Source organism: Coenobita brevimanus, chromosome 93 (genome assembly GCF_032717465.1).
Source record: "Coenobita brevimanus isolate Jiangsu-jjx chromosome 93, ASM3271746v2, whole genome shotgun sequence".
NCBI classification, from domain to species: Eukaryota; Metazoa; Arthropoda; class Malacostraca; order Decapoda; family Coenobitidae; genus Coenobita; species Coenobita brevimanus.
In genome coordinates this window covers 38,363,429-38,435,517 of record NC_137046.1, presented here as the reverse complement: position 1 = coordinate 38,435,517, position 72,089 = coordinate 38,363,429, and the positions used below count along the sequence as shown (strand labels likewise).

Genomic DNA, 72,089 nt, shown 5'->3' with positions numbered 1-72,089 from the left:
TCCTCTCCCTTTCTCCCTTTTCTTTTATCTCCCTTCCATTTCCTTTTTTTTTTTCCTTCTTCTTCTTCTTTCTCATTTCAATTTCTCAGTCTTCTCGCGATGTGGAGTTAGCTCTCTCTCTCTCTCTCTCTCTCTCTCTCTCTCTCTCTCTCACACACACACACACACACACACACACACACACACATTTGTTCTCTCTCTCTCTCTCTCTCTCTCTCTCTCTCTCTCTCTCTCTCTCTCTCTCTCTCATCCTCCCCCTTACTCCAGCGATCACTGAGGATAGAGTTACTCAGAGAAGGACCCCATCAACACGTTCTGCAGGAGAGAGGATACAGATAGGGTTTCCTGTGGAGGGGAGGGGGCGGTGGGGAGTAGATGAGGTGGGGAGAGAAGGAAGGGAATATGTCCGGTGGAGAAGGGATAGGGAGGAATGGGGGAGGGGAACTGGAGGGGAGTAGATGGAGAGAGTGAAGGAAAGGAGGTACGGTTGGTGGAGGAGGGGATAGCGAGGGGTGGGGATTGTGGGTCGGTGGGGAGTAGATGAGGGGAGATGAGAGAGGGCACACAACTGATGGGGGAGGGGATAGGGAGGGGTGAGGGAAGGGAGACGATGGGGTGTGGAAATGGAGAGGAGAGTAGGGGGAGAATGTAGCTTGGGAGGGGAAGGGAGGGTGCAGAGGAGTTGATATCAGTCACAGGAAAAGGGGGGGCGTTAGTGGAAGGGAGAGATAATTACAGATTCTTTGTAGAAATTGTGCTGAGAATGCTATATGTGACGCTCTATTTCAGGCAGTGAGTGGGAGAAGTGGAGAAAAGAGGATATGTGACTGACAGAAAAATAGAGAGAGAGATAAAAAGAGATTATAACTAACCTCGTACAGAACCTGAGATCACGTCGGTAGTCATTATTGTGTGGAGAGTCGTATTGGTGGGGAATATTGTGTCGGTGTGAAGGACTGCTGAGAGTGGGATGGTCGTGGGTACTTGGAAAATTGTAGTGATAAGAGCAGTTGATATGGAGTCCAGTACAGTGTTACACCAGCCTGGGAAATTTTAAGGATATGAAGAGCTGATTAGGGTACTGTCGATTGGTAGAGCCCTGTGGATGCTGTGTATTATTTCCCAATGCTAGGACAGCCCAAATCTATGAATTATGTCTATACACCGAAATCTGTATTGAATTTTAGGGCATTACAGTTTTGCTCCATGTTAAACCCGAATTATATTTTGTTTATATCTGTTGTAATATTGATCCTTCCGATGATGACTGAAAGGTTAGTGGATTGTCGAGTGATCTGGTGCTTTATGAAGGCTGATAATGACTGACAGTGATTGATATGGATTAGGGAAAGGGCGTTGTAAAGAAGTGTGTAGCTGAGATGGTGTGTGTATGATATCAGTGTTAAAAAGGACCTGTGATGTAGGTGGCTGGAAGGGTTTGGGAAGTTACAGTTAGTTAGATGGTAGAGTGGTGTGGATGCCTGAAATGGTGTGTGTGTGTGTGTGTGTGTGTGTGTGTGTGTGTGTGTTTCACCCAGTTGCAGCATACAGGATTTGAGCGAGGTTCGCCTTTTCCTCATTTACCCATCAATACGGAGGCTGTGATGTGAATGGCCGGGAATTTTTGATAAGTTACAATTCACCGCGCAGTTCCAAGGCGTGGAAAGCTATAATAACAAGGATGTCTGAAATCGCGTGGAAAAGGAGGGTAAACTTCGTGGATGGTTGAAATGGCGTGGAAGGTTACGAGGCGGTGACGATGGCGTGGTGGCGGGTGGCGGTGGCGTGGAGATGGCGTGATGTGTTCTGCGTGGCGTGAGATTAAAGAGGAGGGGAGCCTGAGAATACGACTGATCAGGCTACACGAGGCCAGCTGGGGGCGAGGGGAAGGGGAGGAAGAATGGGAGGGACTTGGGGAGAAAGGAAGAGGGGAGAGGAGATGAAAGAACTGCGAGGAGAGACGAGGGAAATGAGGGGAAAGGAAGGACGAATGGGAGGGACTTGGGGAGAAAGGAAAAGGGGAGAGGAGATGAAAGAACTGAGAGAAGAGACTGGAAGAGGGAAAATGAGGAGAAGGGGAGAAAGGAGATGAGGGCTTGAGGGGAGAAAGGAGGAGAGGAGGGGAGGGTTCGGGGAGAAAAGGGAGAAAGGAAGATGAGAAAGAATGTTAGAGAAGAATCAAGAGGAAGGGACGGAAGAGGGGTAAGGAGGGGAGAGGGAGAAAGGAGAGGAAGGACTTGAAGAGAAAAGGGAAAAATGATGAGGGTAAAGATGATGAGAGAAGAACTGAAAGGAAAGAAAGGAAAAGGGGAAAGGAGGGGGAGAGGAGAGAGGACAGAAGGGCATGGAGAAAGGAAAAAGGGAAAGAAGAAAAAGTTGAGATGACTTACGAGAGAGGGGAAAATGGAAAAGGAAGACGTAAGAGGAGGGGTTGCTGGAGAAAGGAAAAAAGGATAGGGAGAGGAGATGAAAGAGGAATAGAGAAGAGGGGACGAAAGAGGGGAAATGAAGGGATGTGGAAAAAAGGAAGATGAAAGATGAGCGAAAAGGAGGGGAAGGAATGGACATTGGAGGAAAGAAGAGATAATAAGAAGGGAAAGATATCAAATGAGAATGGAAAGAAGAGGAGGCAAGAGCGGGGAGGAGAAGGGACGAGGAAAATGAAAGGAAAGAAGAACCCAGAGGATAGGAAGGAGTGGAGTAAATGACGAGGCGGAAGAAAGGGAATGAGGGAAGGACGAGGGAATAAAGAAACAAGTGAGAGTAAGAAACGACGAAAGACGAGGAGGGGAAGAAAAGGAGAGGATAGAGAAGGACGAAAGGAAGAAACCTGGTGAAGAGAGGTAATTGTATGACAGAAAAAAAAAAAAAAAGGAAAAAAATAACAAGGCAAAACAGAAATGGGAGTAAGGGACAGATCTGAAGATAAAATAACACGACTGTAAAAAATAAGCCAATATGCTTTGTGGAGGAAAATAAAAATTAAAAAAAATAATCAACAAGGGAAGTGTTTAACTGTAAAAGGAGACGAGAAACTAATTATCAAGTTATGGAAATTGATGGAAAAACGGAGAGAGCAAGTGAACTAGAAAGAGGTAGTGAAGAGTAAAGAAAATGAAACTATCGATCAGTTGAGTAATAAATCAGTGGAGAAAAATGAACGTGAAAGACCAAAAAAAAAAAAAAAAAAAAAAAAGGAAAAGTAACGATGAACAAAGAAGATAAAAGAAGTAAAAAGGGAATCAAAAAATGTACTTGGGAAGAACTGACCAAAGAAAAAAATGGTGATGGGAATAAAATAAAATAAAAAACGAACAGAGAAGGAAAAAGCAGTGATGGAAATAAAGATGAAAAAAAAAATAGTGAAGGGGAAAAATAATAATGCATACAAAAGTGTGGGCAAAGGAGTATAACGCATTCAAGGGCACGACAGCGGGTAGGGAGAGGGAGGGGGGATGAGGAAGGGAAGGAAAGGCGAGGCGTGGGATGTTATAGGGAGGGGTAGAAGAGGATGAAGGGTATAGAGAAGGGGAGAGAAGGCTGGGGATATGTGGAAGGGGAGAGGAGGCCAAAAGGGTTATGGGAAGGGAGAGTAGGTAGGGGAGATGAGGAGGGGGAGAGGAGGTGAGAGGGTTAAGGGGAAGGGAAGAAGAGAGGAGAGTGGGGGTGTGGGGAGGGGGAGTGGAGACTGGAATGTATGAAAGAGAGGAGGCTGAAGGTAACGGGAAAGAGAGAGGAGACGAGGGGGTGGTATGAGGAAAGGAAGAGAGGAAGGTATGGGGAAGGGGAGAGGAAACTAGGGAATATGAGGAAGGGGAGAACAGACTGGGGAGTTTGGAGATGGGGAGAGGAGAGGATGGGAGTAAGCGGAAGGGGAGCAGAGGCAAGGGTAGGGCTGGAAGGGGAAACTATGCGAGAAGGAAATGTTATGATGAAGGGGAAAGGAGGCGAGGGGGGCTAAGGGGAAGGGGAGATGAGGGGAATGAAAGAGCAGGCGAGGGAACTGGTATGAGGAAGGGGAGAGGAGGCGAAGGTGGGGTGTGTTATGGGCAACTGATAAGAGGGGAAAAAAGGAAAAGGGTGCGATAGAGGACGAGGAAGGGTGCGTTTGGGGAGACGGGGTGATGAGGGTGTACTGGCGAGGGGAGATAAGGCAGTGGGTGAGGGGTGAGTGGAAAGGAGATTGCATGTGATGGGTGAAGGGTGAGTAAGTAGAGTGAGTGAGCTGAAGACTAAGTGAGACTGATAAATGGTGAATGAGTAATGAGTAGGAAGAAGAGTGTGTGTGTGTGTGTGTGTGTGTGTGTGTGTGTGTGTGTGTGTGTGTGTGTGTGTGTGTGATGAAGGAAACATGAGTGAGTGAATTTGAGGGTCGGAACTGTGAGAGGTGAATGAAAGGTGAGTGAGATGGAGGTCGTACGTAAGAAATAAAGGGTGAGTGAATGAATAAATGGGGTGAACATCGTGTGAAATAAAGAGAAAGACAGTGAGTGAGACGTATGAAGGGTCCGAGAGATAGTAATTAATGTGTGAGTGAAGGAGTGACAGGGATGAGGGATGTTTCAGACTGGTAAAGGCTGAGTGAGTGACTGAGTAAGTGAGTGGGTGAGCGAGTGAGTGAGTGAGTGAGTGAGAGATGCGTAAGTCTGATAAAGGATGAATGAGTGAATTAGTGAGTGAGCGATGCATAAGAATGATAAAGGGTGAGTGAGTGAGTGATTTAAGATTTCTGAAGGAACAGTGAGTGAGTGATAGGATTGAGAGATGGACAAGATTGGTCAGAGGTTATTGCCAAGGCTGAGGGATGTGTAAAAATGTGAAATGTGTGTGAGTGAGAGCGATGAAGAGTGGATGAGGGAGAGACGTGAGAGAAACTGGGTGAACAGGGTGAGAGGAGAGTGTGTGGATCAAGGGTAGAACAGTAAAGAGGTATAGTGTGGGAGGGTGAGAGGGGTGAAGGGTGGGTGAGAGGGATGAGAGGGCGTGCGAACGAGGGGAGAGAAGGGAGAGAACAAAAGGTAAAGAGTGTGGGTAAAAGTGACGAAGATGAGTGGTGTAGTGTGAGTAAGGTGAGCGAAGTGTGAGTGAGTGGTGAGTGGGATGATGTCTGGATGAGTGAACAGGGAGTCAAGATTGGAAATAAAAAAAAAATGAAAAAGAAAAAGAAAAAAAGTGGTGTCGTCTGGGTGAGTGAGAGAGGCGAGAAGGTAACTGATGAGTGAGTGAGGTAAAGGGGAGGGAGGGAATGAAAAAGAACGCGGGAGAGATGGAGAAAAGAGAGGAAAGAGGAGGGGGAAGAGGGAACAGCGGAGAAGGGTGGGAGTGAGATAGTCGGGGGATGGCAGAGAGTGGTGTGAGGAGGGAAAGGGTAGAGATGAGAGGGAAAAATGAGAGGAGTGTGTTTAATAGAAAAGAAAGGTGAGTAGAAATGATGAGGCGATGGGAAATTGGGAAGAGAGAAAGAAAAGTAGAAACGAAAGATGAAAGACGAGAGATGAGGGGGAATGTGGGAGAAGGTTGAAGAATATAACTGAAATATATGGGTAAACAGATAAAGGGAGGGGAGTGAAGGAGGGGTGTGTGAGTTAGAAGGGTGAAGGGTGATGAGGCAAAAGGAGGGGAGGGTAAAAGAGGCGGCCCAACCTAATCTTAAAGGGGGAACCACAGAAGATGTTGCAAGGGACTGTGCTCTACCATACTGTTTTGTGGTACATTATCCTGTGCTTAACTATACTATGCAACACTACACGTTACTATACCATTCTCTACTGCACTTTACTACATTATACTCTACACTACTATACTCCCCAACCCACGTTTCCCGCCGGTATTCATTAATTAGTGTGCCTTCAAACAAGTAACATTAATTTCGGACGCAGCGCTAGGGCTACTCTGTTTACACATTTCCATATCAAACGTAAACAAACTATCACCACTCTAATATTGCCAATGGATTCATAATTTCATATTGCTTTGTTTCACCCTCTCTTCATCGCTGACGTCACTAGCAAGCCTTCGTCAACGCAATTTTGTTTTCATTCTTTCTTCAGACATATGATTCGTTCAGATAAGGAGTGACCTCGTGTAGTGGAGGGGTTTGTAGCAGTGCCAGTAATCCTTTCCATACGAGAGATCTTTCAAAGCACATTCAACGAGGTGCCGTTTCATTTATTGTATATTCTTGCTAATTGCAGATGATTTTGTTCAGTTTCTTAAAGCTTCTTGTTGATGAAGAGGTTGTTAATGGCTATGTTAAACCCTTCCAATTTCAGCACTCTCTCCTAAACCGACTGAAGCCGTCTGAAGGCAGCAAGAAGAAACTCAAAAAGACATCACCGGATTCCAAGGGGTAAAAATTATCCTGCATTACTGCCTTGTACTGAACCCCTCCACTTCTACAACGTTCTATAGAGCTCTTCTGCAGGGTCACATACTGCATTTTTCCAGCGTTACATAGGGCCCATCTGCAGTGTTTCATAGAGCCCATCCGCAGCGTTCTACAGTCTTTTGCAACATTACATACATCCCTTCCACAGCGTTATGTAGAGCCCTTTCGCAGCCTTACACAAAACACTTCCGTAGAGTTATATAGAGCCTTTCTGCCACTTTACTTGGAAACCTTTAGGAGGCACGCCGCCAGACTGTCGCGAAGTGCTTACAGCCGGGAACAGTAGTTTTCCTAATACTTCGCCTCTTCTACGTTCCACTGTCTTCTGCTGGCTAATAATATTATGTAGTTGAGAAACTCGGTAAGTTTCTCAGCCCACGGATGCATCTCTGTGATATGATGCGTCAGGGAGGAAAGTGACGAACATGACCGTAATGTGAAATAGACGTAGTGATAAGAATAAGATATGATTTTTTTGGAGAGAAAAGACGGGTTTGCTCTGAGAGAAAAGTAGAATCAGTGATGTAGTAGATATGAGTACGATCCGTCAGAGAGGAAAGCAACCGAAATGCCTTAGGTTCGAAGTAGACGGTGATGCAGCAGATATGATTTGCCAGGGAGGGAAGTGACGAACATGCCCTAAAGGAGACAGTGATGTAGCTGATGAAGCAGACGCACTGATATAGCAGACACGACTCGCCAGGGAGGAAAGTGACGAACCTACCCTGAATGTGAAGCGAATTCAGTGATACAAATAGGCAAATGTTTATCCCCGCCTGTACACATGACGAGGCAACTGTCCGGACAAACACCAGGAGTGCAACTTTATTCACATTTTATTACCAGGATACGCATGCCGACAACGAGACTCCAGCGCTCTCTCCACCAATATTAAAACCGAAATTCTTTTATGGAGAGAGAGAGAGAGAGAGAGAGAGAGAGAGAGAGAGAGAGAGTGCGGGAGGTATGGAGGTGGGGGAGGTAAGGGAGAGGGTCGTACCGAGTGAACCTCTGCTGAATCCGCCACTGGGAAATGAGAGAGTGGAGGGAAGGGTGAGGTAAAAATGCTTCAGGGAGAGGGGGAAGGGAAGGGAAAAATGGCTGGAGGAGGGGAGGGAGGGGAGTGACTGGAAAGAGAGCTATGGAGAAGGTGTAGTTAAAAGGGAGGGAAAAAAGGTTGGAGAGGGGAGAGGGTGGTATAGAATGAGTGGACAAGCGGGTGTGGGGAAGTAACTGGAGGGGGATAGGGAGATGGGGAAATGGCCGGAGGACGTTAAGGTAGAGGAAAAAGTAGGTGGAGAGGAAGGGAGAGGAAAAATAGCTGGAGGGAGAGGATGGGGATGGGAGAATAGATGGTTGACAGAGAAAGGGGACAACAGACAGGCTAATTGAGAACGGAGGGAAAGAGCAGAAGAGAGGTTATGAATACGATGATATAGTAAGAGGGAAAAACGGGATGGGAAAGCTAGTTGAAGGAAGGTAAGAGAGAGAGAGAGAGAGAGAGAGAGAGAGAGAGAGAGAGTAAAATGATGAGAGAGGGGAAGGAGAAAGGGAAAATTTTGAGAGAGGACAAGGAAGGAGGAAAGCATGAGAGGATGAAAAAATTATTATGGAAAACGCCTGGAAGGGGTGAGAGGGAGAGTGTAATATGGAAGGAGAGGGAGAAATCGAGAGAAACTATGATAGAGGAGGAAAGGTGGGAAGGAACAATACTGAATGGAGAGAAAGGAGGAAAGGAAGAAGTGTCCGAGGGAAAAAGGAGGAAGAAAGAATGACTAGAGGGGGAAAGATGGACCGAAGAGGGGAAAGGACTTCAGGGGGAAAGGGGAAGGGGAAAATAGCTGTGGTAAGGAAATATGATTTGAAGGGAAAAGGGAAAGGGGAAAATGCCCAAAGAGAGGAAAGGTGAATGATGGGAGGGAGAAAGTTGAAGGAAATACGCTGGGAAAAATTTGAAACTGTGGTATCTTGTATTCAGAGGGCGAGAGACAGATATAGGAGACAGATAAGATAAAGGCGAGGTGAGGTGTTGTGAGGCGGGGATGGAGGGAGGTGTGAGAAAGGTGTGGAGAAAGGAGAGAGAGAGAAAGTGACATGAGGGAGAGGTGTGGTACAGTGAGAGGTGAAGTGAAGTGACATGGGAGAGGGGTGAAATGAATATGGTGAGGGAGAGGTGAAGTTAAATGAGGTGAGGTGTACAAAGGAATGCAAACATCAACGGATCTGTCGGCCCTTTTCAGGCTGTTTGTTATAGCTTAAGCTATAACCAAGTAACTAGTTCACGAGTCAAAGACGAGAAAAGAAAAGCAGGAAGGCTCCCCTCCCCCTTTCCACTCACCAGCCAAAGCCGGCAGGAGGAAGGGCAAAGAATCACCATCCAGGAGAGAAAAACTGTCATGGAAATTTCTTGGGAAATGGTGAATGACGGACCATATTCTTCTCAGACAACATCTGTGAAGCAAAGTTACCATTAACAGTTTACGATGTTTCGCTGTCAACACATTCCCATGATCTGGATGGAAGGAATAGATAATCAGTCACATATTTTTATTACCCAGTTATGAACGTAGCAAGCAGGAGATTAGAAGCCTGATACTTACTGAAGCGGCTTCGAAATATTATAAGTGTCACGTTCTACCATCTTCTTTGGCAGTCTGTTCCAAATGTTTACAACTCTGTTAAAGAAGAAATACTTAACTTCTTTTAACTGGAAGCACTTAACAATAATAATTAATACTTCGAGTGTAATTCGAATGGTCTCTTCTGCACTTACAGCTGACATATTGTCACGTCTTAATAAATCTTGTATACTTGAATCACATCCTCCTCGTAGGTTGTCTGTTGACAAGTTAAACAAATTTAACTCTTCCAAATCTTCCTGGTAAGGTCTGTTCTCTTCTAACCCTTCATTTTGCTCTCACTAATTTCTTTACGTATTTTTCTTTTTCCATTACGATGACCAAAGTTGTAAATAGTACTCCATACATGGGTGCACTAATGAACTGTACAGAGTGAGGATCATTTTCTGTTATTTGGATTTTAGTGTTCTGTCTATGAATCCTACACATTTGTTTGTTTTCGTTACTGTCTCTGTGAACTGAAGTCTTAGGTTTAAATAATTTGTTGCGATTATTCCTAATTCCTTTTCTAAATTTACATTCTCGATTTGAGGACCATTCATAGTATTCAACGTTTTCATTTTTACTCCCAATGCTTGGGACTTTACATTTACTAATATTAAAATCTATTTTCCACATTTAAGCCCAGGTGAACAGTCTATCAGGATCTCAGTGAGTTTTGGTGTATCATCACTGTTTTCAATTTTGTTTATCATCGACAAACTTGAATATTTTACTGCACAAACTTTTGTCAATATCACTGATGCAAATAAAGGCAAAACGGGACACAACACTGAACCTTGTGACACTCCCCTTGTAACAGTCATCCAGCCTGACTCCTTCCTATTTATTACAACTCTTTGTTTATGTTGTGTAAGCCAGTTTTCTATCCTCCCTTGTATATTGCCAGTGACACCAGGGACTCTTAAGTTTCTCAATACGCCTAGTACGGGAACTTTATCAAATGCTTTCTGGAAACCAATATGGATTACATTGGCGGTTTTTGTTTCATCCTCCATATCAATAATATCATTTTAAAAAGTCAAGGAGATTGGTAAGACATGAAAGATTATTGCAGAGACCATGCTGTAAGACTTTGATGAGATGATTTTGTTCTGAACGTTTATTTAGTTTGTGTATAATAATGATTTTCAATAATTCTCATACAACTCATGTTAAGGTTATTGGTAGGTAATTTCCATGTCGGGATTTATTACCCTTTTTATATAAAAAAAAATTACATTAGCTAGTTTCCGTCCATTTGAGACAGTGTCAGTCCTTATTAATACGCTGAAAAAATGTACTTAAAGAATTCAGTCTGTCATTCTTTACCTCTTCTAGAGCTCTTGGGAATACTTTATGTGGCCCAGGTGTTTTGTTGATCTTAAGTTGGTTGATCGAAAATAATACATCTTTTTCGTTTATAAAAATGTCGCTGATTTTACTACTTTTATCTACACTTGCGAGGGAAGGGAAGGCGAAGTGAAATGAGGGAGATGTGAAGTGACGTGAGCTGAGGCAGAGGTGCGTAGGAGATACCAGAAGTCGAGGAGAAGGATCAGTGAGATAGTGGAACGAAGAGGAGGGGTGAGGAAGAAATATGGATGATGAGAGGTATGGGTGAGGGAAGGAGGGAAATACTGCTGTGAGACCGAAGATAATATGAGAGACAGTGAGAGGAGGAATCGTGAGAGATTTGGGAAATTGATGAGACTAGGTGAAGAGGAAAAAGGATGAAGTGGAAGTGAGATTTTAAAGAAAAGTGGAGAGGTGTGGAGGGAGGAGTGATATGAAAGGCTGGTTACAAACGAGACGGGGAGAAGGGGAGAAGGAGTAGGAGTATAAGGAGGAAGACAAGGAGGAGGAGGAGGAGGAGGTGGAGGTTAAGGATAGATAATGGAGAGAGATGGGAGGAGGAAAGGGGTGAGGAAACATGATAGGATGATATACGGTACAAGGCAGAAGGTCAACAAGAAATCACGGGAAGAAAGAATGAGGAAGAGGAAGAAGGGTGTAGGACTGAAGAAGGAGAGTGAGGGAGTGAAGGGCTAGGGAGAGGGAGAAGTCTGGAAGCAGGAGGGTCAGGGGAGAGTATGGGAGCAGGAGGGTGAAAGTGAGGAGTGAGGGTTGATGGAAAGATAAGGTGGTGAGGGAATGAAAGAAATGGGTGAGGGAGAGAGTTCTTGAAGCAGGGAGACGTAAGGATAAGGTGTGAGGTATGGGAACTGGGAAGGGTGAGGGTAATGGAGATGTTTAGGAGAAAGAGGCCGAAGGGTGAAGGGGAGGCCGGTATGTTAACAGGAGGGTGAGAGGTAAGGGTTGAGTGAGACGTATGAAGCTGATGGGTAGGGAGTGAGGGAGGGGGGAGTGAGGGGAGTGTTGAAGAAGAACGACGAGGAGTTAGGAAACAAGGGAAAGAGTAAAGATAGAGGGGGAGGTATGAGACTAGAAGGGTGTGATAAGAGATCTAAGATGGAGATATGAAAGAGGAGAAGAATGAAAACAAGAGGATATGGGGTGAGGGGGATTAATGGGAGTAGGAAGGTGAGGGAGAGAGGGGAGGTATGGGAGAGGGGATATAGGAGAGTAAAGGTTAAGGGAAATGAATGGTAGCAGAAAGGTAAGTAATAAGCATGAGATATGGGAAAAAGAGGGTGAGGGGTGTGATGGAAGAGGTGGTATGGGAGAGGAGGGTGAGGTAAGTGATGGGAGAGGGGTGAGGGGGAGGCATGGGAGGCGGAGGGTGAGGGACGACCAGGTATGTGTGTCATTCTGAGGGTCGTGGGAAAGGAGGTAGTTAGTCACGACCTGGTATTGGCCGGGGATCAGCCCTTACACACAGCCGAGGGAACAGGCTAATAAAACAATAGTAGGAGGAGAGTGGTATAGTGGATGGGTAAGCAGGGATGGGGAATGAGAGAGAGAGAGAGACAGAGACAGACAGACAGACAGAGACAGGTAAATAGACGAAAACACACACACAAATACATCTTTACATGTAACTCTATCTATCCACCTATCTATCTACCTATCTATCTGATTATCTAACTATCCATCCACCTACCTATTTATCTATCTGCCTATATGTCTCTCTATCTATCTGTCTATCTATCTATCTATCTATCTGCAGTATCTATTTGACACACACACACACGCGCACACACACACACACACACACACACACACACACACACACACACACACACACAGGGGGGAGGGGAGGGAGGTAAGGGTTGAAACAATGGAGTCTGAGGAGCAAGCTGAGATATGGAATGATAAAAAAGAAAAAAAGAGAAAAAAGAAAACGGAGAAAAGGAAAGCTTTGGAGTAAATAAAGTTAAGAGGAGATAATAATGTGGACACTGAGTGGAGCAAAAAGAAACGAAGAAAATAATATACACCACAAAATAAGGAAATAAATACTGTAATAAGAAAGAAGATGATAGAAAATGTGACCCACCATGGAGGAAAAAATTAAAGGCATGGGTAAATGTAAATACTGTAGCTTGTTGTCTTAGTAACCATTTCAAGCGGTTTAAAAAAAATAAAACTAACATATTAAAATGAAAACGAAAATGTGTGTGTGTGTGTGTGTGTGTGTGTGTGTGTGTGTGTGTGTGTGTGTGTGTGTGTGTGTGTGTGTGAGACAGACAGACAGCAGGCAGGCAGAGACAGACAGGCAAACACACACACACACACACACACACACACACACACACACACACACACACACACACAGATAGAGAGAGGGAGAGAGGGGGGGGGCAGCAGACCTGAAGAGGGGGGACAAGGGAACAAAATGATGATGGGATGGTAGGAGGAGGATGCGGCATGGAGAAGGAAAGAGACAATGACGGGTAATGAAGGGGAGAGGGAAGAGGGGGAGGAAAGGAGGGAGAAAAGAGAGGAGTGGGAGAGATAACGGAGGGGGGGGAGAGGGAAGGGAATTATGGGGCTGGTGGGAGTAGAAAGGGAGAAAGAGGACATGTACTGGGGAAATGGGAGGTAGGGGAAAAATAAAGGAAGGGGGAGAGGACCATATTAGAGGGTAATGGGGTACGGGATATCTATGGAAAGGGTGAAGGGAGTTGTGTGTGTGTGTGTGTGTGTGTGTGTGTGTGAGAGAGAGAGGTCTAAATAATACTACAGAAAGAATAACAGGAGTGAAATTGAATAATGAAACGTAACTGAATGAACAGCAAACGAAGAGGAGAGACAGAGAGGAAAGAAGAGAACGAGGTGTAAGAGGGGTAACTAAAAAATGCCGTCGAAAGAAATGAAAGAATATGAAAAGGGTTGACAGCGATAAAAACAGGATTTAGATGAGTGGCCGGAGAAAAGGGAAAAGGATAAAAGGGAAAAGGGCCGAAGGGTCAGAGAGCCGTGTGTGTGTGTGTGTGTGTGTGTGTGTGTGTGTGTGTGTGTGTGTGTGTGTGTGTGTGTGTGTGTGTAAAAAAAGAAGAGGTAGCCGACTCGAGTAGGGACACCGGAAAGAGGTAAAAAAAAAAAAAAAATCCTTGGGACAGAAAAGGCTGGAGGGGGACACTGAGGAAGGGCTGGCATTTCTGCAACGTGTGTTTCTTGAAGTCTTTCCTGTTGGCGAGAGGGGAAAAAATTAGCCAAGAAAAGAAACAGAAAATCCCAAGCCGAAAGGGAGGCCAGGAAAACAGTGGCCTAACGAACGTGGACGGGGGGACAACCACACTATCACAATAAAAAAAAAAAAAACATTCTTCCCAACAATAGCAACCGCATTCAAAAGCTTTATTCCAGCAACGTAATCTAAGTCACCCCTTGTACGATATTCGCTGGGGGAAATCCAATCGTCTCCCCACCCAAAAAAAAAAAAAAAAAAAAAACCGTCAATAGGAACAAAAGACCATCAAAATCGAAAGTAATAATGAGACAACGAGACAATCGAGGCGGAGAGACGCGAGGCAGATAGCAGGGTGATGGAGATAAAAGAATATTATGAGAGAGGGAAAAAGAAGAGAGACACAGAGGCCTAATAACCCAGATTCCCTCCTCCCTGCCAGTTGCCTGAGCTAAACTGGATCAGGCAGAAATTAAAATGGTATGAGCAGCCGTCGTCGTCATTTATTACGATGGGAAGGGCCCGCGGGAGGGGAGAGGGGCGCGGAAAGGGAGAGGGGGAGGAGGGAAGGGAGGAAAAAGGGAGGGAGATAGCAGAGAGGACAAGGGGGAGAGGATTAAATTTTTCAGGGAAGAGGCAGACGGGGACATGAAATTAGGGAGCGAGGAGCTATGTTTTAAATGGTGGCATAGATTTGAGGAAGACGGAGAAGAGGCTTGGGGGCGGAGAAGATAATGGGATGGGAAAGGAAAATTCCAAGGGTGAGACAGAGGAGGCCATGGAAGTGAAGGGAGGGGAGCTGTGCAGGGAAAGATGACTTGGATTAGAGGACAATTAGGAAAAGCCTTGGTGAGGGGAGGGCAGGGCGAGAGGGGAGAGCAGAGGGGGTGAACAAGGAAAGTTTCAAAGGAGAAACAGGGAAGGGTGTGTAATTAAGTAGAGAGGAGTTGTGTGGAAAAATGGGGCTTAGATTGGAAGAAAATGGAGAAATGACTTGGAGAGAAGAGTGGAGAGTGAAATAACGGAGAGGAGAGGGAACCAACAGGATGATGGAGGAAGGGAAGTAAAGTTTCAAGGAAGAGACGGAAAAGAACCTGAAATTAAAGAGTGAAGTTGTGTAAGCGAAGGATATCTGGGTTGGAAATAATGGAAAAAATAGGGGAGGGAAAGGGTAGGAAGTCGACGAGGACAAGAGCATGGGAAGAAAAGTTTCAGGAGAAAGAGAGAGCGAGAGGGGGTGGGAAAGAATTTAAGAGAGACGAAGAGTGTAGGAACAGGAGAAAAGAGACTTGGAGAATAGAGAGGAGGAAATGGTTGAGGCAGACTGGACGCGGGAGGAGGAGTGGGAAAGTTTGACGGGAGAGAAAGAAGTGGTTTGAAAGGGGGAGAGGAATTGTGCTGAAAAATGCTTAAACTGAATGAAAACGGGAAGAGTCAACTGAAGGAGGACAGAAAAGTGTAAGACAGAGGAATGAGAACTAGGATGAACAGAGACGAAATGAAAAGGAACGAGAGGATTATTAATAAGCTTAGAAGAAAAGTGAAGGATAAGTGAAGAAGAGGCTGTGAATGACATAGAGGAGATACGATGCTGAAGCAGTGATGACGAGTGGGATATTTGTACATATTAAAAAAAAAAAAATGGTATGAATGAGAGAAGTGAAATGAAGAAGAAGGAGGAGGAGGAGGAAGAGAAGGAGCAGAAGCAGGAGGAGGAAGAAGATGAAGAAGAGAAGGAGGAGGAGGAGGAGGAACAAAAATAACATGGAAAGGAAAAAAAGAGGCAACGGGGCACGGTGGGAAATGGGACACAAATAAAGGAGAAGCAAAGGAAAGAACACCTAGGCAAGAGGAAATTACGGTAAAAAAAATAATGGAGTAGGCAGAGAAAGTGTCACAAGGAATAATACAAAAAAAAAAAAATAGATGGAGGGATTAGAAGATGGAGGGGATGACAATGACGAAAGAGAGGAAAAAAGGGGGAAACACAGCAAGGGTATGGAGAAAGAGGAAGTGGAAATTGCCAGTGAAGGGAAGAGGACGACTGGCGGAGAGAGGAAATGGGGACAGATGATATAAAGAGGAGTGACGGGCTAAAAGGAGATGCGGAGGAAGCGAGAGAAGTAGAACACCGCAACTGGAGAGGACGAGAGAAAGTGTTACATAGAGTTACATTGATTTGCAGACCACACAGACCTTGGGTCTTTTGGGTGGTTGCCATACCAAATGAAACAAAAGCATTAGGGGGCCGAATGCTAACCGCCCCAAAATATGTTGTTGGCTAAGGTACAAGCTGCCCACAAACCAAAATTGAAGAAAATTCCCAAAACTCTACGGAACTCAGTCATCATCTTTAATCAAATTTTCACCAAAAGTAATAGACTTCTACACATCCACATAGTTGCTGTTTCCTGAAGGTTTGGTGAAAATTCCTCCAAACTTTCAGAGATATTTTGGTTACACACGCGCGCGCGCACGCGCACACACACACACACACACACACACACACACACACACACACACACACACACACACACACACACACACACACACACACACACACACACACACACACACACACACACACACACACACACACACAGAAACCATATCGCCTCGCCATGCTAAAGGCGGGCGATAACAACAGACCGAAAATACGTCGATGAGGAAAGAGAGAAGCAGCTCATTAATTAAACCAAGAGGAGGGAGGGAATGAAGGTGAAGCATAATTAAAGAAATCTGAAGGGCCAATTAGAAGGATAAGTGATAACGAAGACAGTGACGGAATGGAATCAGCGAATAAAGGTGAAAATATATAATAAACTGAAGATAGCGGAAAATTATGCAGAGAAGTGGATGTAAGGGAGAAAAAATGTCGAAGAAAAATGAGTAATCAATAAGGATGGCGCAAAATAAGGCCAGAAATACGGATACAAGGGGGAAAATGGCAAGCAAATAAGGAGCTGTGTGTGTGAAGAGGGTAGGTAGCGATTATCAGCACAGAGAGAGAGAGAGAGAGAGAGAGAGAGAGAGAGAGAGAGAGAGAAGTGGGGAGGGAGAGGCAGCTTTGAATAACTAATCAACAACATAGGGTATGATAAAAATGAGTGACAAGAGAGAGGGAGAGAATAAAAAAGAGAGAAAGAGAAGGGAGCTCTGAGAGAGGGGAGGAGAGAGAAAGAGAGGGAGAGAAGGGGACCGTGAGAGAGGGGAGGAGAGAGAAAGAGAGAGGGGGAGAGAGAAGGGGATCATGAGAGAGGGGAGGAGAGAGAGAGAGAAGGGGACCGTGAGAGAGGGGAGGAAAGAGAAAGAAGGGAAGCACTGATCAAATACACACACAAAGGATGAGGATAAGGAGGGATTTAAGAAAAAGGGAGAAAATGCAGGAAGAGAGGGGATAGAAAGAAAAAGAGGATAGACAAAACTAAATGAGGTGAGGAAAAGGGGATGAAAGAAGGCTAAAGGAGAGGAAAGCAATAATAAGTGGAACGAAGAGGTATAGAGTGAGGATACGAGAATGAAAGATATGGGACACACATAGGGAAGAGCAGAGAAGGGGAACATGGAGTATGATGATGTGACAGTGAAAATAATCTCAGAAAAGGGTACTAGCGGATGAGGACATGGGAAAGGAAAGGAAAGGTGGAACAGAAAAGAGACGCAGAGATTTTTTGAGGGTGAAACAAGTAATGGGAACGGGCACAAGAAACAAATATAACAGAGAAGCGATATGAATATCTCGTAAATGACACATGGAGCAATGCGACAGGAAGATAAGTGATAGATGGACGAGCAATGATAGTGATAAAAGACAGACGACGCAAACAAGAGAGTAGTAGTAGTAGTAGTAGTAGTAGTAGTAGCAGTAGTGGTAATAGTAGTAGTAGCTGCCCTTCTCCGACAGTCCATCATTTCCTTTTCGGGAGACGGAGGGGAGTTAGAGGACTTTGTATGAACTGCCCTACTACATCGATGCCACCACGTGAAGGCACCCCTCTCCAATCCTAAAGAGAGAAGGAATAATATGCGTAAGAACAAATTAAGTATAGAAATTATAGATGGAACAAAGAGGAGATAATATAAATGAGATATGAAGCTGATAAGAAATACGAGATAAATGAGATACCTGGAACAAAGAAGAGATAAAGAAATAATGATATGACACGGAAGACTTGTGGAGTGAAATATATGGCACAATGAAGATGTATGGAGACAGATAAGTGGTGGAAGAGAGAAGAGATAAAGCAAAGAAGAGATATGGAGATAAATGAACGATGGAACAAACAGGAGATATGAAGATTAGAGACAGATATGAAACAAGATAAGATGATAGTAACAAAGAAGACAGATCTATAAATGATGGCAGGAACAGAGAAGAAATAAAGATAAATGAGATATAAAACAAGGCACAGATAATGAGGTTAAGGAAAGATGGAGCAGGGAAGGGATAAATGAAAGATAGATCAGTAGGGAAGAGAACCGTAGGGATTTGTTTTGATGCAACGGGAATAAACGAAGGAACTACAAAGCAGAATGAAGGAAAAGGTTTACGTGGAGGCGTTCACTGAATCCTCCGCTGTACCGCGTTGCTAAATTTTTCATACTTCCAGATGATATTTTTTCTTATACGTAAGACTGCCTGTGTTGAAAAGGTTAATGAAGCTGTCTCTATCCCTTCAAGGTCATAGTGTCTCTCCTTAGCTATATAAAATCGTCAGGAGATAGCAAAAATAAAAAAAGAACTTCACCATACTGAATGAAATAATGAATGAATCTGGCTCAGGAAGGCAGAGGGACGTTAATTAATGAATCTGGCTCAGGAAGGCAGAGGGACGTTAATTCTTGTAGTATTATAGTGTGTGTGTGTTTTTTTACTTTATTTATCCTGTCTCAACGTGATTTTATTCAACTTCGGGGAGGCCTTTCGCATTGATTTTTATTAGATATAGCCTTAATCACTCTTATCATTTTTTTTTTCTGAGCCAATAACATCATCTAAAGATATTCAAAACTAAGAGGGGAAAAGAGCAAAGAGAGGCGACTGCTGAGGAGAGAGGCAGGGTACATGTGAGAGAGGAATGAGGCGAGTGAGAGAGGCAGAGAGAGAGGCATAGGGCGTGTGAGACTGGCAGGGGACGAGTAAGTGAGGCAAAGGGAGAGGCATGGGGCGTGTAAAAGAGGCAGGACCCATGTGAGAGAGGCATGGCACATTTGAGAGAGGCAGGGCGCATGTGAGAGAGGCAGGGGACATGTGAGAGAGGCAGGGCACATGTGAGAGAAGCAGGGCGCATGTGAGAAAGGCAGGGCACACGTGAGAGAGGCTGGGGATATGTGAGAGAAATAAAGAATGGGGAAGCGAAGGGTGGGAGGGAGCGAGACAGCCGGCGACCGTGGCACTACAACAATCACTCTTTTACCGATAACACGCAATTGTCGGCCTAGTGGGCAGACGAGGTTCACAGAGGGGAGGGGGAAGAGGGAAGGGAAGGGGCGGAAAGAGAGGGAGACAGAGGATGTGAAAAGAGGTGGTAAGGGGGAGCCAGGGAAGGAAGAGGGGGGGCAGAAATTGAGGGAGGCAGATGTGAAAAGAGGTGGTGAGGGAGATGAAGGTAAAGGGGAGAGAAGAAAGGTGGGAAATCTGGTGAAGATGAAGAGAGGGGCGTAAAATTTAAGCAAGAAGGAAGGATGGAAATGCAAGATAGTGTGAGGGAAGGAAGAAGGGCAAGAAAGAGATATTAGGTTAGAGAGAGAGGGAAATAGGACGAGCGGAGAGAGGAGAAGAAAGCAGGGGGAAATGAGAGAGGTTTGAGAAAAAAGAAATTACAAAATGGGAGAGAGAGAGAGAGAGAGAGAGAGAAAGTAGACAAAGGAGAATAAAGTGAGAGAAAAGTGAAAGGTGGATTAAAAAGAGAAGACAAGGAAGAGGAGGATAGAAAAGTTAGAAGGGAGTTGAAAAGGGAGAACAAAAAAAGTGAAGGATAGGTGTAAAAGTGAGAGAGGAATTATGAACGTGAGAAAGACTGGAGTCCAAGTGAGACAGTGGCGTAGAGCAAGAGGTATGAAAGTGAGAGAATAACGCCCAAGTGAGAGTGTGGCTTAGAGCAAGAGGTATGGAAGTGAGAGAGAGTGTGGCGCAGAGCAGGAGGTATGAAAGTGAGAGAGAATAGAGGCCAGGAGAGAGAGTGTGGCGTTGAGTGGTCGCGTTGCCACACCCACCCACCCCGATATTTCCTGTCTCTGTCATGTGAGCCGATAGCCACGCCCTCACCCTGAACACGACGGGGGTGGGGGTGTGGGTGAGAGGGAATGGCTCAGGGAAAGGGGGGGGAAAGCGGAGGAGGTGAGAGGAAAGGGAATGCTGGGGAGGCGAGAGGAGAGGAAAGGAAGTGTGGAGAGCGAAAAGGGGCATGAAGATGGTGAAAAGGGAAAAGGGTGAGGGGAAGGATAAAGTGGGTACAATCAGAGAAGGAAAGAGGAGGAAAGTAGATGAGGGGAGAGGAGATAAAAAGGGGATGTGGGGAGGAAGAGGAGGAGGATGTGGCAAGGAAGGGAAAACAGGTGTGTGGAGGGAGGACAAGAGAAGAGAAAGGAAGAAAGAAAAGAAGTGAAGGGCGAGGTGAACACAGTCAGAACGAAAAAGTAGGGAAAAGGGAGAGTGGAGGGGGAGACTGGAAGGGAATAGAGAGGCGGAGGGATAGGAGAGAGATGAGATGGATATAAACCGGAGACGGAAAGAAGAGAAAAGAAGACAAATGAGAGGAGAGGAGAGTAGGAGATGAGAAAAGAGAAACGGAAAATGGAGAGGGACAAACAGGAAAGAAATTGGAAGAAGGAGGGAAGGGAAGAGAAGGGAAGAAAAGAGAAAGGAGGAGGAGGGAAGCGCAAACAAAGAAAGACAAAATGGAATGAAACTAAGGGAAGGGAAGGGAAGGAAATGGATAGGACCGAAAGGTAAGGGAGAAAAGAAGAGAAAGATTAAGTATAGGCAATCTGGAGAGGGAAGGGAAGGGAAGGGAGGTTAAGCAAGAAGAAAGGTACAGAATGGAACCAGCTGGGATCGGAAGGGAAGGTGAGAGAAGGGAAAAGGAAGGCAAGGGAAGAAAGAAGGGAGGGACAGGGTGGCTGTTAAAAGTGACCAATGTTGTGCACACTAGACAAGGTTTCTCTCTCTCTCTCTCTCTCTCTCTCTCTCTCTCTCTCTCTCTCTCCCTCCCGTGTAACCAATACCCCTCTGTGTGTCCCTTGCTACTTCTTCCCCTCTCTCAGCTTTCCCTCTACCCGACACCCTCTTCTCTCTCCCTCCCTTCCTCCCTCCATTCCCTTCCTCCCTCCATTCCCTTCCTCCCTCTCTTCCTCCCTCCATCCCTTTGCTCCTTCCCTCCCGTCCTCACAGATCCCCCTCTATCTGCCTCCATCCTTTCATCCATCTACCCGGGCCAGACCTGTATCTCCCTCATCCATCCATCCATCTTTGCCCGCCACCCTATCTCATTTCTTTTCTCCCTACAGACCTCTGTTTCCCTCCCTGCCTCCTTCTCCCTATCTCCCCTCTTCCCTTCCTCCCTATCTCCCTCTCAGTGTCTCCTCTCCTCCCTACCACTGTCTCTCCCTGCCTTCCTACCTGCCTCCATTCCCCTCCCCCTCTCCCCACTTCCTGGCAAACCTCTGCTATCTCCATATCTCCCTCCCTCTTCTCTCCTTCATGTCACCCCTCCATAATCTCCCTCCCTTCCTCTCCCTCCCTCCCTTCCTCCATGATTATCCTCCTCTACCTCCTTCCCTCCATCTTTTTCCCTCTTCCTCTACTCCATCTCCCCCCAGCTTCACTCCTCCCTCCCGACCTTCTCTGTCTTCCCCTCTTCCCTCCCTGACATCCCTCAGTCATCTCTCTCTTCGCCTCCTTCCCTCTCACTCTCACTCCCTCCCTGGCAGCCCTCCACTATCTCTCTGTCTATCCCTATTCCTCACCTCACCTCATTCCTGCTCCTTCCCCCACCCACCCACCCACCCACCCACCCTCTCTCTCTCTCTCTCTCTCTCTCTCTCGCACACACACACACACACACACACACACACACACACACACACACACACACACACACACACACACACACCAGCCTCCCCTTGTTGTCGCGGGAGGGTCTTATCACCATCGACCAAGCCTCCACCGCCGCCGCCACCTACCTCTTAGCCCTCCTCTTGCTGTCGTTAGGGACCCTCCGCCTCCCTACCTCGTCTGCTGCTCCTGTCTGAATGGCCCTCCTGCCGCCTGTTGCTGTTACCTCTCCGCCGCTGCCTATATCGAACTACTGTTGCTGTCTGGCTGGCTCTATGTCGTCTTTTGTTGTTACTATTACAGCTATTACCGAACTACACAATTTTAGCTTCTCATAGCCTACTGTTGTCGTATGTGTGTACCTACTCTTACTGTTTATTTGCTCTGCTGTTGCTGTCCACTTTTCCTCGCTTGTAGCTTTCTCTTTCCTTACCCTGTTCCCACTCTAATCCTATCACTGTTGCTGTCTCTGTCTCTGTCCCATTACCAATCTTTTCTAATTACAGTCACACTATTGGTATCTCCATCACTTCCTTACCCCACCCACCTCTAATAATTTCAAGGTTATTAGTTCATTCAATACCCCCATCACCAACCACCTCGTATCCTGTCACTGTTCTTGTATCCATCACAGCCCCAACACTCACCTACCCTCACCCACACCTTATCCTTGCACTGTTGCTCTCCCTCACTCTCCTACCACCGTCCTTCTCTCGTCTACCCAGTGTTTATGTCTCTTTCACTACCCTGCTACCTCACCTCAGTCCTGTCCTTATTACTGGCTCTCACACTAACGCTACATTGTCCTCATCCACCGCTTATCTTCTCACTGTTGCTATCTATTTCCCCATCCTACTACCCTCCGCACTTATTATCCTGTCACTTTTGCTGTCTCTTTCACTGCCCTTCCATCACCTCTCATTCATATTACTGTTATTCTCTCAGTGTTATTTGCTATCTTCAGTCACCTCTTATGCTTTCACTGTTGCTCTTTCACTAACCTACCATGCCACCAGCTCCTGTCACTGTTTCTGTCTCTCACACTGTCTACCACCACCATCAACCTTTCACCCTTTCGCTGTTGCTTTCTCTAACAATTCCCTTCCACTCCCACCTCCTACCCTCTCATTGTCGCTATACCATCTTTGCTCTAACTGGGCCTAAAATTGCCATCTCTCCACCTTGAATGGCGAGTTATAACAGTGGAGAAGGATTAGAATATGATGTTAGTCACGAAAAATTGCTGTGGGAAGGATGTAGAGCCGTAGTGCTGCCATAATCGGATCCTGGACTACGTGAAAAAAGCTGCAAAAGGAGAAAAAATTTGGACCAAGTTAGAGTAAAAACAGTATAGTTATCTTTCCTGACACCTACCCCCCTGCCCTTCACCTTTTTCTCTCTTGATGCTGCTCTCTCTTGCACTACTCCACCCCTCATTACTGCTATCTCACACACGACTTATCACCATCCACTTTTCCCCCCTGTCGCTGTTGCTGTCGCTGTTCCCGCCGCCGCCGCCGTGTGATCGACCTGGCGGGCGGCTCTGGGACGAAAGGACGCGTATTAAAGCCTGGATTAACTCGAGCGACAAATGCCTGCCAGCTGCTTCGTTACCGACAATACGACAAAGTAAATCCCTCTTCCAACTCTTTATAAGCCCAGCCGACCCGGGCCAGATCACGGCTATTATCAGATTACGTCATGCCAAGGGAACACAGTAATTAACAAACATGATTACTCTCTCTGATATCATGTTCGAGCTCATGCACGGGGGACTCTAGTGTTACCGAGGTCTTCATGCAGCGTTTAAGATTAGAGAGTATTTATCATCTAGTATGGTCACTCCCGGTGCTAACCAGACAATGTGTAAACTCTATCCACTGCGTCTTCTGTCTTACAAGGACGGAATCTGTAAAACACAAAACCAAACATGCAGAAAATATATCATTCTGAAAACTGAACCGTGAGACCGATTCAGTACACTTTCTGCTACCATTTACTATACTGTATAACCTCCATGTGAGTTAAAACTATATCATTCACCGCTACAAGAACGGAATCAGAACAGCACAATACAACCATTCTTATCCACTGAACCATAAAAACAATATCAGATAATCACCTATAATTACTACCACCAGTCACACAATAACCTCAGTATGAAAATATCCCTTGTCTGGCTTCCTCGAACTATCAATATCAAGATGGATGTGGGGCCGCCGACACAGAGGTAATGGAGGAGAATATGAGGTATCGGAACGTAACACCAACATTCTGATAATCAAATGCCATCAACACCCTTGCCATTGACACCACACCACACCTCAGCATTACCCTTGGTCTCCTCGTTCTAGCGCTTGCTTTTCTCCTCTCCTTAACCTCCCTTCCCATTGCATAGCATTGTCCTCTTCTATACGTAACCCTCCATTCCCCATACACAGTCTTCCCTCCTCCCTAAACATAACCTTCCCTTGTCCATAACATACCCACACCGTCCTTTCTTCATATTGTACAATACCCTCCCTTCCCTACACAAAATGATTCATCCCCATATAGGTTACACTCTTCTCTCTCTCCCCACACATAGCCCTTCATTTTCCATAGCCTACACCATCCCCTTCCCATGCATGCCCCTTTCCCTTTCCCCACGCCATTTGAACTACAAAATAATAAACCCATACCGAACTTTTCCTTCCCCATACCTCCCTTCCTCCCCCGTTTGTACCTCCTCCCCAAGACGTATTAACTAGCTGTTACCCAGCACTAAATAAATACCAAACTCCTCCTTCCCCACATGCTCTCAGCTCTCCTCCCCATCCATACCCCCTCCCATTCAACCATTCCCTCGTTCCCACATTTGGACTACCCACTACAAAACCCAAACCAAAGTCCCCCTTTCCAATACCCCTCCCTCCTCGTTTCATTAATGTTTCTCCCTCCATCCTCTCTCCATTCATACCCCGCCCCCTCCTCACAAATGGCCCTTCCCCCACCCTCTCCCTATTCACACCCCTCTCCCCTCTCCTTCCCCACCGCTAAACCTATCAATATCGAGTCAGCACACACCGCGCGACACCCCGACCCGGGCGAGTACAGAGGCAGTGTGTAAGGGCGCTATTGACTGGCCACTCTCGCCTTGTTTACACGGAAAACTAAGGTGGGTCGGGTTCATTACGCCATACATAATTCAGACCCTGATTCCACGCACTCACTAACTCAGAGCCATGGGAACCGCGCCACTGACATTTAATTATGAAATAGTTCTATAAAAGTGTCTGTGTTATGCATGCCGAGGGGAAGGTTGATATGGTGAGTGAAAGACTGAATGGGGAAGGAAGGGTTATGGATAGGGATGGGAAGTTAAACTTATATATATATATATATATATATATATATATATATATATATATATATATATATATATATATATATATATATATATATATATATATATATATTTATATATTTATATATATATATATGTATGTATGTGTATGGGAAAGGACAGAATATGACTGGCGAAGGAATGGTTGTGTATGGGGAAGGGAGGTAGAACAGGAGATCGCCAGAACTGGGAGAGGAGAAAGCTGTACATCGGAGGGGGAATAGTTATGTATGAGCAGTGACGGGCTATGTATGGGTAGGGGAGGCTAATGTATGAGGATGGGGGGAGCGAGTTACAGTATGCATAGAGAAGCGAGGGCTATACATGATATGGAACGAGTGATACGTGGAAAGAAAAGGGCTTTGTATGGGTAAGGGATGCCTATGTATGAGGGGAGGGGAGAGGAGAGGAAAGTTATACATGGGGAAGTGAGGGTTACACATGGAGGGGAAGGGGGGTAAAGCTAAAGAATGGAGTCCAAAGAGGGCAGGTGCAGAGGGAGTGGGTGTATTGACTTTTAAATTAAGGGACGGGGAGCGGAAAGGGTTAAGAAGTGGGTACAGGAGAAAGGGTTATGCTGAGAAAACTTACGAATACAACATTACATGTAGTTAATCCTTTCATTCACGTTGACGCCTTTTCTTTACACTATATTCCTATTATCAGACGATTTTATTCAGCTACGGTAACCCCTCTGTTGGTGAAGTCAAGGGGTTAACGGAGATAGCTGCCAACCCCTTCAATACAAGAATCTCTGAAACTGAGTGAAACTGGTGGGAGCAGAAACATAGCATAAAAATCGTCCTTGTTTTGAAGGGAAGAGGAGTTAGAGCAGAAGCATAAAAAACAGAAACAGGGAGACGTGGACTAGCAAAGACGCACAGTCAGATAAGAAAGAGAATGAACACAGAGAGAACAATGTATTAGCATATACAGATACACTCTAGCATGGAACAGATAGTAATTTGTTATCCTGGAAAGGCAGGGTTCATATAAAAGCACAGAAAAGGGAATTATAAAGGGGCGAGTATAAAGAACGGGATATAAAAGAGTTTTTCGAGAAGGCAGAATGGAGGGGACACCAATATATACATAAAAGGTTACAAAGTTTTGAATAATTGAGAGAGGGAGACAAGGCAGGTGGACGCAGAGTGGAAAAGTAAAGAGGCTAACCCGTATTGAAATGGATCTGGAAATCGACAGAGAGGGAGAAAGAGAAATGGGGGCTCAGTAAAGGACACGAAAACAAAGAGGGTCTATAGATCGGGTTACAGAAATATGACTGGGAGGGAGAGCTACAAGGTGAAAGTGTTGGTGGGGCGCGTAGAGTGAATAATGTATGAGAAATAGGCGTGGAAAACTAGATATTATGTGAAGGAATGAATGCAGGAAGATAGAATGGACGAGGTGGTGTGAAAGCTTAGGTGAGGTACATAGAATGAATATCGTATAAACAGTAGTCGTGTAAGATCAGAGGTATTATATGAAGTAAAGCATAAAGACCTAAACGGAGAATGGTGGGGTGCGTTGAGTGAATAATGTATCAGTAGCAGCTATAAATGAACACATATATGAAGGAATGAATACAGTGAGGTAGAAAGGGAGAATTACAGAGTGAAAGTGAGCATATAGTCGATGTAGTGAATGATGTACAAACAGTGAGCATGAAAAATTCGAAATGATAATATAAAAAAAAACAAAAGGAAATGTACGGTGTGAATGCTGGAGGGGTTGGTAGAATGAGTAATGTATAAACTGTATCCATGCACCACCAGCAGCTAGTATATGAAAGAATGAATGCCTATAGAGAAAGGCTGAAGTGGAGAGTTACAATGGGAAAGCGTTAGTGAGGGTCATTCAGTAGTATCTGTGAATATGTAGGCGATATTATACAAGGAAGTAGGTACAGGAAGCCTGAAGTGGAGGGGTATAGAGTGAAAGTAAAGTTGTAGCTCCTGACGTCAATAATATATGAGCAGTAGTTTTGAATAGCCATGAGGTATTACATGGGGGAATGATTACAGAATACTTAAAATGGAGTTACATGTTAGTGCATTTATGTGCAATCTATACAGAGAATAAAATACACGTAACCATGATGAATAAACAGAAGAGATTAAATTAAGACATGATTACAGAATAACTCGAGTGGAAAGGAAAAAATTAAAGGATACTTGCTGTTTACATGCAGAATAATGTACACGCAGAAGTCACGTAAAAGCAGAAATTGTGCTGAGGAATGATTACAGAAGCACTTATTCAGGTTAGTCATTCACTTGGAGAGGTCTGCCCTGACTCACTGGCGGGAGTAACATAATATACAGTATGTAAGACGTCATGAAACTGAATGGATTTATAAACACTGCTTCTTTCCCCTTCGCTACGAGAGGTCCCGCGTACAGCGAGTAAGGATAAACTCGAAGGATAAGATAGTAAGGATATACTCTAAAGAATGCCATCGTACTGAAAGAATTACTGATATTGTACACACACACACACACACACACACACACACACACACACACACACACACACACACACACACACACACACACACACACACACACACACACACACACACACACACACACACACACACACACACACACACACACACACACGGTAACGTATAAGCATAATCCAAGCGCTAGCACTTAATAATGCACCCAATTACAAAGGAAAATTGTTATTAATCAGTAACCATGAATAAGCATGAGGCATTATCACTGTAAATGAATTGCCAGACATATATCAGGTTAAAGAAACTGGATGTATACAAATCTGTGTGAGCTGAACTGAAAGGGATTTTATGACAATCTGTACAAAAACACTCAGTTATATAGAACATTAAGAAAAGCAGCCATTAATAAACAGTAACCATGAAAAAAAACAGAGAGATTATGTGGAGACATTACCACACAAAGATATGAATTCACCTTAAAGTAGCTGGATGCATATGTATGTACCTGAAAGACGAAATGATAGGGCATTGTAAAAAAAAAAAAAAAATGTAAACCTAAGCACTCACTGATGCAAGAAACAACGAAAAGGCAGAAGGGGTCCAAGGACTGAAATTTGAAGGGACAAGACCATAAGCTCTGGAAATCTGGGGTTAAATTACAAGAAGAATAGGGGTGCCTGAGAGAACACGGTGTCCCTTCCCCCACCCCTTCCCTTCCCCTCGCCCACCCGCCACCTGTGGATTAATAATTGAAGGTAATCGTAGCCAGGTCTCGTGTGTCAGCCGGACCCCACCCACCCACCACCCACTCCACGCCACTCCGCCACCCTCACCACCCAACCCTTCCTTCCCACTCACCGTTCCAGGCTTTTATTTTTGCTTCTTTTAATCCCCCTTTAACTCCACTTACTATTTCTTACTCCACTTACTGTTTCATTCTCATTCTGTCAGCCGGACCCACCCACCCACCCACTCCATTCCTCGACCCACGCCAACCCACCCTCTCTTCCCACTCGCCATTCCAGGCTATGATTTTTTTTTTTATTCCCTCTCCCCCATCTTTCTCCTCTTCTTATTTCCCTTTTTTTTTTTTTTTTTCCTGTCAGGCAAACCCACCAACCAACTTGATCCCATTTCTCAGTCCTCACCCATTCCATACTTCCTTCCCTGTCACCATTTCAGTCATTTTTTTCTATACTCACTCTTTATCCTCGCTTATCATATCAACAGTTTTTTCTCTTTATAATCTTATTATATATATATATTTCCTCTCCTTTTTTCCTTGCCAAAATACCTACGTGAAACTCCTAGACCCTCATCATTCCGCCCTTCCTTCCCATTCATCATTCCTGTCTGTATCACTTTCTTCCATCACTTTTAACCCTCTTACCTTTTCATCTTTCTTTTTATCCCTCCACTTTCTCCCTTATTATTTTTATACCTCCCAACTCTGTTGTATTTTATACTGTCTGTCGGACCTGCCCACCCACCATCTCCACTCCACTCCTCGACCCTTCTCACCCCATCCTTCCTTCCTTCCTTCCCACTCACCAATCCAGACTTTCTCAATTCCTTCACCTTCTCCCACTGCTGTTTTCCCACCTTCCCACTCCATTCTTTAAGCCCAATCCTCGACCCTCGCCAATCCATTCCATCCCTCCCGTCTTTTTAAACTCTTCTCTATTCCTCCACCTTCTGCACATTTTGTTAACATGCTTTCCCGCTTCCATCTTCTCACTTCTTTTCCTTAATCCTGCCTCAGTCTGTTCCTTCAGCTTATCGTAACCCCTTCTCTTTTGCTTTTCATTTCTCCACCTACCCACCCCAATCACTCTCTCTGCACCATTGCTTCTTTAATTTTCTTATCCTTATCTTCTTATTTCATTTTTCCTTCTCATTTCTTCACCTCCCAAATCAAATTTTCTAATTATTGTTTCATCCTATCACATCCTTCTTTCTTCCACGTCGTCGCACCCATTTCTTTCTTCTCACCTCTCCAATTCCCCTTTCCAATCTGTCTCTTCATTCCTTCGCCTTCACACCTCTTGTATTTCTTCTCCATCTTTTCCCTTCCTCCAACCTTCTTTCTTCTTCACCTTCCTATTCATGTCTTCCTCCCCATTAAAAACCTTACTTTCTCGCCCTATTCCTTATCCTGATCACTCTCTCTTCCCAAGTTTAACTCTTTCCTGTTGCACTCCTATTCCTGACTATTTCGCCCCAGTCTTAACCGTGATCAGTCTCTCGTACTGATCCTGACCACTCTCTTACTCTGATCCTGACCCCTCTTGTCCTGTTCTTGGACATTCACTCGCCTCACTCCTAATTCTGACCATTTACTCTCTTTAATCCTAATCCTGACCTGTCTCCACTCCCAATCTCCCTACTCCATCTTTACCCACTTCACTTCGCTGCATTCCGTACCTCTATTGCCTTATCTTCCAAATTCACTCTTCCTCCCACCACACGTACATCTGTGGTAGCTAATTCCTTTCCACGTCGTTATTGTTGACTATTTTTAGCAAACCTTCACTAGGTTATGGTTTTGAGATGATGTAAAAGAACTGCTGATTGCAACCGTACCAGAGTTGCCAACTTGGCGCTTTTGGCGTTAGATCTAGTGCTTTTCATAATAATTTAGCGCCAAAAATATTAGATTTTCTTCTATATCTAGCGCGTTTTGAAGTCCAATTTAGCGCGAAAATTTGAACTGTTTATCTATAGTTTAGCGCGTTTTAAAGTTGAGCTTAACGCTTTTGAAGATTTCTGCTTGGCAACACTGAACCGTACCTCACAGTTCTGTTTCTTTACCAGGCTTGGACCTCTTCACACCCCATTCAAGCTTCCCTCCACTTCCCGAACACTTAGACTTACACTTTAATCTTCGTTCCAAGAGTCTGCCTCACCACCACCACCATCACTTATCACGTGGATCTTCCTCCCTTCTCACCACATCTTCATCACTTCATCCTATATCTCCACCACTTCCTCAACACTCCATCCTGTATCTCCACCACTTCCTCGTCACTCCATCCTGTATCTCCACCACTTCCTTATCACTCCATACTGTATCTCCACCATTTTCGCATTACTCCATCCTATGTCTCCACCACTTCCTCATCATTTCAGTCTTCATTATTTTCCACACGATTCCAATCCTCGTTCTCTCTCTCTCTCTCTCTCCATCGCGTCCTCAACACCTTAATCTTCATTCTCTTTCACCCCAGTTTCATAATGCTTCCATCTTTATTCACTTCCTCATCACTCAGCTCTTCATTCCCAGCACATCGTCGCTTCCGCCTTCGTTTTTTCTCCCCGTACTTATTCATCACTTCATTTGACATTCTTTCCTCCCATCGTATCCTTAACATTCCTGTTTTCATCACCTTCCTCACCCTGATCTTCCGCCTTTCTCTCAGTCACTTCACTCCAGTCTTTCATTTTCCCCCAAACACCTCTTTACTCCATTAGCCGTATTTTCTTTACACACTTCCTCATCACTCTAACCTTCATTCTCCTTCTTCACTACTTCCTCATCATCCCGTTCTTCCATACTATCCATAGCCTCTCACTTGTCTCCTCTTCTCATTCTTCGATCCAACATCACTCCTCATTTCAGTCTCTTCCTCTTCCTTTTTGCTCCTCTCTCTCTCTTCCCCAGTCATTGTACTCCCATTCGTCTCGACACAGACACTTTTTTTTTCCATAGCTGAATTTCGTTCCTTCATATATATTAGCCTAATTTTTATTCATGGATTTCTAGCTAAATAAGTAAGCCTTGAAAATTTCCCTTCCCTCTACGACCCTTTTGTGTTCTTTCCCCTGACTAACTTTTAACATTATTATCCCATTTGGCTTTACACACCATATATTGCTGGAGACTGGGGTTGTAACGACGAGGACGAGGACGACGATGTTGGTAATGATGATAATGACGACGATAATGATGATGATGACTATGATGATGAAGATGATGATATTGCTCTTCCATTCTCACATTACTCTGTTGCTATCATTCCTTACCTAACTTGCTATTCTGTTCTCTAATTTACTCTTTCCACGTCTCTGCTATCACACTCTACTCTCATTTTCTCCACTTTACTCCACTGTACTCCACATTTTACTGCACTCTCTTTTACTCCACCTTACAAACTCGACTCCACGCTACCCTGCTCTAATCTACACTGCTCCACTTTACACCAGTCTGCTCCACACTGCTGTACTCCACTCTGCTCTGTGATACTTCATTCTTCTCTACTCCACTCAACTCTTCCCTACTTCAATTTGCCCACCCTTACCCCCTCGAACAGCGTGTCTTTTCACAACCCTCCTATCATACCCTTTACCCCCTTTCACCCACCTACCGTTCCATTAGCCCTCTCCCCCACCCCCATCCCGTACACCCCTTTCAGACAACATATACCCCCACAGGTCCCCATCCCCTATAATTCCCCAGCCTCCCCCACCCCTCCCCCCACCCCATGGGCCCCTCCCCCTCACCTCTCCCCCGCCTCGTCTGTAATCGATGCCAGATTAAACTTTCAAAGGACCCTCTATAAATCATAAAAAGTGGAGTATTGCCTGTGTAAGGAAAGTTAGTGTTTTATCGGTAAAGGGAGGATTAATATTTTGTCGGTACACGGGGAATAAGCGCGTTCCTGGCACAGCGGGAGAGTTAATATATCGCCGGCACCAGTAGAGTTAGTGTAGGAGAATGCGATCTTGAAGAGAGGAAAGTTCGTGCACCGTCCACAGAAGGGCGTTAATGCATTGCTGTTATTGTGCTAATAGAGATTAGGGCACTGTTCATAGAAGAAGGGGTAGTGTAATGGTGTTATTGTCTTGACAGAACCAGAAGAGAGGACGCAAAGATATTGATGGGTTTTGTATTTTCTGTGCATGTACAGTAAAACCAGCGTTAAGAAGATTTTAAAAAGTCATTACGAGGCAGATTGGAATAAAGGATTGTCACTTAAGGGAGAGCGAAGGAAAGGCAGCGTACTCCATATGTAAGGTTATGATATCGTTATTAGACGCTGTACTGGCCTTAAGGGGAGTTAGGAGTATTGCCGGGAACGATTTAGTGTATTGCTGGTAAGGAGAGCTGAGCATTGCCGAAAAGGAGGGCGAGAGTATTGGTGGTAAACGTCCCTTGTGGTGTTTATGTCCAATACCTGGGAATGGAATGTTAAGGCCGCCAGGTGAAAGAGGAGATGGGAGGCAGAGGAGGCGAGGCAGGGTCGAAGGGGAAGAAAGGCAGGGGAGAGAGGCTTAGGGAAGAGTGGGGAAGGGAGAAGGAGAGATACAAAGGAAAGGAAGAAGAAGGAAATAGGGGAAAAACTTGGAGGGATGGTAAAATGAGAGACAGACAGACAGACAGAGGCAGTGACAGGGACAGAGACAGACAGACAGACAGACAGACAGTAAACACACATACGTACACGCAATCCCATCCTTCCTTTTCCTGTCTGCAACACACACACACACACACACACACACACACACACACACACACACACACACACACACACACACACACACACACACACACACACACACACACACACACACACACACACACACACACACACACACACACACACACACACACACACACACACACACACACACACTCTCTCTCTCTCTCTCTCTCTCTCTCTCTCTCTCCCTGCAACAAGACCCACTCTGGTGTGACAAGCGCGGGGGTTTCGCCAAAATGTCACGAGTTCTCCCTCAGCTCGACCCGATACCAATCACACCACTCCCCCCCATCCCTCACCTCACCCCCGTCCCCTTCACACACACACTGACTTCCCTCCCTTGCACCCTTTTCCTTTTCACACCCTGCCCTCTTCCTCTCCAAAGCCCCTCTCTCCTACACCCTGCCCCTCACGCCCGTTTCTCCCTCACACACCGTCTTTACTCCTCTACTCCTTCACCCTGTCCTTCCCCTCCCTCTCATCTCAGCTCCATTCCCCCCTTATACCCCACCTTCTCCCTTCCGCAGCCCTCTTCCCCTTCATCCGCCCCCCACCCCCACCACAAGCCCCCTTGTTTCTCACACACTTTCTCACGCTCCCCTGCATTTACCTTTTACCTGCTGTGAAATTTCTCTAACTGCTTTCTGTTTCTTGTTCTACTGTTTGTTTTAGAGTCATGTTTGCTTATGATACTGCCTGTGTTATGTCCTCCTGTTTTTTATTGTTTTTATTTCCTATCCTTCGATTTGCTTTGCTTTATTGTGTTATACTTCATCGTATTATTTGTCTTCCTTTAGCGTATGCTTAATTTATACGTTTTTCTTTATTCTTGTGCACTCTTCTCTTTTCTCGTTTATCCTCCTTATTGCTCACTGTTTTCCATTTTACTTAATATTTTGCTTTATTGTGTATCATTTTCTTTCCTTTTGTTTATTCACATCTGTTGCTTACATTATCGTCTTTTTTTTATACTTAATTATATGCTATTTATTTATGTTACTGGTATTTTAAGAGCCTATTTTCTTCTCCATTTATTTTCTACCTTACTGTTTAATTAAGTTCCTGCTCTTGTACCATTTCCCTGATTTATTTCTTTGCTATTCCACTATTTTTTTTTTATGTGTTCTTTTTTTTTTTCTGGCCCGGTTTTTGTTGTCCTTCGAGACTGATTGGATTTCTGTAGTTTACTTTCTTTGATCATGCTTTTATTTGCGAGTTTTCTGATTTTCATTATATCATTCAGTTTGTATATTTCATGTGGGTCTCCATTGTGTTCGGAGGCTCTGTGCTGATAGAATTTCTCATTTTATCCAGAAAATATTTAACCGCAAAAAAATATGTAGGAGTCCACACAACACTACATTTTGCTCCAAGATTATTATTATTAGCTCTTACTCTGCAATCTTACATCTTATTAGGTCCGACACACACTTGTACCCTGTTCTCTCTCTCTCTCTCTCTCTCTCTCTCTCTCAACACCTAGCGGACAATGATGCTTGTGTCATCAGCACTGAACTTGAACGTGTGTGCAAGTTTTTATCTCTGTTCTTGTAGCCAACAGACATGGACGGTATGTGTGTGTGCGTGTGTGTGTGTGTGTGTGTGTGTGTGTGTGTGTGTGTGTGTGACAGAGAGTGCCTGAGTGAGTGGTTGGCTGTGTGTGTAAGCGAGCATATGTATGTCAGTGTACATTCCTGGCCAGTACCTCTTTTTTATCACTTACCACTAATATACTAATATTCTCAACCAGTGAAGCGAGGAGGTAGCCCTTTTTCATCTATGTCGATTCGAGTAGCATGTTCTCATTTGGTTTCTGACACGGTTTCGAGATGGCACAGAGGACCTATTAACTGCAAATTTACTGTTCCATTCACCTTATCTCATTTGGTTCTGACAGATTTAAGATAATGTAGAGAAACTGTGGATTGCCAATGTACCGTCCAGTTCTAATCAGCTTAACTCATCAGGTTGTTGTAGAAATCCTTTTACTTGATCTCCTTGGGACACGGTTTCAGGACAGTGCAGAGGAGTTATTGACCGCCACTGTACACTGACAATCCACCTGCCTTGCCAGCTCAGCCCAGCAGCCCAATGCGTCACCCCGAGGATCAATCTCTCCTCTGACCCCTTTGACGCCTGCACGCCGGGGGACTCAGCTCCTCCCTCTAATACCTCGCTTTGTTAACTCCTTGCCAAGTAGGATTTCTCTGACATCAACACAGCCGTCTAGCCTTAGCCTGAAGCAACTACTCTGATATGTTTACAGCTTAAGATTGTCGAAGTTGGGTAATTCTATAACCTCTTGACAAAATCGTGTGCCCTCCTCGCTGTTGCAACACTTTTGTCACGGTAACATTATTTTCATTATATTATTCTTTCCATGTCCAGGTTATTTAATTCAGTGACTCATCGGATGGAAGACTTTTTGCAAGCCTCTGACCAAGGATTTCTTTCAGTTGTACAAAATCGTCTGGCGTTAGCTTAAGTGAATGATCTTAGTGCGTCCGTAAAAGCCATAAAAAGGGAGTGGATGATATGTCTGCTGGCTTTAATGTTGACGCAAACAAGTGACGGTAAATAAACAAACGGTTAACAAGGAAAAGGAAAAGGGGGAGAACACCAACAGGGAGAGTTAACCACATATCAAGAGGAAGGAAGAGGTGTGAAGAGAATGTGTGTCATGAAGAGAAGGAACACGACAGTTAGAGGGGGAGAGAAACATACATAATTAAGTAAATAAATAATGTGAAATGACGAGAAGGAAGAGAAGGCAAGGATGACGCAAAAAGAAGGAGTAAATTAATATATGTAGCGCAATGACAAACATATGCTAAGAATCTAAACAGGAAAATAGTACAGTATTTGATGCCACCATACAACTTTAAGCAAATTTTAAAAAGTTGCATTAAAGATTATTACACAAGTTAAATAATTATTATAATAATACAAATCTCTGTCTACTATGACGCTCTGTATAAAATTGCCTGGCATTAAGTGGAATACGAGGCTAGAGTTGTTCCTATCATGAGTGGGCTTATGGTGGCTGTATTAACCATCTCAGTTTCCTGTCACTCAGATGAAGAAAATCGTCTAGGGTGCCTGAAACAGAACACTAGAGTTGTTCTGAGCATGAAGGCTGACAGGAACTTTTATCCAAATGAAAATATGAGACAACTAGCTTCAAAATAAATGTAAAAAAAGATTCATAGCTTGATATATATAATGTAAGGAGAAACCATGAACAAAGCATCATAACAATCGCAAGGGATAAAATCAGTGAACCATAGCACAGGAAACTATCAATAAAGCAGTTGTTAATATATCAAAGAAAAAACAGGGACAGAATAAATACACAATGATAGCACAGACCACCAGCAAAAGCACCGCAATTAATCAACCACAAAACCACACACAATAACACCACACCCAAACATAAGCAACAATACCCAAAGCGTCACCCTGTATATACCGTTTGTGTTGAGTTTCCCTACCTCGTGACGCATGGTACCGTCACATAACGTGCTTGTGGCGCTCCCATTCACCAGTCGGGCTAATGACATTTTTTACGTTCTACCGTTAGCGTCACGTAATGGGTTAATAACGGAGCTAACGGGGAGACCTGCGATATTTACAATTATTTTACGATACACCACTCGCACACTAAAAAAAAAAGCAGCTCTTACACTGCTGTTCATTTTTCAGTTATGCATATCCTAGCACTTAGCGTTGCGTAATGAATTAAAGACCTTAATGTAACAATAAATTTCTATTATTAATATATCCTGATCGCCAGAGCTAAAAAAAAAACTAAAATTGGACGCTTTCACTATGAGGGGGATATTTCTTATTCAATTTGTGTTGTCTCTAAATAAATTAAATCATATTAAGTGAGGCTTTTCGAAATGTGGGAGGTAGAGAGCAGCCCTAATTAATTCTCACCGCTACACACCTGAACAAAATAAATAATAATAATAAGCTAAAATATACGTAATCGGAATCAGTGAGTTAACAATGGGTTCTAATAACGCAATCCAGTAGTGTTATAGCGTTGCCACATAGCGTTAACAGTATCACACACACACACACACACACACACACACACACACACACACACACACACACACACACACACACCAGAAACAGGAAAGCAATCTAATGTAATGGACAAAAAACCTGACAATCACAAGGCCATCAATGCGCATTTAAGGCCCAGCGTTGACACAGCTGTAGCCTGAGTATCGCGTTATAGATTAATAAACACGGCATTAACGCAATCAATGTGCCTTTATGTCCCGCCCTTACTGTACCGTTAGCGTCACACACACACACACACACACACACACACACACACACACACACACACACACACACACACACACACACACACACCAAGCTCAAAATCCAATAAGAAATAAGAGCAAGCCAACGAAACTAGTAGCAGCTTGAGGAACAGTAAATGGTATGCGAGGGGAGGGGAAGGGAGGGAGGGAGGGAGGGAGGGAGGTAAAAAAAAAAAAAGTGGGTAGTGTGAAGGGAAGCAGGTTGTCCGTTCCGTCAACTTTCCGCCCCTCATTATAGCCCCTTTCTCTCCTCCTCCCTCCCTCCCTCCCTCTCTCTCTCTCTCTCTCTCTCTCTCTCTCTCTCAAATTTGTAAAGTCATGGTGATATTGAGACGAAGATATTACAGAAAGCGGCGAAACAAAAGTATATGACAGGAGACAGCTGTATGATGTAGGGTTGATTCTTTGTTATGGACAGACGTAAACTTGTACCTTCTCCCTCCCTTCCTCCCTTTTTCTTCTCCCTCCCTCCCTTCCTTTCTCCCTCTCTCTCTCACCCTCGCTACTTACCTTCAACACTTCCTCTCTTATTTTCACACACTCTGTTCCCTCCCTCCCCTTCTCTCTTCCTAATTCACTTTCTGCTTGTTAATAGCACATCTGATTTGCCTATTAATACCAGTCCCTCCCCTCTCCTCTGATCCCTGCTTTCCTAAATCTCTTTCGTTTTCATTCTCTCTGATCCACATCCCTTCCCTTTCCCACTTCCTAACCCAATTCCTGCATATTAACTAAACATCTGATCTACCAGTTAATTCTGCCTCTTCCCCTTTTTGCTAGCAGCCCTTTTCCAGTATCTCTCTGCTTTTCACTTGCTTTACTCCGTCGTTCCCCCTTTCTTTTATCCTCGTAACCTACATTCCACGTATTAAAATTTTCGCCTCCAGTTTTCTATATATTCCATTTCTGCCTCCTGTTGTAAATCTCGAATCCACACCTTTTCCCTGCTGTCACTCTCCATTTGTCCCTCTCTCCTTTCTAATACCCTTCTTCCATTTCTTTTCCGTTTCCCGGTCCCCTTCTCTCCCTCTTCCTTTTCCAGTCGTCTATCTTTTCTTTCGTGGCCCCCACCGGTTTCTTTACCCTTTTCCATTTCCCTTTTTTCCATTTTATTCAGTGTTCCCAAGTTCCATTCTCCCATTCCTAGTCTTCTTCTCCCTCCAGTATCTATCTAAGGTTCATCTTTCCTGTATTATTAAGTCCCATTTCTATACCCTCTTTTCTCAGCCCATATTTTTTTCCCACATCAACCCCTTCCCCTTCTCTCCCCTTCCATTCCGCTCTTCCCATCTCTCTTCCTTTCCTTTTCCTTCCCTCCCCTAACCCATTCCCAACCCTTCCCCCCGTGCACGCTCCCATCTCTCTCTTTCCCCTTTCCCCTTTCCTCTTCTCCCTTCTCCTTTTCCCAGCTCTCTCCCTCCTTCCCCAGCCCCCCTACGCACGCATGGCAGGGAAAATTGAGCGTATTAAGCGACCGAGCGAGAGGACCCGAGGCGGCGGTAGCGGATGTTGGGGATCAGTGTAGCGGCCCCGCGTGGTTGTGGGGCTTGGGGGGTGGGGGGGAAGAGGTAAGGGAGAAGGGAGAGGAAGGCAGTAAAGAGGAAGGGTAAGACAGTGAAGAGGAGGGGGAGGGAGGAAGGAAAGGGGGGGGGGAAAGTGGAGGTGGGGATGAAGATGAAGGCATTGACAAGGGGAAGAATATGGTGAGGCGAGTAGATACAGAGAGGATGAGGGTAAGGTGGTAAGACGGGAGGGCGAAGTGAAAATGAATGGAGGAATAATTAAGGAAGGTATAGCTGAGAAGGTGAAAAGAATGGATGAGAGGAGAAGGAAGAAGTGAGAGGGTAAAGATGGTGAATGAGTGAACGATAAGGGCTAGGACGAGTCTCAAGCCCAAGCCTTTACAGTTATATGCTAATTTCACTTAATTATGACTGTCAAATTGAAAGGCACAGCTGCTGTACATCACTAAGGAGCTTCTTCCATTCTTCCACTAATTTATTTTCAAATCCATTCCTATCTGTCTCCTAACTATAATCGGTTTGTCCTAATCTGAAACCATTTGTGAGCGTTCTGTCCTTTCTGCCCACTTCTCCAAACTTACCGTATTAGCCAAGGAGTTTTATCAGTCCCAGCATCCACTTAAACACCTCATCTATTATCGCCCACAACTCTTACGCAGTTCTAGTGGAGGCAGTTTCAACTTTTCCACATGAAATGATTTAAATAATTTTTGTCATTCCCATCAGCACAGTCCATGAATCGTACCCCTTATATTGTACAGACATCAACATCACAGTGCATAAAAATATCATCCTTTGAACCGGATTCCAACCAGTGACCTATGGATGTCTGTACACGTAACCAACTACAGTCCACCGCTCTACCAACTGAGCTATCGAAGGAATGAGTCTCAGGGTTAAGATTGCTGGAGAGAAGAAAATGGTTGAAGACAGGGAGGTGACTGATGAAAAATATGTGATCGTGTGATAGGGGAGAAAATGGGAAGTGAAGTGTGTGTGTGTGTGTGTGTGTGTGTGTGTGTGTGTGTGTGTGTGCGTAAAGGGAAGGGAAGGTGGCTAAAGAATGTGGTCGAAGAAAAAAAAGAGGCAGCTCGAAATACGTGGTGAGGGAATAGAAGAGAAGGTGGTTGGAGTGGGGAAAAAAGTAGATGGTTAGCGCAAGGAGGGTAAAAGAAGAAGAGTGCTGAGTGAAAATGAAAAAAAAAAAAAAAAAAGTGATGCTGGAGAACAAAAGGCGATGACACTTAAGGAGGGTTATATAAGGCGGTGAAGAAAAAACTTCTCTATGAAATTTGTAAATGAAGAAATAAGTTGTAAAAAGATCTAGTTCGATATGTTTTGAGTTGATAGCCAGATGGAAATAGAATATAAGGCGCTGTGAGGTAAGGGGGAGACAGGGTACTTTCAGCCTCTTCCACTCGAGGATTTTGTATTTGGCTTTTATTTCCTGCTACCCTACGAGTTTTTGAAGCTTGTAGAGAGTGCCGAAGTAGTGAAAAATTGTTACATCTTACCCCTCCATTTCTAAGTCTCTCTCCCAAGCAAATAAAGTCCTATGAAGGCAGCGGGACCAAAACAAAGGCAACGTAATGGTGACAAAGTGGTTTAGAAGCAACATGATGGTAATTTTACAGGGATTTTGGGCGTATTATTATTATTATTATTATTATTATTATCATCATCATCATCATTAGTAGTAGTGGTAGTAATGGTAGTAGTAGTGTTGTTGTGGTTATAGTACCACCACCAACACCATCATCATAATTATTATTATTATTATTATTATTATTATTATTAAAGAAGATTTGAAAGGTGAGGGCATTGAGGAGACCTGGGGGAAGGGGAGGGGCCCAAAGATTTAAGGGAAAGACACTGGAGAGTCCCTAAAGGATCAGAAGGAACAGGGGGTGAGGGAATGTGGGAAGGGAGGGGTGTGATTAGCCTCTTCAGTACGATGACGTCTTTGGCTTATACTTGCTGCTGCCTGACGATGTAATTCATATTGGGAAGGAAAAAATGAAGGATGTATCTAATCTTTCAAATAATTTCTAACCCGGAAAATATACTAGTTAGCACATAAAAATAAAGAAATAAATAGAGAAGGTATCGCACTGAATGGATTATGGGAAGGAGTTATCATCCCGTTTTCTTTACAGTCTGACATCGAGAGGGGAATGTGAAAAGATTAATATGCATTCCCTTGGGGTTTATGATTATGCTGTGTTATTCTTTCCTGTCTCCTAATTATTCAGCTTAGGAAAACCCCCCTAGCATTGTTGGCGGTACTGAAGGCTATATCTGACCTCCATAAATCTTCCCTGTGCTGAACAAAATCGTCTTTGGGTAGCATAAACAAAGCTGAAAAATATACCGCCAGACTGAAGGCGTTAACGAGAATTCCGGTGTTATTAGTGACGTCTGACCACCTTCCTCAACATGATCTTTATTTTCATTTTGCTGACTCGCGTTGCAGATTTAACCATCCGTCCGTATGTGCTCAGACACAATTAATTTTCACATGAATAGCGAATGTGAGTTACTGGGAGATGGGCCATCTGTTATGATCATTTGTTTTGTCAGTTGTTTACATTATTCCGGTGTTTTTGAACGTGGCTATTGTTGGTAGTTTAATCTGTTCTCCGCGAGGACCATTACCATCTGACACCCTGACCGACCAGGGGAGAAGCACTGAAGCAGACCGCATGTTGTGGAGTGAGTGAGTGTGTGCGTACGTGTAATGTGCTTCTCGGCCGCTGGAACCACCCACCAGGACACGTTTCTCGGGCGGTGAAGGGCACAGCCATCACTACCGGCCTCAGCGGAATTCGGCGACGTTTCGGGTTCCGAACTAAGGATATTTTCTTTGTGGGAGGGTGGCTGGTGATTTCTTTGTGAACTTAATGCCCCAATGACCGCCCGCATGCCCAGCCAGACGCAGCTGCTACGCTTCCTTTGTCACACACTCCCACTAATCCTCACGACTCTCAAGATTAATTGATTTCTTATTCCTAATTTCAGGCCACTGGAAATACATGTGTGGGTTCTCCATTTAACTACTTACTTAATTTTCAAGTTATTTTGCCCAGTTCTTTGTATATCTGAAAGTTATTGAATCTCGAAGAACGTGAGATTTAGTGCGCGCGCACCCATCTCGTGTGGCGGCCCATCTGGTGGGATCAGTCAGGGTGTGAATGTCGGAGTGGTAGCACGCACCAGGAGTTGCTGAGTGATGTCCCATGTGGTGTCTGTGGTGTTGTGTTAAGTGCTGGTAGTGGCGGCCAGAGGAAAGATGGTGTCCAGTGTGTGCCGTGGATCATACCCGAGCATGACGCCACACGCCTCGCCAACACGCAAACAACACATCGACCCCCAGAAGGATTACTTTTCTCCTCTGCAGGTGGAAACGTCGGTGGAGTATGATCTCCCGGCGCACATCTATCCACCCAAGGGCTCGCAGCCCATCCTTATGATTCACCCAGGCTATGTGTCAGCCGTGAGGGCACGCTCCAGGGCGGTCGTCACACCCTCGCCTACGGCCATGGTGGCCACGTCGGGAGCGGCGCGCCCCTTGGCCCCGCTGCAGCTGCCACAGACGCAGCAGGTGGCCGGAGCCAAGCCCCCGCGAACGGCACCACAACGGTCCTGGTGTACGTGTGGAAATCCCAACTGTAATTCAGCGAGTGTCAAATCAAGCAGCGTTCAGAGTGGTAGTAGGAATGTACAAAGTATCCCGAGCCAGAGTGTCAGCAAGAGTGTGCCGGGACAGAGTGTTACAAGAAACTTGGTGACCCAGAGTGTGTCTAGAGCAGTGCAGGGGCAGAGTGTGGTCGCCAGAAGTGTGCAGAACCAGGGCGCCGCCCCCAGGAGTGTTCATAGTGGGCGGAGTGTGCACAGTGGGCGTGAGGCCAGTGTGCCCCCAACCCTCGCAGCCACAACTCGGAGTGGTGGTTTTATTATCGTCCAGAACCCTCAGCACTTTCATCAGCAGTCACAACAACAGCAACAGTCCCAACAACAGCAGCAGCAACAGCAAACACAATTACAGCAGCAGCAACAAGAACAGCTGCAGCAACAACCACAACAGCAACAGCAACAAATACCCCCACCAGCACCACCACCACAGCAGCCGCAGCAGCAACCACAGGTGGTGTGGGGTGGAGGGCGCTGCACAGGACCCTGTTGCAACCCCAAAGCGGCTGCTATGGCTCCTCCTCAGGCGGAGTTTGTGGCTCCTGGTTTGCCTCCATCATTACTAGCCCGCACGCCTACACGGGGTACAGCGGGCGGATCACCCAAGCTGCGGGCGGCCAGAACCCGACGGGGCCTGTCGGTGGCGAGCAGTGTCAATCTTCCGGATTACTTAGGCACTAGCCGCCCTGCCAGGCTCACGGGCGGAGCTGTCCACGTCCACCCTCGCCCACGGGCACTATCTACCTCTATGGGGGCTCTGGCGGCCACGCCCGCGCCGCCTATGGCGCATCAGCATATGGGCATGGGCGCTTCCCTCACCACGTCCTTGGACCTAGCCAGAACCGATCCCCTTACGCCACGGTCACTGTTGCCTGTCCAGCAGCAGCAGCAACCGCCTCAGGGCTCCACCGCCTCCCTTCTCTACACCGTGGGCCTCTCCAGGGACTCGGGGTGCTCCGTGGGCGCAGAGACTGCAGGTGGCGAGTGGGCGTCCGACAGAACCCGTGGTCTGGTGGACTCAGGATTCTGCACACCGGTCGACCTCACCGACGATTTCGTGTCAGGTGAGTCATAAACTCTGCGGCATTCCCTCGCCTCGTTTCAGTACCTTCCACCTCCATATTTAATGCATGCTTAGACCTTCCCTTTCCCCCGGGTGGCCCCAGTGGCAGTCCTGTAGCGCGAGGCTCCAGCACAAAGAGCAGGAGTCATTGACTGGCGTGAGGCAACGTGTGTGGTGCTGGGCGGAGTCAGGCCAGCGGGAGGCGAAGGTCAAGTTTAAGTTGCTGTCTCAGTCACCCACACTCGTTTGTTTGTTTCTTTCGCTCTTCCATCGTGTTGCTACCTGTATTTTTGTTTCGTTAGTCTACTTAAATTTTGTTAATCGTAAAGGTTAATGCATGTTAATAGTTTTGGTGTACGACGAGTATGTACCGGTACAGAAATTGTTCATAATCAGTAATAAACAAGAGCCTTTCAGTACGTTAAATATGACAGCAGACCGATAAACATACTGGTTACTACGTGATAAGAGGATCCAGGCAACATCCGGCAGTGTAGGTGCCTGACACGTGTGTGGGTGGCGGAGGTCGCATATCCGGTAAAGACATCCTTTGGGAACATGTGGGTAAAATGACTATGTGCCAAATATTCTGTCTTTGAGTTTAGCATACTGTAAATGGAGTGCCGGTGATGGAATATGAGTGTTAAGTTACTGCGATGTATCGTGGTTCAGTCCTGTTTGTTGGTGATAAAGTTGACACTCCAAGTCATAGACAGCGCAAGCTCGTCCAATATTTATACGGCACCACCTGTCACACCCGAGCCTGCTCCCTTCAAGCACAACGTCCGGGGAGTTCAGTTTGTTTTGATGGGCATAAAAATGAAAACGAGTGGAATCAGTTACTCTCCTGACGATATTTCATTCCACTTTTCACTATGGTCTTAAAACTTGGGGTGGGTGCAAGTCATGGGATTCCAGTGAGAAAAACATGAGCTTCTTGGTCCGTTTGGCAACACTCCCAGGCTGGGTGTTGATTCACACATTCATTTAAACTTTATATAAACATCACTTGCATGCTGTCCATAATTTTAGCATAGCGCAATACCTTTCAAGGTTTATATGAACGACTGGCGGTGACAGAACAGACAGATGTAGCATGCAGTAGGTGAAAGAGGGCGAGTGTTGGCGGTGCCTGGCAACTGAGAGAGGAAGGCAGGCTGGTCTGGTCGCTCCCAACAATGTTCAGTGTCGCCTTGGGGGGGGAGGAGGGCGGTGGGAATGTCTGGCTTTGGTTGCTTCACGCATCCTCTTGCCTTTGATGCATTTTTTTTAGCTACCAATGATGATGTGGGCGGGTATCTCTTAAGATCATTACTAATTGTTCTGGGCCGGAAATTCGAGACGAGAATGTGACTATCTGAGGAGGGTTGTCTCACGGTAGGCTGTACAGTGTACACTTCGTGGAAATTATGACCGAACACAGATACAAAACTATATGTACAGTATATATAAAAAAGTCTGTTTGCGGTATTCACAGTTTTAAATTAATCTTCATTTCTTTTCACCGCTGGGAGTGGGGAAAAGTTAGTTGGCAGCTGTTGCTGTATTGAGTGAGTTATTGGGCTTGGAGCGCCGAGGAGGGAAGGGCGGGGGGAAGTGGGGGCGGGGACAAAGCTTACGAGCGCTGAGAAAGTTGCTGAATGTAATGGAGAGGCTGAAGGATATGTTAGTGAGGAGAGAGAACAGGGAATCGGCTGAAATTTATTTGAATAAATGCTGGTAATGTTTTGTAGAGGAGGATGAACAGACTAGTTCTATGTGACTAAGAGATTGATTATTTGCAAAAATGGGTAGGTGAATGGAGGGAGAAAAAAGAAAGAGAAAAAAGTTTGGCTAAGGAGTGAGGGGGGGGTTTGTCTCGACACCGTCACTTTTGTTGAGGCAATGAGTCAGGTCGCCCCTCACGTGACACCACCACCCTCACACCACACACGCCCTCACCCTTCCTGCCTCCCCTCCCTGCTTTCATCACGCTCCTCCCTTCCGTGTCCCCCCATGCTTTTGTGTCCTATCATTTTCTTGGACCCCTGTTCATATTCTATATTTTCTCGTTATTTCCACTTCTTTAAGATTTTCATTATAAAATAACTCTGTATTGACAGCCATGGCTTCTCATCACAATCGGGTAGGTGACTGTAAAACTAGACTATTATGGACTTGACCTAAACATCCATATTATTCACACAATCTCACCTTCTACCTTGATTGCATGTAATACGCGCCGTTTTTTTTTTTTTTTTTTTTTTTCTCCCTCGGAGGTAGGTGGCAGGAGGTAAAGAGTGCGGAGGGAGGTGTGTGCGTGAGAAGACCAGGTAGAGCAGACAAGTGACGTGTAGCAGGTGGGGTAAGGGTAGGTTAGTGCCACCCGAGTTTGGAGGGGTAATTGGATGGAAAAATGGGAGGAAGGTTGGGGTGGGAAGGGGGAGTGACTGATAGCTGACGAGGAAGGATGAGGTAAATAGGAGGAAAAAAGAGGTAAGAAGGAAGTAGCTTAAGAGGAAAGAATAACAGGTTAGAAGAAGGGCGAAGTAAGAGGAAGGACGAGCTTAGAAAAGGAAGAATGATATACTAAGCCTGAGGTTAAAAGGAGGTTTGATGAGTTAAGAAGAAACTAAGAAACAGGAACAGAGGCATGGTAAGAAGGAAGGATGAACGAATAAGAAAAGACTGCTTGGGTAGGTGAAATGTATGAAGAACAGACTGCAAGGGGCTTTTGTACGAAGGATGGGACAGAAAGAAAACACGATGAAGAAAGTTAGGGACAGATATGGGAGTAAGATATACAAAAGAGGAAATGTAATGAACGATTGTGCGTTACGACCAGTGTAGGCAATTACAGAAGCAGGGATGTCAAGGAGAAAACAAGACAACAAGATCGAAAAAAAAAGAATGATGCAGGATGTAAAGACTGGGAAAGATCTGGCGTGTACAATTGTGTCTTGAGAGATGAAAATATGGGAGTGATGACGACAACAGAGGAGATTGGGAAAGGAACGATGAAGTATGAAAAGTTAGTAATAAATGCTGTAGGAAATGCGCAAGATTTGGCGGGAGTTCTTGCCATGAGAGGTTAGGATGTGGGTGAAAGAGGACGACAGCGTATTGTAATGAAATAGTAAGTGCAAGGAAAGATTAATAGTAAATGAGAGTAGAAAAGTTAAGAAGGACTATACAAGTTAAATGTAGGATGAGCTAGATATACGCCAACTTTTTAGCACGCATGATGGAAGAGGGGGAGTAGGGGATGAGGTGGAGCGAAGGGAATGTCTCTGGTTCTTATTTGTGTAACGGGGCTGCTCTAAGCTCTGTTTGTCAGCGGCTGGTGTGTGGCAGAGGGTCCCACCGGAGTTTTACATTCACGCTTAGCTTCCCAGGATGATGATCGGGGAAGCCTGTGTGTTTTTTGCCCGTCTTGAAATAGGCTGCGCCAGACTCCAGGGCATCCATTATAAACTCTTCTAAACTTGAAGTGGTTTCTTTTACATGCAATACGTTTGTCCTCAGTTAAATAGCTGTCGAATGGTACAGTATTAAATCAAAGTGAATTTTATCATGTTAAACAAAAAAGAAAACGAGTAACAACGATCTTTGATAATAATGAAATGTTATGAACACTTGTTTAAACTGGAAGATTGGTTAGGGTCGTGTATGAATACAGTCCTAGTCTGGTTTGGTGAAACGGTGTGAGCCTCCTACTAAGGTCATGTTTCCTCTTAAGTCATTGTATATGTGGATATTAGTATTCGTTCCTGTTATTCAGTCACCATATGGCTGAAAAAACTCTACGTTTTTTCTTTTTAATCTTAAATCTTTCATATCCTGTTCCTGACTTCTACATCTGTCACCGAGGCCCTCCCCCGCCCTCTCTTTCCTCCCTCACGCACGGTAATAACGGGAATGGGGTGGTTAGAGGGTGTGCAGCTCGCCTGGTCGATCCCCACTTGCTTAATAACCCGCTTGTCTGGAAGGGAGGGAGGGGTCGCACTCTTCGGACCGCCCTCAGGAAGGGAACTCCGGAAAATTATTATATGGCTGTACGTAAATGTCTCGAAATTGCGTGCATATGCTAATTTTGGCATTATATGAAATTGGGCCGACTGATCCCATAATCTTGCACGCTTACAGCGTTCCTGGATTCATTTTTGTTTTGCTGCTCTTGTATTTTTGTTTTAGAATAAGATCTTGAAATAAAAGGTAAAGTTACTCTAGGGGTGTTTCGTTGAAAGTATTACCGTACTACATTAGGCTAGACGAGATTCCTTGGTCGGTATGGTCATAAACCATAAAACCCTCTTTTTATTACATTGTCTCGTCGCTCTAGTCCCTACTAAGCCTTTTCTTCTCTTCCACTACGCTCCCCTTCTCTCTCAACACCCTCGCTTTGCTCCCCTCGAGGCAGCCACCCAGGGCCAGGGGAGGGGAACCATGAGACGTGCCAGTTGGGGGACCATCTGACCCGGGGGAGAACACAAAGCCTCTCGGGGAAATGGGGGAGGGAGGGAGAGAGCCGGGTTCTCTGTTATTACAAGTGAGGCACTTCACGTATCAGGGGACTGGCGCCCTTCAACACTGTCCCCATCCCCGCCGTCACTGATAAGGGGTGGTTAGACAGCTGCTGGGATAGGGTCCTGAGGCAAGAGGGGGAGAACAGAGGCAGTGGTTGCGAGATAAGCCAAACAGTGAAAGAGATGAGTACGAGAATGAAGATCAACGTAAGGGGTCTGTCACAAGTTTCAGTGAACGTCTCACGTATGTATCTGCTAAAAGCGGGTTGCCACATCAGGGAGGGAACAAGAGAAACAAGGCAACCATAATAGCGTGTGGTATTTCATTTAGTCTTTAAAGCCATCCAAGAGAGTCCTCTCTTTCCTCTGGCTCTCTTCACCCTAACCGCCCCTTTGTTTCATTGTTCGCAAGGAGAGACCGACCGACCCAACCCCCGCAGGGAGAGAAAAAGTGCCGAGGGCCATTTACTTCGTCCCGACAGTGGACTCGCCGCTTACGTGGTCGTTTGTCTCCGGCCCAGCGTCGGGCCTTTACACTACTTTTATTTCACGGTTTTCCATCCTTTACGACTTGTCACAAAACTTATGTGAGAGAGATGCTAGAGGCAGGACGACTGCACATTAAGGTAATTTTCTGTCATATTACGACTCATGAAAATCGCTCCCACTGTGAAAATTGTCAAATTTGTTTGGTAGCTCGAGTTGGCACACGACTGGAAGACTGGGAATCATAAATGAGAGGGTCAGCAAAGGCCTATCAGGCATGGTTCGCCTCGTTTCGTTCGCTCTCAACCCACAAAAACTGTATGTTATCAAACAACAAAAATACTAGAGTGGTCCCTGACCTTCCGTGATATATATTTAGCTCCGTAGATGATAACTTAAATTAACTAGATCGACCAAACTAGAGTACGGGAATATGTAACGGAACAGTGTTGAGTGTTATCAGTTTAGTGTGGGTAGCGAGGGTGAAGGGTGTTGCTGGGTGATGGCAGGATGGGGCCAGGACGGGTTCCCAGAGGTGGTCGTATAATAGTAACTACGTCCTCCACTTCCACGTCCCCACCAGGAGCACCACCGCCACCATGTCTGAGAGTCGGGGCGTTAAAAAAAGTGGGAATGAGTGGGTGGAATGTGAGCTTACTTGCCAAAAAGCCACGTCTTTACTGCCTACTACCTCGAGACTGGTGATCAAAATGACAAGAGGAGCCAGGGTAAATCTGTAAAAGCGCTTTTCGCCTCGGTAAATATTTAAGGCCATATGGTTCCCTGATCACTAATCTCGTGTATGTACCCATTTAGGAACCGGCGTCTGACTAGCTCAATGGTAGGGTCGCCCTCCCATTTAACCAGCCTCTCGTCCCAGACCCTCCCTCCCCTTTGCCGCTCACCCGTCCCTCAATACCCTTCGCCTCTCCCCCTTACTACCTTTGTCCCCCCTCCCCCCCAACCCCACTGCCTCTCCCGTCCATTCCTCCCCGCTCTACTCCCTCCCGTCTTCCTCCCTTCAGAATTTCCCCTCCTTTCTTTTTCCCTATGTCTCCCCCACTGAACGGACCCTCATTTTCCCTCTCTCCCTCTTTCTTGTCGCTGCCTTCCGTATTCCCACGCCAGGGTCCCTTCCACCGGGGGTTAGTTTTTATGAATATATTATCATAGGTTATACCCGTCCCGACTCCCTGGCTAGTATGCAGGAGCCAACAGTCGTGGGGAGGGAGAGAGGCCAGACGCGAAAGGAAACAGCGAGTGTGGGGAGATTAAAGGCACAGACATATCAAGGATTTTAGCTACAGTATAAGGAACGAGATAGATACCAGTACCGGTACTGAGTTAAATGCTAATATGGGATACCTGCTAACTAGCTAGTCTGCTTATAGCATTATATTTGTAAATGGATAAATTGGTCTTATTAGCAGGGAAAAATCAGATTAGCATTAAATTTATTGATGCGGCCACATTCGCAGGAGGAGACAGCTGTGGGGAGGGCGGCGGCAGTAAACACCCACCAACAATCAATAAGTGTGAATGGGTGTTGCCGTATCATGGAGTGGACGTCCCTGAGAGCGTGATAGCCGCTCTCCGTAACCAGTAACCGCTGTGAATGGCCTCGTAACGGGGAAGGGGGCATGATGAAACCCCATAAAACCGATGAGAACACCATCGGCCCCTTGTGTTGCCGCTCCCACCCCAGATGAGGGGAAGGTCGAGCAGGTAGGCTAAGGGGCGTTCGACTGGGTAGGTAGCGGAGGTGTGACTGAGGGTGAGACAGGAAAAGGTGAGACAGATGGAAGTAAAGGTAAGAATAAAGGAAAAGGGGGGGAGGTGTTTAAGACTCGATTGAAAGGTGGTAAATGTATGGCAGATGTGAATGTATGACAAAGGCAAGAAAACTGAGCTAGGGAGATAGAGCAACTGAAAGGTGTAAAGATGTGGCAGATGTGAGTGTAGGACAGGCAATGGCCAGAAAATGTGATGTGGTCAGGCAGAACTGTTGAAAGGTGGAATAAATTCGGCAGATGCAAATGAAGGGCAAAACAACTGTGATCTTGGCAGGTAGAGAAATGGTTGGATTACTTTACAGTAAGGGTTGGCAACAGAGCACGACGCGGCGTTGTATCACTTGCATCTATCGGGTGTCCGTTCCCACCGTCCTCTGCTGACACACTTTCGTTTCTCCGCCTGAAAAGTCCCTCCTGGGCAACATAACGGGCTATTGACACGACGCTCACGTTCACAAGACTTAGGCGAGTGTGCGCGTGAGGCCAGACCCCAAGCTCCTTACCACTTTCTCGCATAAGCACAGGCCTTGGCATCTTTCACTCGGTAGACAAAGAACACCAACAGCGTCTGAATGTTTGATTGCACCACTGAGCCTTACCTCACTTGAAAATGAGAACAGTTTGTTTTGACTGCTTGCGCAATTGTATGCTACCGTACCAATCATATGTCAGAAATCCTAATAACACTCCTTTAACTAAGGCAGTCATATATCAGTAAGCCTAATTACACTCCATTAGCTAAGGCAATTATATATCATTAAGTCTAATTATACTCATACTGAGCCAAACAGGATGTTAGGTCTGCCGACTTCCATTTTACGGACTTGTGATATTATGTAGACCACGAGGTCTGACATTGAATTGCTCAGCAGCTTGACAAGAGGCCATCACAGGCACTCCATATCACGACAAAGGGCTTAACTCGTTTCCCATCTACTCAGAGGGTTTCATAAGCCTTCCCATGTAACAGATAAGGAGCGGCTGGATGGGACGACGCTTACTACTAACCAACCTTCTGGGAGCCGGATGAATGGAAGCCTGAGTAAAAATACGAATGTGAAAGGGGAGGGGAGGGGGAGGGTGTTGAGTGGGGCGCCTAGAAGTGTTTATTAGAAGAGGGGTTGGAGTAGGGGTTGCACACGGGCCTGAGAGAGAGAGAGAGAAAGAGGTGGGGGGAGGGGTTGGATTGCCTGAATGTAAGAATCTGAATAGGCTACAATTATTTACAGGTATGTTCAGTCCCTTCCTCCTTTACCCTTTTTTCTACCCTACCTTAGGCTAATTTTCTTTTCAGCACATCTCCAGCTCATCATTGCTTTAGCCCCTCCCTTTTTATTCCTCCTTCCTGTACCTCCCATTTATATCCTGATCCCTCATTCTTTCTCCAGTCCATCCCCTGGCCATCCTTTTCCCACAGCCTAGTTACTTCCTGTCTTGACTTCACCCTCAATATTATATAGCCTATCATCCCTTCTCACTTGGATTTTCTAACTTCATTCTTACCATATCTTTCTTTGCATAACTTTCCCCTTTTCTCCTTTTTGCCACCTTGAATTTTTTCTTCATCCTTATTTCTTTCATTCACCCTCCTGTTTCTTCTTATTTCCACTTGTCTCCCATTTAGCTTCCTCCACATCCCATTCCCTGACTGCCCCCCTCCATACCCCTTCCTTTCCCTCCCCACTAATTCTTTCCCCACAGCCCCATCTCCTCCTCCCCCACCTCCATACTCCTTCTATTCCCTCCCCACCAACTCTCTCCCCTTGCGGTCGACCTCCAGATTGAAGAGGGCAGACAGAGGCAGCCTAAGGGTCGCGGCCTCACCCCACTTCGGTTACAGCCCCTCACCTCACCCGACCACCGCCATGGGTCCGTTCTCCCGGGGATCATTTGGGTTCGAGTCGCCGGCGTTCGCATGTTCGTGGTCTAGCTTTAATGGCTGTTCTACCTCCTTTGTCTGAGGGGTTGGGTTGCCCTTCCTCTAAGTACTGTGCTAACAACCGTTGGCTATTCCTTAGGCTTATGTACTCCCCCTCATTTACCTCGTCGCTCTTACTGGTCTCCTAACTTTATCAGATACGGTAGCTAATGGATACCGTAGCTAGGCCTACGTCTTCCATGTTTCTGTTCTCTTTATTGTCCTTTTCTACCCCACGCCTTTCCCCTCCACGGCTCTTGTTTCATCCTTCTGCGCCTCCTAGTATACCGTACCTCTTGACTACTCATTTCTTCCTTTCCCGCTCCCAATTTTTTTTTTTTTTTTACCTCTCCCCGTCCTCCCCTCCCCCTTTTTTCTCCTCCCATTTCTACTCACTTCTCTTCCGTTTTTACTTTCTCCTCCAATTTCTACTTTGCTCCCTTCTCAGTATTACTCTCTTCAGTTTTTACTCTCGTCTCTCCTGCCATCTCCGTGTGTCGTGTGTAAATAGTTGCGGCCGCTCAGAATACCTCTCACGGGGCACGATGAAAGAGACCACATCGACGGATCAGCTTACAGGCAAGAAGGGTGGAAAGGAGGGATTGGGTGGGGGAAGAAAGAGCAGAAGAGGAGAGGGGAGAGAAGTAAAGAGAGGGAGAGGAGGAGGAGGAGGAGGAGCAGGGAGAAGAGACGGTTAGAGGGGAATGGAAGGAGAGGAACAGAGAAATAAAACGAACAGAAAGGGAAGCAGAAAGAGGGAAAGTGTGAAGGTAAAAGTGAGCAGGAATAGGAGGTGAAACAGAGTAGAAAGAGGGGAGGAGGAGAACGGAGGTAAGAGGACTGGAAGGAGAGAAGCAAGAAATAGAAAGAGGAAGACGTGGAAAGGAGAAGGAAGAATAGGAGAGTAATAGAGGAGAGGGTAAGAATGATTCATACGCGTTACCTAAGCCCTCCCCCTATATTCTTTCACGTCTCCACTGCATCCCCGCCCCTCTATTTTCCTCCTGTATTTTCCCACGTTACCCTGTCTGCCATCAATTTTCCATCTCCACTCTACAGCCTCCCTCCCACCTCCACGGTCCCATCATTTCTCTCCCTCTCATCTTCCTCCCACACTCCCGTTATACCTCCATGTGTTCGGGTCCCATTTTTCCCTCCCTCCCTCTCCCCTCTTTCACCTCCCTCCACGTCTCCCCTTACCTCCATCCGCCACCACACACAGGCGTCTGCTCTGGTGATCATCGTTAGAGCGAGCGAGTGGTAATGTGGTTAAGATCGTATGGTTCCTGCGTGCAGGTTTTTTTTTAGCCAACAACAACAGGAGTACAGATGAGGAGGATCTGCTCGTGTTTGTCTGCAGGGGACGAGGGAGAGGATAATCTATGCCTGCTGGCAAACGTTTTTATCGCCTTTATAGCTTTACAAGCGTTAATGCGAAGAGCGGTACTCCCATCAAAGCAACCGTGCACTAAAGTCGTCGTCAAGAGAAACTTCATCAGTTTGCCAGCACAGTTGGATTAAAAATTAGTGTTATGGCCACTTCCCAAACAATTTGACAAGCGGTAATGTTATCCAGCACAAGCCCAGACCCCACAACGCAACGCGAGCGGAAGAACAGCATCAAGAGAGCCAGTCAGCCCGCCTCCCAGCCACTCCCCTCCGCCGCACCCCTCCCTTCCTCTCTTTACCTCCCTCCCCTCCGCCCCGTCCCTCCCTCCCCTTCCGAACGCTCCATCAACTTCAAAAATACTACAACATACTCGGAGACGCGTGGGGCGGCGGCGTGCTAGGGGAGACTGAAGTGAAGTGGGGTGGGGTGAGGGCTGGGGGGAGAGGCTGAATCGTTTTGAAGTATTTTGGTTTATTCGCACTTCTGGGAGCGCTTTAAGGTCGTTCATTATGCACATTTATATAAATCTGGTGGTGTCGTGAGGGTAATTTTCCCCAGACGACGGCCATGCTTTATCGTATCACCGGGTGTGGGATGGAAACTAATCGATGTTGAATCTGTCTGCTACCTGTATATTCGTGATCTTAATGTTAAATTTAGTCTTTGGGGGCCGCGTGATCTGTATCTCCGTTTTCTGTAAGTCAATTTGAGAAATTAATTCGTAAGTGAAAAGTAAAAGAGGTCTCGTCTATTCCCCTCTTCGCCTCCCCTCTTGTTCCCTCCAGCCTCCTTCCTCTTTTACCCGCCCTTCCCCTGCATCCCTTTGTTCCTTTTCGTTCCCTGGCTATCCGCGTCTTACTCGACTGCGTCTTTTCTTGTTTACCCTCCTTTTCTTTATCTCTGTTGTGTTATTTCATTTCTTATGTTATATCTTACATTTTCTTGCTCCATTAGGCTACTTTTTATTTCATTACGATCTGCTGTTGTTTTGTTGACATAGCTTCTCTCCCATTCTTCTTGTTCCATTATCCTTCAGCCATCTTTCACCATGTCCTTGTCATTTCTCTTCATCTTTAACCTAATCCGTACTCTCTATTCCATGCCATTCATGGTAATTTTTTCCATTTATTTGTTCTTTATTCTGGTCGTCAGTCACCAGCCTCCCCTTCATTGCTACCAGTTCCTCCATCGTCCATGGTACCCTCTTTCCTCCCCATTTCATTTCATTCTGTATTCTTGTCGTCCCTCCCCATCTCCCCTCATTCACAATCACTTTCCCCTTTGTTTCCATCCTTCCTCCCTCTCTCCATTATCTTCACCTTCCCCTCCGTCACACTCATTCCCTCTCCACCATCCTGTACCTTCCTTTCCGTCCCCCTTCATCCTCTCCTCTCCTCACCGACTTCCTCAACCTATTTCCCCTTCCCTATCCTTGAGGCCCTGTCCCCGCCATCCTCATCCACCCTCCAGTCTCTCATTCTGATCCCCTCCACTCCCGGCCCTCCACCCCTCATCGCTTCCTGTGTGTAAACCAACCTCCCTCATCCCCAATAACCAGATGTGACAACCGCCTCCCTGCCCCTCCCATCTGATAGACACCGGGGGAGCGAGAATGAGCCCTGCTAAGCTCCCATTATGGCCCGGACTTTGAAGGCTTTCGGTCGAGCTGCCACCCTCCCTTCTCTTCCTCTACCTCTGTTCCTTTCATCCCGCAGTCTTTCTTCCCTCTCCTTCCAGCCTTGTTCCGTTCAATATTTTCACTAATTTTGTTCGCTGTTTTGTACGATAACCATGATACGGCATCTCGTTTTCCGTTGGTATGTATCGTTTACTTTGTTAATCTTTCTATACACTGCGTAACCACTGATGAAATATGTGGTAGCTAGCCATATTCCCACATCCTTCCGTTTTCCCTCTGTGTTCTATCCTACCCTGTTCATCAGTCGCTTCGTATACGGTATTTCCTAGTTGGTGCCGCCCTTGGATTTTGTTTTCTTAACTCCCCAAACTCAGGTAGCTACCGGTAAATTGCATATAGACTACTGGATATGCCATAGTGTCAAGTCTTAATTCAGGCACTTTCCATTTGTGTGTTACAGCCTCCGGGCATTGGGAGTAATGTATTTTTACCCTGATAAGCGTACACCTCATTTTTTATTTATTTATTTATTTTTTATTTTTTTAGATTCATTTCCCCTGCTAGCAACCTCCAGCAACAACCCCCCTCCCCCCCGACCCCATTCCTGGTGACCCGACTCCGCGCCGTGAGACGAGTCTGTTCTCCCAAAAACATTTTAATGACATACACGCGCCGCTGATGTGAACTGCCATTCCATCCTGAAGAGCACGCATCGAAGAAAACTTCCCGTTCCACTGCCTCCCTCTCGCCACGAAAATAATCACCGAATTGAAAATAATTTGTGTTCCCATTTTCTTCCACTCTCCCCAGAAAAAGAGACGTCGGAGACGTATTTCTTTTTTTTTTTTTTCTCTCCACAGTCCGTAGGGTTACACGGGCAGGATGTATTCACGCCTCGATTACAGCTACAAGGATACGTAAAGAGGCTGCGAGGTTCTCTATAAACGGATCTGTAAAGGGGGAGAATCCGGCCTTAGTGTTCCGTTCCGTGTCCGTTGCCTCGCCTGGGAAGCTGAAAGGAAGCGAACGGTAAACACGGAATTTAATTAAAAGGGGGAGAGAGAGGTAGAGGAAGCGAGGTAGCCCAGAGCGGTGATGATTCTCGTTCCGCCTGCTCGTTCCTACTTAGGCTTCTTTCCGTTTCCTGGGCAACGTGAAGTAAAATTAGGTGATGGATGGATGGGTGAAAGGGCGAGATGAAGCTGGAGAGAGAGAGAGAGAGAGAGAGATGGAATTTTAGACAGAATAAAGCTAGAGAAAAGGAATTAGAAGAGGAGAAACAGAATGAAATGGAATGATAGAGCCATGAAAGAACTCTCATTGAAAATTAAAAGTTGAGAAGCTGAATGATAATTATAAGTTGAGAAAGTAAGAAAACTGTAGGTGCGTGGTGGAGGTAGTCTAGGGCTGAATAGGAAGAGGTTTAGCGTGGGGTGTGGAGAGACCTGAGTTGCGTGGGGCCGTGCGTGAGGAGGGAGCAGAGAGGGCAACTAGCGACCGCTCTGAACCTCCACCTTCGTGACGTCTTAAAACGTGAATCTGCCTCGGGAGCAAACGAGACCCACTTCACCACGCACCATCTCTCGGTGTGGGCTATTTTTATAACAGTATCTTAATTATGTAACGGTTACTATATTCTTCCACTGCCACTCTTGAGGATAAAAGATTGGTTATTTACAAACTATTGGGGCACTGATTAAGGCAGCGACTTGACATTTCGTGGCTTGCAATACTTTCATAGCAATGTATTCTGCACATAACAATCAAGTATAATCTTTTGTTACTTATGCGCCGTGTCATAGTATACAAAATAAATCCCGAAAGAAATGCTACCAATCCTCCTCCTATGCCACTTAGAATTCGGTCTTCATTTCCAACTAGGCAAGCCGTAGCCAGTAGGTAAGAAAGGTCGTGCGTGCCGTGGACCCGAGTCGTGTTGTTAGCTTGGCCTACCAGCTAATCTCGCTCTCTGGGGTGTTTACTGCCTCACTGGAGTGCACTCACCACATCCATCTCGGTTGCTGATTACCTCTCCACCTCTCTCTCTCCCCCTCTCCCTTCCTCCTGCCATTCCTTCTTCCTTAGTTGTCTGTCCCTGTCTCCATTCTTTCGTTTCTCATATCCCCGTCTCCCTCCCCTTTGATCCACAGCTTCATGTTCTCCATCCCTAGCTGTGTTCGTAGCGTCACCTTGACAGTGAAATAATCATTTAGTTATCTAGGGTTTACGGGGACACCACTACAGATTAGGCCTCCCGACAACAGGAGGAGGTCACGTTTTGAGTACAGTAGCTGAGTACTTATGACTGTAGCCTAGTCACATGTAATTGAAGATAGTTCTGTTTCATTTAATGGCTAGATACGACACTTTTCATCTCTCGTGCTTCCCATTTTATTCGTTCTCATACTGCGCTTCGTCTCTCTCACTCCTGTACCCTCACTCTTCACTCTGACTTTCACCCTTATCACATTCCCCTGTCCCTTCAGTCCTTTTCCACCCACCTCCAACCATCACTGCTCATTCCTCCCACCTAGTTGCCACCCTCCCTTCTCACACTCCCCCTTGTCGCACCTTCTACCCTCTTCCCACTCCACCCACACTTTTCATTATTCCCCACCCCTTTTCCTTGGCACTCTGTCTACCTACACTTACCACACTCGTTCTCCTGCTCAACACTTCACTCCCCTCCACTCTTCGCGTACTTCCCACCTTCGCTTCACTCCACTTCTCCTTTTCGCTTCCCCGTTTCCACCTCCTCTTCCTCTTCGTCGTCGTCGTCGTCCCACGGCCTGGCCTCCTTCACCTCCATTCTTCCCTGGTGCTCTGAAAGGCCCCGCGGTAAAGCCCTCTTCCCGGTCACTGCACACGTACAATAGAGGCGCTAAGTACCATTTGCACTCGGCCAGGTTACCGTCGCACCCTCACGCACAACAATACCAGCACACATAAAGGCACAAGCAAACTCTTACATAATCACACACACACACACACACACACACACACACACACACACACACACACACACACACACACACACACACACACACACACACACACACACACACACACACACACACACACACACACACACACACACACACACACACACACACACACACACACACACACACACACACACACACACACACACACACACACACACACACACACACACACACACACACACACACACACACACACACACACACACACACACACACACACACACACACACACACACACACACACACACACACACACACACACACACACACACACACACACACACACACACACACACACACACACACACACACACACACACACACACACACACACACACACACACACACACACACACACACACACACACACACACACACACACACACACACACACACACACACACACACACACACACACACACACACACACACACACACACACACACACACACACACACACACACACACACACACACACACACACACACACACACACACACACACACACACACACACACACACACACACACACACACACACACACACACAGCTTCGTACCATGCCAAATACATAATCAACAAAGGAGAAGCGAACATGGTAGTAGTCTCGCAATAAACACAGCACCATTACCAGCCCAGCAACGTTCCCAACACCTCGAAAACTACATGCAGCACAGCAACTGGAGCAAGGTGCCACGACTTTGAGGAGGCTTCCCTTTCCTCCCAAACCCTCGTACCTTCTCACCAACTCCCTTTCCTTCTACCCCGCTCCACTCCTCTTCCCTTTCGCCAGCTCCCGTCCCCCTCTCTTCGGCAGCCACCACCATGCTCCCCCTTCGCCTGGCCCTTTCCCATTGCGTTTCATCACACTTCAGTACCCGAGGCTCCCCACCACACTCGAGGGAAATTTCGTGAAAAAAGTTACGTGTTGTTGCCTCCTCGTTCATCTGGCTGGCGTAATTACTCAGCAGGTCTCAAGTTCCCTTCCTTTACCCTCTTTCTCTCTCTCACTGCTTTGTTCTTTCGTCTCTCCTCTTTCTCTCTCCAATTTCATTTTAAAATCAGCCTTCCCTCTCCCCTTCTTCTATTTACGTGTTCTCTTCCGCCATTTTTCTTCTCCATTGTCTCCTCCTTTCGCTTCTCTTTCTCTTCCATCTTCCTCTTTCAGTCTCTCCTCCTCTTCTCCCTCTTTCTCTCCTGCCTCTCCACTTTTCCTTTCTCTTTCTCTTCTGCCTTTCCTCCTCTCTCTTTCTCTCCTGCCTTTCATCCTTTCTTTAACTCCCTCCCTCCTACCTCTCTCTCTCTCTTCTTCCCTGTCCGCTTCCCTCCCGCACACATTGTCGCGAGCATCGACCGAGTGTTTGTTGACGACTCTGCCACGCCACCCTGTCCTTGGTTATCAGGTCTGGTTCTTGAGGCCGGAGGGGGAGGAGGGTTGCGGGAAAGGAAAGGAGGGAGGGAGGGGCTTTGATAGAGAAGAGGGAAGGAAAGGGAGTAGCAGGAAAGAAGGGAGAGAGCTACGAGAAGGGAAAGGAAATGAGCCGCAGGAAATGGGAAGAGGGAAGGAGGGAGGTGTAAGAAAAAAGGGGGATGAAAGTGGGAGAAAAGGTATGAAGGAAAGAGGCTGAGGGGGAGAACGAGGGCGGGAAAGGGAGAGAGGGGAAAGTGGCTAGTAAGAATATAAAGGGAGGGAAAGTCAGACATGAAAGATTGTTGATGAAAAGAGAAAGGGAGGAGGAAAATACGTGAAATAAGGAAATGACAAAGAAAATGTAGCTATAAAAAGGCATTCAGAGTAAGGCACAATATATATATATATATATATATATATATATATATATATATATATATATATCCTGTGTGTGTGAGAGAGAGAGAGAGAGAGGCAGACAGACAGACAGGCTGGAGATTGGTTGAACTGGGCATAATACAAGATAAAAACAGAACACCAAGTAAATGGATAGAGAAAGAATAGGAACAGGTACGAGTATAAAGGGAGGGGGATGGCTAGGAGACAACAAAGGAAAGAAAGAAGAGACGATGGAATAGCAAATGAGTGAGTGGGAAGGGTAGTCTAAATTTGGAAACAGGTTCGTGGCTATGAGGGTGTCTTGGTTAGGCCATGTTGGAGTCTCTCTCTCTCTCTCTCTCTCTCTCTCTCTCTCTCTCTCTCTCTCTCTCTCTCTCTCTCTCTCATAAACACACATCTGTATCTATCTAGGCTACATATCTGCCTTCGTATAATATACTTATGGCAGGTATACCGTATATATGTAGTACCGGGTATTTCTGTTCCTTTAAATATAAATATCCATGAAACTCAAAGCGTAGGTGTTACTCTACCTATCATGGCTTACTTTTTCCCTCCCTCATTTCCACTATCTTCACTGTTATTCACCTCTATATATATCAGTTTATCTATCTGTCTATCTATTTCCATCTAACGCAGCCCCAAGTCCCCGGCTAGTGCTATCTCTGGGTCTCACTGGTGTTCCCTGTCTCCACTCGCCACTAAGGTCGACGCTGCTCCTGACACACACTGGCACCATCGACCCAACCGCCACCCGCCCGCTCTTTACTCGCTCCCACGCGCGCCTGGCGAAAGTCATCTATTCTCAAGGATTGCCTCAGTTGTGTAATGAAATCCTTAAGTGACCCCTCGCCGCTGCTGGTAGGTAGTGAGGAGGAGGCGGCGGCCGTGGAGTAGGGTGCTTTACGCTGGCAATAGACGCAGGTAATGGAGACTAATACTAATACCAGACGTAATATTCTTGGCAATTTGACAAGATCCTGGTGCAGTGGTGGGCGGTTTCATCATGGAGGTAAATAATGACTGACTCCTCGTTTTGTGGATAAAATGGCGAGACTGCGGCAGTGATTTGCATGGAGCTGTAGTTGGCAGTGACGGGGGACAAACGAGGTGCTTCCCGCTTCTGCATGAGGTCGCTCCCTGGCCTTGTCCGGGTGTCTAGCTGTCGGGGTCCTTGATTAGTGGGCCTGAAGATTGTTCGTGTCGGGAGAGGGGATGGTGGGTCCGTGACGGCCACTTTCACTCCTGACGAATTAATCCTCAGTGTCGCCTGGCTCTACAAGATCTTCGAAATGGTGGGACTGTGGGCCGTATTCTAGATGGTGTAGTAGGCTTCATGGCACCCTTCCTTTAGCTGTTTATTTTGCACAGCTACCGGCATTCATCTGTGTGTCTTGTACTTTATTTGCAAACCATGTCGATAGTAAAAGGCTATGCGGTATATAACATGGACTACAGGTGGATGTTAACTGACTGTTACGGTACATAAAATAAATTTCCAAGCATACTGTGTTACGAAGCGTCCCGTATCACCCACAATACAGCCCCGTTCCAAAAGATCCAGTTTCCTCGCAGTTTCGAGAGGGAATCCCACTAGAGTTAAGCCTAGCAAGTGATACCAGACATTGGTAACGGATTCAGGTAGAGAAACCGGGAGTAAGACTGAGAGGGAGAGGAAGCCTTGTGAAACCGCGCAGCCGAACACTCTCGGAATCCAGGTCTAATCCTGTGGTGTCCCCCGGCAGCTTAAGGGTAAATGGTTCTCGGTCGAGCCCCTGAGCACCTTCGTGAGCCAGCCAGCCTGCGGGTTTTAGTCCCTCTGCCGTGTTTGTGTCTGAAGTCCTGGAGAAGGGAAAGTCGGGCACCTCCAGGCCATTAGGGACGCTGTTGTTGTGGAGCAGAGGTGAGGTAGAGTGGAGGAGCACCACCGGGGTAAAGAGAGGCTCTGTAGTGTTAGGGAGGAGGGGCAGGAGCAGGGAGGGAGGAGAGAGGGTTCTTTGGAGTAGGGAGAGAGGAGTGCAAGGGAGTGTAGAGGGAAGAGATTCTATGGTGTTGTCGCCATGGTTATAAAGAGCGAGAGAGGGTCGAGATTGATTAAGTGGATGATGGAGGGGGTGCGAAAATAACGGGGTAAAAGGGAAGAGGGCTGTTTTCCTTACATCACAATTTAGCCTATACGGCATAGCCTAACCCACGTTCGTAAATATTTTACAATAGGCTGTGGTTAATAGCTTCTTTTTTCACTATTATCTTTCCTATTTAGTTGACAGATATCGGCCAGATTAGCCAGAGCAAGCCTAACAATTCCTCAGAACACCTTATACCACCTTGAGGATATTGAATGTGCTTCCCCCAACACATCTTCCCAACTTCTCGTGGGGCTTCACGGGATTAAGTCGTATCTACTGTCTGATAGGTTTAGGGATCGCCTGTTGCAGGGGGTTAAGGTGGGAGAGATGGAAAGGAGTTAGAATTACCAGAATGGAGAAATGGATCATTATTATATAGTCTCGGGGGTTTGGTGAGCCATGGATAGGTGAGATGGGGTGAAATACTAAAGGATGGAAAGTGATGATAGCGAGAATGCAATCGATACAGATTAGCCTACCGGTAATCAAGCTTGAAAATGGCCAAGACTTGCTGAGACTTTGATGGAAAAAGTAATGGCTCAAGAGAAGGTTGAAAAAGAAGTGTGGGCGGTGGTGTGAAGGAGGTAAAGTGGTGGTTGTTATTGTTTGTGTGTCCTCGTCGCGACCTTGTTGTGGTAGGTGTGGGTTCGTGTCGCGCTCACCATCATCTCCTGTGAAACTCAGGTACAGGAGGTTACGACAGTGTGCATCCTGTTATTCCCTTTTCAAGAACGCCAGGCATGATCCGTACTGTGGGTGCTGGGCGAGAGAGGATGTTAGGAAAGAAACAAAAAAAGGCTGACTCAGGGCCTCGTACCCAGTAAACAAGCTAGCCTCCCGCACCTTAGTGGTGTAAAAACAAACCCGCTTGAGTTGGTACACGCCACTGCCAGTCCGTCCATATGGCCGTCCTTGTGGGAGCGAGGCGCTAAACCACAGTGCGGCCCATGCGTGACGTCACCAGTGAGCGCCTTGACGTCACCTAACCACTCATGACTTTAGTCGGGCTTCCCAGAATGCCTTTCATTAGTTACGCACATGCGATTATTTTGTTATTATATGATGCACCCTTGGGAGGACAGAGGCACACTGCATGAAACGTAGCTAGTACCAGTGTGGAATTATTGCAACTCATATGTGCTAGGGCGTGGGGCAGGTTTCAAAGGTGACGTCACTACCTCACCCGGAGAGATGGCCTCACAGTCGGCCGAAGGGTGATGTCATCCCATCGCCAACCGACAGCTTTTTTATGAGTTTACTGGAAACAGCAAAGGTGTGGCTGTGTGAGGAGGAGCACTGGGATTAACTTGCTTCATAGGGAGAAGGTGGTAAGAGGAAATCAGGGCGTTAGCATGTTGGGGAGACGGGGTATATGTATACGGTAGGCTTAAAGGTTATAACGTCATACCGACAACTACGTTATGACTGTCGTCACTGCTGCGTGACAAGAAATGTTAGACCCAAATCTTTCTGATAATTTACATAGCTGAGCACTTCAGTAAGTCACAGGATAATGTTTTAAGAATGTTTGCATATGTATCAACGGTATGGCAATAAATGGCTGATTGCATCGGTAAACATTGTTAAAACCGCACACCCGTGCTTGACGCTGTTTGTATGATCTGGCACCATTCTTGGAATCTTTACAGCTGACCATTTTGACAGGCTTCTAACTAGTGTCAGCAAAACAACTCGGCACCACTGCATAAGCCGTGTCACAGTGTATCTACAGTAGTCGTCGGGTTTCGTGGGAATAGACTAAGTAGGTAACGGTGGATTAGGTAACTGTCCGAGGCCCTTAGCGAAGGCGGTATAATGCTCTCCCTCGTGACACAGACCACCGTGAGTAGGTTTTTTATCCTCTTATTCATTACGAAGGCAAATATCTGATATGTAAACAACACGAGAATATCGATAGCCTATAATAGCAAATACACACACACACACACACACACACACACACACACACACACACACACACACACACACACACACAGGTGCTATGAAGCCCACAAAACCTAGAAAATGACTTAAGGAAAATACCGGTAACAACAGGCGATAGAGGAGTGAAGAAATGATAAATAAACCGTACGTGACAAATCGTAGTGAAGAATTTTAGCATAATCGATAAAACCTAACGACACGAGACCACTGATGTCAACAGGGAAGATGAGGGTCAATACACGACGGTGAAGGTAATAGCTAGACTTGGGGGGCTGGTTTCCAAAGACGTACCTACCCTATTATACTGACGCCTGCCATGACCTAGTTTTCTGGTGGAAGATGAACCGGTAGCCTTCTCCTTCCCTCGACTAGGACTCCCTGACTTAAGTGGAACTCGCCTGCCTTGCACCACTGGCTCCTGAGTGAGTGTATACGTGCGGGGAAGGTTCTCGGGGGAGCACAGCCAGCCAGAACACAAACATTTTCTTTTTACCAGCCGACTTTAGAGCCACCCTTAATCTCGAGACGCCCAGCAGCTGTGGCACTTGGCCCCCTCCGACAACAGCCCTTCACGTAGTTATTTCTTTTACTTTCCAATTACTACTCCCTCGCTTGTGTAAGGTCAACATACTTTCTCCGCTGGAACTTGTTCCCGATGGATATTAAATTCACCTTCACTGCCAGTCTTGAATCTGTTGTTGATGCCGGCCATTGTAAGGGCGGACTTGCCTTGAATACAGTGTCATTGTTTTCTGTCAGTTATGAACTACGGTAGGAGAACCTTTTTACTATGTTTAATGCCGTATCAGTTGTATGATAATTATCAGATCTTAGTTTCTCTTGCGTACATCAGCGCCATAAAGTCGAGTGAGCAGGCAAACCGTCACGAGCGAAACCTCGTCAGGAGCCTGGGTTAATCAACATAATTGGGACAATCAGATGTAAGAGTGGCGTGGAGTGGTGCCAGGAGGGGCCAACACAGCCAGGCTCTCTAATCCCACATAAAACAAACACGCAACCCACCCCTCCCCTCTCCTGTTCTTCTTCGCCAACCTTTCCATTCTCATTCATCTTTCTCCTAACCTTTACGCATCGTGCAACCCTCACTCTCAGTCCACACCATATTGCCACATCCTCTTCCCACCTCACAACAGCCTTCACCCACTCGTACCACTCCCATTTCCCCACATCTCTCTGTCCTACTATTGTCTTCCCCCTGGCCCTCCCTGCCCCCTTCTCCCCTCCCCCTTTACCACGACCTCCGCTCCTGACGTCAGCGGACAAAGTGAGGCCGTGTGTGCTGCAGGGTTTAGCCAACACTGGAGGGGATTCTGAGTAGAGGAGTGGTGCACCCTCGCGACGACCACCTGACATAACGTAACACCATCACCCCTCATCACCTGACAGTGCAACACCGCCACCCCTCACCACCTCACAATGCAACACCACCATCCCCCGCCACCTGACAACGGAACACCACCATCCCTTGCCACCTGGCACAACGGAACACCACCATCCCTCACCACCTGACACAACGCAACACCACTATCTGACACTGCAAATCAACCACCTCACAACGCAACACCACCACCTGACACAACTCGACATTACCAAATAACACAGTGCAACACCATCACCTGACAACGCAACACTACAGCCTAACACAACGCAATACCACCACCTGACAACGCAACACTACAGCCTAACAACGCAACACCACCACTTAGCGCAACGCAACATCTCCAATCCTAACAACCTGACACAACGGAATATTAGTGTGCCATTGTTCCATCCCCGCCTATCACTACATGCTTTCTATTTAATGGTGAGATTGATAAAAAATACAAAAGTGAATGGCGAACAGCGATACAAAAGTGAACGGCGAACAAGAATGACACACACACACACACACACACACACACACACACACACACACGCACGCACGCACGCACGCACGCACGCACGCACGCACGCACGCACGCACGCACACACACACACACACACACACACACACACACACACACACACACACACACACACACACACACACACACACACACACACACACACACACACACACACACACACACACACACAGTACCAATGTGATTGACGTAGCGACCTCAGCTCACTCACCATAATGACTTCGACCTCGCTTCCTGGTCATGACTGGAGTTATTGTCGGATCGCCGCACACTTTGTCGTCAAGAAGCCAAAAGCTGATTAAGGTCAAACTAAGCTTCCTGCGGCGGCCGGAACTTGACGAAGGCCGGGGAAGGGGAGGGTGGAGAGATAGAGAGGAAGGGGTAGGAAGTGTGGAGACAGCGGGAGTGAAGCCTTGTAGTTTGACTTTTGTATGGTATTTTGTTCATGTTACCCCACTGAAAATTCCAGTACCGGTACGTATTCTTTTCTGAAACTATAAACGACACTCTGCAGCGGCCACACACCGCCTCCCAACACTACAAAACTTGCACACCATAAACTACAAAGCTAAACTGAACGATGCGATGGTCCATGTTTAAGCCTGATTATTATGATTGGCGGCATCAAAATAATCGTGATGACTATGATGATGCGATAAACTAGGAACTGACTCATACTAATCTCTCCCTGGGCTGTGGGGATTATACCTGTTCGAGAGCTAAATATGGAAGGAGAGGAGGGACTTGTCGGGGAACGAGAAGTATGATACACGCGTAGTGGATGAGGAGGGGAGGGGAGGGAGGGCGGATGTCGCAAAGGTAAAGCCAGAGTATAATTAATCTTTGCACTCTGGTGAAACTGTACGCGGCTAAATATTCTTACAGTTGCCCTTCTCTTGATTACTTCTGTTAAATAATGAAACTTTTACTTTGCATTGTCATGTGACGTTGTACCGGCCGGTAATTTCGCTTGGCTCACGTAACAATGCTTATTTCTACTTCTTACAATGCGAAGTCGAAACGAATCATTACTGGCATATTTTTTTTTTCCTCCCGTGCCCTTTGTTGGAGCGTGGTTCGTGTGTGGGGGCCCCGGCTGTCAGTCAAGGGGCAATAGACCTTTGATTGTGTCAAAAGTGGTCGACCCCCAACCAGCCCGCCACACAACAGCACAGCTATATTTTTTTCACCTCAACTTGGCCCAGATTTTCTTCTTTTGCACCTTATTCTTCGACGCTTAGTGGCAAAAAAGACAATACCTGGTATTATGTGTCTATGCATCAAACACTTCTTCGTGATTAGCACCATATTCTGGTGTTATCTATTGTTACAACTCAGCTTTTAAGATGGAGTAATGACAAAGGCTAAGTTACAGTGGAAAGAGTATAAGGAGGGCAGCATCATATGGCCTTCGTATGTGGGTCACCCGGCTCGATATGTTGTCAGCGGGGACCAGGGAACCAGGACGTTAACATAGAAACACACATTCTAACAAAGATATGTCCATGAGGAAATGCTGAGCTTATCCAATTATCATGACCGTAAAATTATCGTGTTCACTTTCCCTGGAGGTGATGGTGATGATGGACATGCGTAACTCAAGGCTGCTGCGACCCCTCTGTGTGTGTGTGTGTGTGTGTGTGTGTGTGTGTGTGTGTGTGTGTTGCCGAGAAAACATCATAAGCACACTAGATTAAGGTCATGGAAGGTCGTCCGGTGTAGGAGGTGGTGGTAAGGGAGTTGATTAATTTTGTTGTGATGATGGTGACGGCCTTGTTTGTTGGTGATGGTTGTGGTAGTGTGGGGATGATGGTGGTTGTGTGATAATGGTGTTGATGGTGGCGAGAGATTTTGTTGATGATGATGGCAGTGATTGTAGTTATGATCATGATGGTTATGGTAATGAAGATGGTAGTGGTGTGGTTGGTGAAAGTAGTGGTGGTGATGGTTGTCTGTGGTGGCGGTAGTTGATGGTTATGATGATGAATAATGTACCATCCGTTGTGTTAAGGGGATGGTTGAAGGCAATTTAGACTTAAACACTGACTGGTGGTGGTAAGTTAGCAGCAGTGAGGCCGGGTGCTACTCAGTCCAGACGTTGCTGACCTGCTGACCTACGAGCCCAAGTAATAGGCTCTTGGCCATCTGACTCAGGGTGCAAATTACCTTTTTTAACCGCCCCCCCCTCTTTTTTTTTTTTTTTTTTTTTTAATTTCACTCGCCAAATGGGTCATGGGAATTCACGTGGCCTGTGACTTGTAAAATGAGGCCAGCGAGAGATAAACACGCCATGAAGAGAGTAAAAGTGAACGCGTAAAAAAATTCACGGGCATTAATGGAGTAAAAGTGAACACGGCTTTAATATTCATGAGTAATTTTTACTAAACCGACTACCAGCTTGTTCTGCCTTCACAAAAATCATATAAAACGACCTCGCGTGGCCTCTTCCCCGTCATCACCGCAACACAACGAGGTCGGTCGGTGGGTGGAGAGACCTGGCAAAGAAATCCATCTCCCCGCCTGTGAAAATGTGAAGGCATGGGTCTGGTTTCCCGCTGGCTCGTGACATTTCCTCACACCTCGCACTGTAACATTAAGGGAATAGAGTTCATGTGGGAGAGTTTACGTGTGTGTGTGTGTGTGTGGATTGGGGGACAGGGTAGTGAGTCGTTTACCTTGGTTTTGTGATTTTTCCCACGTGGGTGTTGAGCTCCACCGCAGCGCTTCCCAGACCTGCTCACGCTGCCTCACTATCTACCCATCTATTTATCTGTCGTGTTTTCTTTCCTCTTTCGATCTATGTATGTATCGTATGTTATTTGCCTGCTGTCTGTCTGTACAATATATCTGTCATAGCACACGTGGTATTTTCTATTCAATCTATATATACAGCCTATGTCATGGTTATAGTCCCTATGTTAGTTTACTTATCTGTTATCTTTTCACTAACAATATATCTGTTAGCTGATCCGTTTTCAATCTCCTTTTGATCTATCTACCCTGTCTATCGAATACTTATCAGTTTCTCAGTTTCCTAAAAATATATTCCATAACACCTGTTTATTAAGATATCTATATACTATTTCAGTTTATAGCCTTGTTAGTTTTTAGTTACTTTTAATATTTCTTTACATCCAGTGCCATTCACAGGCTGCCCAGTAATGTACGGTATTAACCCAAAGGCACATACAGTTTAGAGTTTTTTACTTCCTCTGTAAGAGATAACTTTCAGTGCCACTAACAATAACCGCATGTTTCTAAGCGGTACATTCGGCTCATTAGTTATTTTTACACTTTCAACCCACCCTGCGTAATTCTTTAGTCCCACTTATTTTTTTTTTATTATTATTTTTTTTTTTTCCAATTATTATTTTGTTTAGGGAGGGATATCAGGTTTTGTAGAGATTAAAGGAGACTCAGAGCTTAACAATATCACCTGGGAGTAGAAAGAATAATGTCACATGTCATTGTGGTGAAAGGGTTAATGGGAAATAGGATTATGAAAATGGTGACGATTATAATGATAGACTAATTGTGAGTGTCTTTTGCCCCACAGATACGCTTAACCTGAGTGGTGGGAGCTGGAAGGAGTCGTCCACACCCCTACCCTCTGTCGTCACCTCCGTCACCCACTCCAGCACCACCACATCCGGCACCGGCGTCCACACTTCATCTTCCTCCATCCTGCCGGGGGCCACCCACTCCTCCTTCCTACCAGGTGCCGCCCACGCCCATCACTACCTCCCGCAGCCCTTGTGGAACTTGGCCTACTAAAACAAAAATAAAGGGCGGTACGCTTACTTGAGCACCGGGGCCGCATCTGTAGGGGACCTGTGTTCTTATCCTGCCGGGGACGGCTAGGTGGGGGACCTCATGAACGGCTGGATTTGTTTATATTGAAAGGCGGTGCTTTTGGTGGTGAGTGTGACTGACGCCAGGACTGATTGGTTATACTTTGGGTTTGATTGGTTATACTCGAGGTTAGATTGGTTATACTTGAGGTTATGGCACGACTTGACGGCTTCTTGATTGTGACCCGTCCCCGGCTTCCCTTAGTCCTTTTCCTCTCCCAGCCCATTCCATCCCTTCCCTTCCCTTCCCTTCCCTTACTCAGGATCTCCCCGCCACACCAAATCAAGTCAGTGTGAACAGCTTCCTCCCCGAGTATTATTTATTACCGCCCCAGAAATGCAACCCTTGTACTTACTCGCTTTGACGTCTGTGGCCTTCATAATTCTAGTCCCTAGTTTTTCCTCGGTTCTCACTTGTCTCAGTCCTAGCATACTCCTAGTCCTCTTGACCACTAGTTACTACTAAGACCATGGCATAACTCCTAGTCCTCCCCCAGCCTGCCCTCCCTCACATAGTAGTCCAGCCCCCTCCCCTCCCCTCCCTGCGGCCCTGATGCACCCCCTCAGAACCAACACTGTGCTGTGATATGCCGTGCTGGCCTACAGAGCCTCGTCGCCATTGTCAAGTCCCCCACCCTCTTTTCTTTTCCCTCTACTTCCTCGTCGTGTCATCGTCATTATCAGTGTCGTCGTCGCCAATCATTAGCCTAGTAATGGGACGACCAACTTCATCTTGGGTGGTTGCAAGTGACGCATTGTTCATGGTGATCGTCCTCATTGTCGCTACTTGACCTTCAAGATTTAGTCGTCGTCAACTTTGTGATTTTTGAGATCGTCGTCGGCGGGGTTGTGATGTTGTGGGGTTGGATCCTCACCTGCAAGGTTCAGCCTGCGACACCTCACTCTCTCTCCTTCCTCAACCCTTCAAGAGACCAGTTGTGGTTGTCGTCGTCGTGGTGTTAAAGTTGTCATTGTAGCGAGTAGGGACGATAGCCGAGACATCAATCAGTGGAAGGGTAGATTAGCCTCTGATACAACCTCGGTGGCTGAGACAGCCTTCTTGTCTCACCATCTCAGCATTAACTTTTGCTAAATATCTCATGGTGTACTTTTAAGTGTGGAAACTTATGGGTGTGCTTATGTACGGGAATACTTCTAATGTTATAATCATGATAAAGGTAAAATAACACAGGGGTTAGTTAAGTCAGTGAGTGTTGTCAAAAAGTCCCCTTCCCTGCTCCTTGTTAGAGATCTCTAGTGTCATACTGTGCCAGTCATTTCTCCATCCTAGGGCAATGTTACCTTATACTTTGCCTCTCCCACCCACCCCAACCCTCCTACTGGGATCAAACCGTCATGGAAGAAGCACATGAGGTAAGAGGCATTAACACTTCTTGGATTCTGCACCCTTCAGGCCCATGATGTCTTAAAAGAGTCCCTCCCTCATTCTCATGTGCTTTTCCCAGGAGTTGGAATCCCTGAGTCTGCACAAACGATGCTTTGATCATCGGTGTACTAAGCTTGTCGGCATTAATTAGTGTTTTTTGTAAAGCTGAGTAGTATTTTTTTTTTCTTTTTTTAAGGATAAGGTAGACCGAAGTGAAAGTAAGACACGTGTTAGGACTAGTTTCGTAGGTGTTAACTTTTGCTCTTCTTGGAAAAAAATAATAAAAATACGCTTATTAGAGTCCATGAACCATAAGTTTTGGTCATTAACTCATGTCATTCATTTTTAGTTAATTGTTAGGTTGTATAATTAGTCCTAACCCTTAAGTTATACTAATTCTGTTATTTTATTTATAGAACTTCTTGTGTAAGTCTGTCAATATTAGCTCCTTTGAAAAGTCATCTCATTTTGCATCACACATCATTGTCGAGCATTATAGAAGTCAGTGAGTACAACTGAGTTGTGTCATTCTTACCTAATATCAGAATACATCAGGTTGAGTTCCGCATTTAAGGAGAATGCATCATCTGCTTCATCTAAAATAAAGGTACATTGTATCAATGTCTTAAAAGTCTGTGACTTCTCAAGTCATAATAACAGTGAGCGATACTTTAGTCGTGGCATTGTAGCTGTACGTAACGACCGAGTCA

The 72,089-nt window shown here is 46.0% G+C and overlaps 1 protein-coding gene and 1 non-coding gene across 2 annotated transcripts; one reads left to right on the top strand and one right to left on the bottom strand.

Annotated features, from left to right (window-relative positions):
- Positions 1-39,636: 39,636 nt before the first annotated feature.
- On the bottom strand, positions 39,637-39,727 carry TRNAY-GUA (transfer RNA tyrosine (anticodon GUA)). Its single transcript is given in 2 exon segments — positions 39,637-39,672; positions 39,691-39,727. It is a non-coding gene; the product is annotated as a tRNA-Tyr (tRNA).
- A 2,344-nt stretch (positions 39,728-42,071) lies between these two features.
- On the top strand, positions 42,072-71,343 carry LOC145412605 (uncharacterized). The gene is made up of 2 exons (XM_080282520.1): positions 42,072-43,599; positions 69,698-71,343. The coding sequence occupies exons 1-2, from the start codon at positions 42,135-42,137 to the stop codon at positions 69,913-69,915; spliced, it is 1,683 nt and encodes a 560-aa protein (XP_080138646.1). The 5' UTR covers positions 42,072-42,134; the 3' UTR covers positions 69,916-71,343.
- Positions 71,344-72,089: the final 746 nt, after the last annotated feature.

What these genes read in the sequence shown, in the direction of transcription:
- LOC145412605 (XM_080282520.1), top strand. Translation starts at nt 42,135, where the DNA reads ATGGTGTCCAGTGTGTGCCGTGGATCATACCCGAGCATGACGCCACAC. An exon ending in CACCGACGATTTCGTGTCAG is followed by an intron (nt 43,600 to 69,697) that starts GTGAGTCATAAA and finishes TTTGCCCCACAG; the next exon opens with ATACGCTTAACCTGAGTGGT.